General features: G+C 37.1%; 2 protein-coding genes across 2 annotated transcripts; both read right to left on the reverse strand.

Annotated features, from left to right (window-relative positions):
• Positions 1–24,824: 24,824 nt before the first annotated feature.
• Positions 24,825–47,095, reverse strand: LOC132546729 (uncharacterized). The gene is made up of 18 exons (XM_060210446.1): positions 46,965–47,095; positions 44,334–44,502; positions 43,746–43,920; positions 43,282–43,454; positions 42,428–42,500; positions 41,998–42,069; positions 41,115–41,264; positions 40,293–40,495; positions 39,784–40,008; positions 39,325–39,441; positions 38,041–38,192; positions 37,265–37,542; positions 36,720–36,922; positions 34,310–34,450; positions 31,926–32,055; positions 29,887–30,066; positions 29,539–29,635; positions 24,825–25,403 (listed from the first exon to the last, which is right to left on the reverse strand). The coding sequence occupies exons 1-18, from the start codon at positions 47,093–47,095 to the stop codon at positions 25,289–25,291; spliced, it is 2,784 nt and encodes a 927-aa protein (XP_060066429.1). The 3' UTR covers positions 24,825–25,288.
• Positions 47,096–58,506: 11,411 nt separating this feature from the next.
• Positions 58,507–68,094, reverse strand: LOC132546736 (uncharacterized). The gene is made up of 8 exons (XM_060210453.1): positions 68,079–68,094; positions 66,195–66,437; positions 64,820–64,950; positions 64,164–64,492; positions 61,042–61,996; positions 60,613–60,649; positions 59,948–60,268; positions 58,507–59,079 (listed from the first exon to the last, which is right to left on the reverse strand). Coding segments are annotated over exons 1-8 (2,355 nt in total). The 5' UTR covers positions 68,080–68,094; the 3' UTR covers positions 58,507–58,741.
• Between the last annotated feature and the right edge of the window lie 3,995 nt (positions 68,095–72,089).

Here is a 72,089-nt window from a genome sequence, read left to right on the forward strand (position 1 = left end):
CCGTCTCAGAAATACTCGTCTGAAAAACGGATCGTAGTAATGTGGCGACTTACTGGGTCCTGGCAATATGCGTCAAATGAAAAAGACAGTTTTTACTCCTTCAATAACGGAAAGGGCTGTAATTCATGGATACAAATTTAGTATTTTGAATTCCCTATTGATTGGTATATATATTGAATAAATGCAGTGATTTGCCATGTTAACCTTATTTGAAAAGGAAAACCTCATAAATATTCGACTGAAAACGGGTATATCCCCAATTTTTTCCGCTGACTGGGGAAAACATGGCCACTAATTTCAACTGTATCATCGTCTCTTGTTTGGAAGGACGCTCGTTGAAAGTATGACCCAGACACGAAACCGTTTGCTTTTAGTTTTTTCTTCAACGACACGTTAGAAGTATAATTAAGTCCGATATCATTGGGAATTACTTTCAATGCTGACGACACTTTGTTTGTCGGAGATGGTAAGAGTAGCCTCCCTTTATTTTCGGTAGGCGTGGTTATCTTTGCGTTGTCGATCGGCCAATTATCAACTAACAGCACTTATAAACAAACAAAACTTACAAACAGAACATCAATTTTGCTTTAATCCTTGTCGATGTGGCAAGATCGTCTTTATATATAACATCACTTTACCTCATTAGACGTCACAAAATTGGATTGTTCGTCCTACGCGCACACCCGCCGATATGACACTTTTTCAGGATTTTCACATCACCGCCAAGACACTTTTAAAGATAAAATGTTTGCGCTTCGTAGGCAAGGTACATTTGGTGCTCATGATTTATGAATGATATATTTTTAATACTGTACTGATCATGATGTTGACTTTGTTATAACTTATATTTTTTGTCTTTTAGTTTTATTTGATGAAGGTTGATTGTGCTGATTTTTCAATGTTTGATAATGTGTATCAAAGTTCCTTGAAATGAAAATATTCCTTCAAACAAAGCGCGTATAAAAAACCCAAAATATTCATGTTTATAATTATCAATTAACTGAAACGAAATATTTCCATAACATATTTATTCATTTAGCGTGTCATGGTGACATTATCTAATGCATTGGAGATCAGAAATAGTAATAGCTATAGTGAAAATATTGTAAATTTTGTATATATATGGAAGTCTGGTTTAATCTCATAGAACTATGCCTTTATAGACATAATTACTGGAAGAAAAATCTAACCATGATATTTCAAGGAAGATAGGCATGTAAATACATTTAATGTAATTATTTACACTTTTATCTATCTGAAATGCTGTGTATACCTTATCTACTTTTCTCAATATATACTTTTCAAATATAATTATAATTAGTAAGGACTATTACTTTGCAATATATTCAAAATAAAGAAGTAGGTATAAAGTCCTTTCGATTTGTTTAAATCCTCATATTGATAGGATAGTAATTGCAACATCTTGGGTATTTCAAAGGTTTTATTTAGTCAACTTCATCATAGAGCTATTTATCATTTGGCTTGTTGGCGATAGATATATGGTTGTGTGTATTTTGTTATTTATTTATTTTTTTTTTTTACCTATTTTGATTTGATCACATTATTGTCGTCAAATTTGAAATAAGAATGAAAGAAGATATAAAATCGCTTAAAATTAAGAAAAATAGCCTTTGGTTCTCTTATTTTAGTAATTTTTACATTCCAAAGTGTAGGAATATGAGGGAAGTAATATAGCTTAGCGGTTATTTGTGAACATCTTTCAATACGTTTAGCCTCTCAGTACTTTCAGTACTTTGATTATTTTTATCACTTTATTTTCAAGAACGTAAAAATATTAAAACCTTATCCTTTAATCATCTTTTAGTAGATAGTATAACAACAGAAATTATCAACACTACTCTTGTACATTAATTACGAAAAGGAGTGTCTAAAGTTTCTGATACAGTGTATGGACATCCTTCCGATCAGAAAAAAGTGCGATAGAAAGTATCATAAAACTAGCATTTTTTGTATTCAGAATCGACAGGAAGATTCAATCTTCTGATCAATCTGTACATCGGTTGACCATAAGCCCTGTCATTTTCTCTACAGTACTATTGAAATAAAGTAACACCAACTGCACATTTCCTGGCTGTTGAACTGCTTTAAAGATGATATGTTAAAGCATGACTATGACTAGCTATTATGTTATTTTGTTTAGGCGTGCGGCGAGCCTCAATACGCCACCTGCTGTTTTGAATGCTGCCAGGTGTATACACATGAATAAATGGTGTTTTTAACCAATTACCAAGAACGTTTTTGTCTGTGAAATGTTGTTTATGAGTTTATGTCGTCCTAGAATAAAGAATATATTATGTATTTTCTTCAGTACGATAACGATACCCTTTTAAGTGTAAGAGCCCAATTTTTTCTTTATTATTGTGTTTGTAAACTTAGACTATCACTAATAACAAATTCTACTCTAACAATATCATTTAAGTGATTCTGGCATTCACCGGATTCACAGTTTTGTTATCTGTGTAACAGATATCGTATTCGACATCGTTGACCAGTTTTATAATGAACACGGGTCGTTCTAATATTGTTATGTATCTGCTCTACTCGGTATTTGTCGTATCCGGAGGACAGACGTTATCGGCTCACGTAGAAAAACAAGAAAATACCAGCATATAAACACAATCATAATCCAAACTTCAATTCAATAAGACTAAGGGAAAATACGAACAAAAGAAATGTTTACACGGAGACTCATGGAAAAAGCACAAGGAAATAAGACCAGATGTTCCTGAAGAGTAAGCGTCTCCCGCTTCTTGGACGACACTTGCCAGGTATATCTTGAACAACCCATGTTAGTAATGTCACATTCTCAGACGGGAACAAGATATACAAGAACGGATCCAACAGTTAAGCTTACGAGCATCAAACACGTCCAGCTTCATTTCGCACAAGGAATGAGAATGTTTCTCATTGTGGTAAATATGACAACTGTGGAACTTTCCAATAATGTTCATCAACTTGCATCACTTAAAACCATGTGTTATGAGTTTGTCTGTCTAACGACATATTGCGGGGAAATCGTGCTATTGGGACAAGCCCTTGACTATAGAATCAAATACGACATGTAAATACCATAGGTTGAGGATGCAGGTTTGTTGCTATCCAGAAATGGTAAATTAACTGTATGGAAATTGAGACAGCTTGCTGGAAATCTGTCCATGTTGGTTTCTGTGGAAAGCGGCAATGAAGAACAGTTTTTTTTATCTTTTTATTTTACTTGTATAGGTTGTCTAATAAACTTTCATTTGTTTTCCATTCTGCTGGTGCATAACACCGACTTTGCTGGAGACCAATACATTTGTCTCCTACGATAAATTTAGTGAGAAACAGCGTTGAAGCGGATAACGTTACATGTATTGTTTGCTGTTCTGTAAAAGACATGGTCATACATTTTTTGTGATTTTAAGCTAACTTTTAAGGCAAATTCCGATTTCGTACAATTTGTGTTACATTTACAATTTTTCGCCATCTTTCCAATTAAACTGTACTAGACGGCCAATGGAGATAAATGACTATAATTTTGAATGGTGCTTGTGGACCGTCCTATACTTTATGTTCCATTTGCTTAATATACTCGATCACATAAGAGAAGATGTTTTGATGATTATAACAAAATACCCTATTAGCATTGCCAAAAACGTAATATTTTCATGTCTAATATTATATAAGATTAATATATCACATTAAAAAACTTAACAAGTGGCTGAAGACAATTTTGTTCTAATATCAGTAATATTGGTCCGAAGTCCACATCAAACTGTCTTATTGAAATACACTTCAGGCAAGCGATAAATTCATGGCGCTATCAATTTGCCAGACCGTTTACTACAAGGCTTACATCTGATGTGTTGACCCATAATGTAAATTGAGCGCTGACAATAGCACCAACTGTATTCCGTTGATTTTAAATCGCCTTGAATAACCTCTGTAGGGTTCATCTACAGCCCGGAAAAGAGCTAAATAAGGTTTACTGTGGATTTTTCACTGGGTAGGGCGATTGTGTCGGGACAAATTGTGCAGTGTTAATGTGGTCGCTTCTGATGAAAACAAGTAAATTTTACCAGAAAGTAAAGTGTTTTAGTGGTTCTTTGACTTAACGTTCATGTGATAGATGTGGTCATATCTCACTACAGATAAAAGTTAAACAAAATCGTCATATTTCGATTCATTTCAATTATATTTAAAATTCACAGCCACTTTCCTACTTCCTAATACAACAGTGCTAGATACCCATTTTGTACGATCCCGGCGGATCTTGGTGGAACGCAACATTCTCTGATCAATTTTATCATTTTGTGTTATTCTGCTTTTTGATTAATCTCTTCAATAATTATATTGTTTTGATATATTTTGGTAATATTTTAACGTTTTCTTAAACAGGTATGTCACCGAGAAATTATACACTACATCATACAATCACTGAATACAATACTGCCTTTGATGTAGTAATAAAAGCTATGATTTAATCTAAACTTGTATTAACAGGTGCTTCCAATTGTGTGTCTTTGACACTTTCACTGAAATGCAGAAAGACATTCTTATTCAAATCAGCGTTTGAATGCGATTGAATCATCAATGAAGCTTTCTTGTGGAAGAGCAGGAAGTCATGGCCAAATGTAAATGACACAGACATATATATGTAGCAGCAAGATTTGAAACACGTGACCTAATGAAAAGAGTCGGGATTCAGTGTCAATGGTATGGATTGCTCTGAGTGAATTTTTTATCCTATCAAGCACATACGTTTTATAAGCACAACATAAAATCTGAAAAAATAAATAAGGAAACGTTTCGACTTTACTACTTGTATAGGAATGTATTTGATATGTTTACAGTATATCTAAACAATTTAAATCCGACTTTTTATGTTCTTCCACTTTAACTATCAAAATTAAGACATAAATCTTCTGGCTTTTCCACCGATTTTGTGTTTTAAAAACTTTTAAATAACGGTCTCTTTGACATCTACATAAAGGAAACAAAAGTACTTCCTTGAGCTCTGGATTACAGTTATGTTGTTCGGAACTTTTCAGGAGGGTAACAGGCGATCATTTGACCCAGAGATATGTCTGATGTACATAATGTTACTTTGTGTTACGTCATCATACATTGATATTTATAATCATTTGTTATACTGAATAAACAAACCATTAATCCAGTGGTAGATGCCATCAGGCATGCATCGCGGTCCTTTCAAAGTTTTTTGCTGTTTCTATATCTCTGATAGGTGCTCTTTGCAAAATCTGTATGATGCCACTCTGTCATCCTTGAACAATCCGAACAACATGCAAATGAAGGCCGCCATTATTGAAAACTTGTTTTTATCAATTTCTCAGTAACAACGAATGGTATCGAAATCATTTTGCTGTCTATCTCCATGTTTTGAGGGATAAAGAATCAGGATAAGTTATTTCAGTGAAGAACGCACCAATCACTTTATGGTGAATAGACATATTGAGGCGACCATTACTGAAAATCTTGTTTTTGTCAATATCTCAATAATTACATGTGGTAGCAAAATAATTTTTGTGGTCATACCTATGTTCTTAGGGGTAAAGTATCGGATTAGGCTATTCCAATATTGATCGCAACTGCATTTTCTACAATGAATGGACAATCAACTTTAGCGTGTGCATCGTCAAAAAACATTCCAATTACTTTTGTTGATGCATGTTGTCAGTCACCAAACACGTCAGAAACATTGTCCACTGTCACGTTGGGTGTGCTCATTCTGGCAGTGCATTTCCCCGTGGCATAAACAAAACATTGTGCACGGCAGGTGAGCTTTGTAGCATCAACACATTGTTGTCGAACAGGGATTATCCGTAGCACAACCACACCTTATCATTTCCAGCACCTCCGATGGAGCAACACTAACGTCTGGTTGCACTGTTACTTGGGTCAAGCATCGAGTACGGTCGTCACGTTCCCATTCCAACTGGACAGGAGCAGGATCCAATTCTGGAGGTTCTGAATCAAAAGCAGACTTCCAAATGGCAGTTTGAATGTGCGCCCGCTTTACATTCTCCTTGAATACCTCTTGGGAAGGTGGGAGTGACTTGAGCTCTGCAGCCTTTGTTACGTTTTTTCTGCCCATCCTTCTTGACCAGAACTCTCCCTGGGCCTCAGACATGTTCGACGTGACTGAGACTTTGACCCCGTAGCATGCAGCCATGAATGCTATTGCTTCTTGAATTATGTCATCCATGTCTTCAGATAGTACACCCAATTTTTGCAGTGGTATACAATTTTTGAGAACTTTGAAGACGGTGCTTTTTCCTATTCCGAAGCACGGAGCGACAGTGTCCCAGCCTGAAAGGCAGTTGTGAGAGCAAGTGTCCATGTTCATTTGCAGTGGCCCCAATGCGCTTGGTCCTTCCATTATAAGACAAGTCACGTTCAATCTGAAGGGTTGTGAATCTATCGCTTATGGCATTTGTAACATTGTTTCCAATGAGAGAGGCTGGTAAAGTGTGGTCCAACTTCGTGGAAAGTTGGACAGAAATGATAACAAAGTGTCATTGACACTGTCAAGGGCAATGTCCATATTGACTCTTTTCATCAACTAATAATTCCTTTACATCATGGGCAATCTGGTTGGCAAATTGTTTCCAGTCCTATCCCAACATCATCTTCATCACTGCTCGGCACTAGCCTCAACAAACTTGATGCTTTACTTCGAAACACAAGAAGACTAGCAAAACCTGTGCCACTCAGCAGGAGAAGATCCGACCCGAGGTATTCTAACAACCAGGAGACTAAAGTTCGGTGGTGAACAAAACTTCTTGTAGTATTCTGTGTGGTATCTAACATCGGCTGCATTCAGATCACTCATTGGCCCTGTCAAACGTGTCTCTACCTCATGTACCCAGTTGTCCTTACGAGATCTGCAGATATCTAGAAGGGTTTCCTTATAATTCTTCCTCCTCTCACCACGGTCTGCTGTCCTACAAAGAGCAACTCTTCTCCACCGATCTGGATGCTTTGGATCAAAGTCGAAGCATTCCTCGCCACAGAAAAGGCAATGCTGCCTGAAGTTGAAGGTTGTCGATCCGGACCGACGCAGACGTTTCACTGCAGATGTCTCTCCGGAACATTTTGATGAGATGAGATTATTCAAGTGCCTCTTGATGTGAGTTTCTGATGTATATGTAGATACACTGTCTCTATGACAAAGGACCTCTAAATGTTTGTCTGCAGAAAGTCTAGTTTAGAGATCCTCATGGAGTAAATCAAATCTCCCTTTACTTGATTCAATGATCAAGTCTGTATTCTATCAGTGCTTGCTACGCAAAGTTCCTTCTTGCTTCCATCTTCATTACAAAGAAGCAACACCCTTCCACCTCTAAAGTCAGTCTTGAAGATACATTTTTGTTTTTATTCTGATCAATATTTGCTGATCAATTACTGAAGGTGAAACAAAGAAGAAGTCTCAACTCACGTTCTCTGACAAATCTCTTTATACGATGTCGGAGTTCCCCATACCATCTGAACTACCTGTTTCTCCACCTTCAGTTCATGTAGCTTGGATAATCTTGTCAGCTTGGGTGCTTCTGTACACGTGGACGCGGTTCAACATCTCAAACGTCTCATCCGAACAACGGTGCTGCACTCGTGGACATGGTTTAACGTATCACCCAAACAATGGTACTGCAGTCCGTCTGCTCCTTCACCTTCATATAGGTTTTTCAGCACTGTAAACCCTGTCAGCTTGTGTAACTCTACACGTAGACGCGGTTTAATGTCTTATCCGAACGACGGTGCTGCGGTTCGTCTGTTCCTTCCCTTTCATATCAGTTTAGGCGCTTAATTATCAGAACAGTTTCTGCTTTACATGGCCGTTACAGCTGAGATTATCAATGACGGAGGTCCTCATTTGCACATTTCGAGGAAAACTGTTGTGTGGCTTTAAATGGAATGGCCTTATCTGATTCTTTGCCCCTCAAAACACGATGTTGAACGTCCATTTTTGTTTTGTTCTTGATACCAAGTGATCCTTACTGAAATGACTTAATCCGATTCTTTGTCCCTTATAACATGGGCGTAGACACCAAAATCGTTTTGACATCATTTATAGTTATTGAGATATTGATGAAAACAAGATTTATAAGTTGTCGGACTTCATTTGCATATTGTACGGATTGCCCAAGGATGACAGTGGCATCATACAGATTCTTGAAGAGCACACTTCAGAGGAATAGAAAAGGTAAACAGAAATTGTAAGGACCGCATTGCAAGGTTCTCTAAATTTTTTTTTTTTTTTTTTTTTTTGGCAACCCGACTTCATTCAAAAACAGTACAAATTAAGCGTGTTTTACTTATAAAATTGAACATTCCTGTGCCGTAACTCAGAGCAATTATCTGAACAGTGAATTAACTCACATAGAGTTAGAGATTTTTTATAAGTATTCTTACAGAGTCCCTCGGATTAGCCAGACCATATTACGGTTGTCAACATGGGCATCAGGATTGGAAATAAAACACAGAAAGAGGTAGGATGACAGCCGAGCCATGTGAGGGCGGTTGTCGTGATGGATACCAGGATTGGAAATAAAACTTACTTTATTATTATTCTTTTATCTTTCCTCACGTTATAGTTATTTATCCTAATAAATCATTTTACGAAATGATATTCCTGAAGTTTTAAGCCGTAAACGGATATTTGTAATAATGTTACAGATTATGTGTGTTTAAATCCACATAGATATACGAATCCGTTAAAAACGCACAGAAACTTCTAAACAAAGGGTATTTTGATTTTAACATCTATACAATTTTTTCTCGGTAAAACTTCAGACATAAATCGAATTAAGAATTAAAGCCAAGGACACTCCTCAGAGTACATGTTCTCTATACAATATGACAATTTCAGTTAAGTTTGATCAGAACTTTATATATGATTAACTGCCTTTGAAACCTTTCATCTTTGATAACACTATTGAAACGTGTACTTAAAAAAGGGACTACTTACCATCAGAAATATGATATAAAGCGTGAATTATCTAAGGACTGAGAAAAGTGTATATTGCTCAACGTGTTTGGAGAAGATATTAAGTTCTCTTAACTATGAATCTTCATTGTGTGTGTGTGTGTGTGTGTGTGTGTGTGGGTGTGTGTGTGTGTGTGTGGATGTGTGTAATTGCAATTTTGCCCACAAGTACTGAAATACCTGAAAATATTTGTCGTAGTGCGTGATACTGATATTAAGCGGCCGTCGGGACCCAGAAGATTAAATCGCATGATTCTGTCCCTGACCACGGAGGTGTTTTCCGGGTTTTAATGTCACCATGCCAGGACTCCACGAACTTAATCCTCCATTTTAAATGATAAACCAAATACATCTGTATACCTGAATTTCCTAACGTAACGTTCCTACACTTTCAAATGTTTTGGTACATATGAGAATTAAAATATATTGTAAAGAATTGCCGCACGGGACCAAACATTGTCATACAGGAAAATCATTGTCATACAGGGAAAACGATGTCGTACATGCCCAGACATTTTCATACAAGGAAAACCATTCTCATACATGAATGTAAGATAACGTATAGAACAAAACATATTCATACAGGGAAAACGATGCCATTTAGAGGTGAGAATTATCATACAGAGGAAAACACTGTCATACAGGGAAAACGATGTCATATAGAGGTGAGAATTGTCATACAGAGTTAAACACTGTCATACAGGGAAAACGATGCCATTTAGAGGTGAGAATTATCATACAGAGGAAAACACTGTCATACAGGGAAAACGATGTCATATAGAGGTGAGAATTGTCATACAGAGTTAAACACTGTCATACAGGGAAAACGATGCCGTATAAAGGTGAGAATTGTCATACAGAGGAAACACTGTCATACAGAGGAAAACACTGTCATACAGAGAAAACGATATCGTATAAAGGTGAGAATTGTCATACAGAGGAAAACACTGTCATACAGGGAAAACGATGTCATATAGAGGTGAGAATTGTCATACAGAGGAAAACACTGTCATACAGGGAAAACGATGTCATATAGAGGTGAGAATTGTCATACAGAGGAAAACACTGTCATACAGGGAAAACGATGTCATATAGAGGTGAGAATTGTCATACAGAAGAAAACACTGTCATACAGAGGAAAACACTGTCATACATGGAAAACGATGTCATATAGAGGTGAGAATTTTCACACGGAGGAAAACACTGTCATACAGGGAAAACGATGCCGTATAGAGGTGAGAATTGTCATACAGAGGAAAACACTGTCATACAGAGGAAAACACTGTCATACAGAGAAAACGATATCGTATAAAGGTGATAATTGTTATATAGAGGAAAACACTGTCATACAGGGAAAACACTCATACAGGGAAACCGATGTCATTTAGAGGTGAGAATTGTCATACAGAGGAAAACACTGTCATACAGGGAAAACGATGCCGTATAGAGGTGAGAATTGTCATACAGAGGAAAACACTGTCATACAGAGGAAAACACTGTCATACAGAGAAAACGATATCGTATAAAGGTGATAATTGTTATATAGAGGAAAACACTGTCATACAGGGAAAACACTCATACAGGGAAACCGATGTCATTTAGAGGTGAGAATTGTCATACAGAGGAAAACACTGTCATACAGAGGAAAACACTGTCATACAGGGAAAACGATGCCGTATAGAGGTGAGAATTGTCATACAGAGGAAAACACTGTCATACAGGGAAAACGATGCCGTATAGAGGTGAGAATTGTCATACAGAGGAAAACACTGTCATACAGAGGAAAACACTGTCATACAGAGAAAACGATATCGTATAAAGGTGATAATTGTTATATAGAGGAAAACACTGTCATACAGGGAAAACACTCATACAGGGAAAACGATGTCATTTAGAGGTGAGAATTGTCACACAGAGGAAAACACTGTCATACAGGGAAAACGATGTCATATAGAGGTGAGAATTGTCATACAGAGGAAAACACTGTCATACAGAGGAAAACACTGTCATACAGAGAAAACGATATCGTATAAAGGTGATAATTGTTATATAGAGGAAAACACTGTCATACAGGGAAAACACTCATACAGGGAAACCGATGTCATTTAGAGGTGAGAATTGTCATACAGAGGAAAACACCGTCATACAGGGAAAACACTGTCATACAGAGGAAAACGATATCGTATAAAGGTGAGAATTGTCATACAGAGGAAAACACTGTCATACAGGGAAAACGATGTCATATAGAGGTGAGAATTGTCATACAGAGTTAAACACTGTCATACAGGGAAAACGATGTCATATAGAGGTGAGAATTGTCATACAGAGGGAAACACTGTCATACAGGGAAAACGATGCCGTATAGAGGTGAGAATTGTCATACAGAGGAAAACACTGTCATACAGAGGAAAACACTGTCATACAGAGAAAACGATATCGTATAAAGGTGAGAATTGTCATACAGAGGAAAACACTGTCATACAGAGGAAAACACTGTCATACAGGGAAAACGATGTCATTTAGAGGTGAGAATTGTCATACGGAGGAAAACACTGTCATACAGGGAAAACACTGTCATACAGGGAAAACGATATCGTATAAAGGTGAGAATTGTCATACAGAGGAAAACACTGTCATACAGGGAAAACGATGTCATATAGAGGTGAGAATTGTCATACGGAGGAAAACACTGTCATACAGGGAAAACGATACCGTATAGAGGTGAGAATTGTCATACGGAGGAAAACACTGTCATACAGAGGAAAACACTGTCATACAGAGGAAAACAAGAGGAAAACACTGTCATACAGGGAAAACACTGTCATACAGGGAAAACGATGTCATATAGAGGTGAGAATTGTCATACAGAGGGAAACACTGTCATACAGGGAAAACGATGTCATATAGAGGTGAGAATTGTCATACGGAGGAAAACACTGTCATACAGGGAAAACGATACCGTATAGAGGTGAGAATTGTCATACAGAGGAAAACACTGTCATACAGGGAAAACGATGTCGTATAGAGGTGAGAATTGTCATATAGAGGAAAACACTGTCATACAGAGGAAAACACTGTCATACAGGGAAAACGATACCGTATAGAGGTGAGAATTGTCACACAGAGGAAAACACTGTCATACAGGGAAAACGATGTCATACAGGGAAACCGATGTCATTTAGAGGTGAGAATTGTCATACAGAGGAAAACACCGTCATACAGGGAAAACACTGTCATACAGAGGAAAACACTGTCATACAGAGAAAACACTGTCATACAGAGAAAACACTGTCATACAGAGAAAACACTGTCATACAGGGAAAACGATGTCATATAGAGGTGAGAATTGTCATACAGAGGGAAACACTGTTATACAGGGAAAACACTGTCATACAGGGAAAACGATGTCATATAGAGGTGAGAATTGTCATACAGAGGAAAACACTGTCATACAGAGAAAACGATGTCATTTAGAGGTGAGAATTGTCATACAGAGGAAAACACTGTCATACAGGGAAAACGATGTCATATAGAGGTGAGAATTGTCATACAGAGGAAAACACTGTCATACAGGGAAAACGATGTCATTTAGAGGTGAGAATTGTCATACGGAGGAAAACACTGTCATACAGGGAAAACGATGTCATTTAGAGGTGAGAATTGTCATACAGAGGAAAACACTGTCATACAGGGAAAACGATGTCATTTAGAGGTGAGAATTGTCATACAGAGGAAAACACTGTCATACAGGGAAACGATGTCATTTAGAGGTGAGAATTGTCATACGGAGGAAAACACTGTCATACAGGGAAAACGATGTCATTTAGAGGTGAGAATTGTCATACGGAGGAAAACACTGTCATACAGGGAAAACGATATCGTATAAAGGTGAGAATTGTTATATAGAGGAAAACACTGTCATACAGGGGAAACGATGTCATTTAGAGGTGAGAATTGTCATACGGAGGAAAACACTGTCATACAGGGAAAACGATATCGTATAAAGGTGAGAATTGTTATATAGAGGAAAACACTGTCATACAGGGGAAACGATGTCATATAGAGGTGAAAATTGTCATACAGAGGAAAACACTGTCATACAAAGAAAACGATGTTGTAACGTAACTCTGAGCGGGATTGTTGACATTCACACGAGAAGACAGACTACAATATTCGCAAGATTTATTTACAGTTTTCCTACAATAATATTTCCGGACATTTATTTACAAACATGATCCTCACATTGTTAGTCATATCACCACATACGCATTTCACTCTCATGCATACATAATTACATACTCATAAATGACTACCAAACTACAACAACACTAAGTAACCTTAAAGTCACTGTCAGGCCACCGTAGAGTACTCCACAACGTCGCTGTCGTCCGACGTCAACCAATTGTTCCAGATATAAGTAACTGTCACAGCCAAGCAATATTCCCAGAATCCTTGAGTACACCTGGTCGTAAGAACATAGACCACACATCCAAAGCCAAGTAACAGGTATCAACAGATCATCACAATCGACCGCAGAGAAGACATCATGTGGAACTGTGTTCCCACGTCGGCGATGACGTTCCCAGGACGCTGACGCCATACATCTCTATACAAATAATTGACGTCGTCGATTTATATCACGAGACAAATGGATACATCATATACCATATAGTATATCCAACCCTTCCATATTACTAAGGGTGAAGTTCAAGGCACATATACGCTGGGTATTTGGTACTGACCAATACTTGACCCCGCCTGAGGGCTTCCATACACACAACGAGTGGGTTTTCAGTGTCAGCTATCGCTACGGTGTTGGCCCAACAAGCTACAACAATATAGGAATTGTAATTTACCCTTATTGTATAATAAACTATTTCAATATTACTTATTATTACCAACCACACATTAAATACATATACAACTCTAGTGAAATTCGTTAACATACACGCTTTTAATAAACAAAGAACTGCACGAGCGCCAGTAGTAAACGGTCACCCATAACAATAGCGGTGGCATTTAACGACCCTGTCGCACCTGCGAACGTACGCCCCGTACGCCCGTACGCCCCGTAAAGCTCGACGGGTAAGAAAAGGCGCGCTAATTTGAAACTCTAGGGCTAACATAAATCATTTATCGGCATAAAATAATGATTTACTATATACATAGAAACGGCATGTGACAGATGTCATACAGGGAAAATGATATCGTATAGAGGTGAGAATTGTCATACAGAGGAAAACACTGTCATACAGAGAAAACACTGTCACACAGGGAAAACGATGTCATATAGAGGTGAGAATTGTCATACAGAGGAAAACACTGTCATACAGGGAAAACACTGTCATACAGAGGAAAACACTGTCATACAGGGAAAACGATGTCCTATAGAGGTGAGAATTGTCATACAGAGGAAAACACTGTCATACAGGGAAAACGATGTCCTATAGAGGTGACAATTGTCATACAGAGGAAAACACTGTCATACGGAGGAAAACACTGTCACACAGGGAAAACGATGTCATATAGAGGTGAGAATTGTCATACAGAGGAAAACACTGTCATACAGGGAAAACGATGTCCTATAGAGGTGACAATTGTCATACAGAGGAAAACACTGTCATACAGAGGAAAACACTGTCATACAGGGAAAACGATGCCGTAGAGAGGTGAGAATTGTCATACAGGGAAAACGATGTCATATCGAGGTGAGAATTGTCATACAGAGGAAAACACTGTCATACAGAGGAAAACACTGTCATACCGGAACAAGCAATATCGGACTGGTTAATCGTTATCATAGAATCATAATGATGTATTGTCAGTACAGGTCAAGCAGTGTCAACCAAGGTTTTACAATCTTGGTATGTTTTATATGATTTATATTAAGTCAAGTCAAAGATCACATACAGCGGTTTGATTGTAAATAGTTTATCTACATTACGTAGTAGTCGAGGGGATATACAAGAGGGCCATTCAATCAATCAAGTCACTACATGGCTCCCGTACATACAAGTAATACGATTGCACATCGCTTTGTGACAAACAAGTCGTATTTGTCAGCAGTGTCTCGTTACTGAAAGGCTTCAACTGTAGCACATGTTAGCACAGGGATATACATTGAAGTACGATATTGGATACCTATCACCTGGAGGTGTGTATACATGTGGAGGGGAGGGTATTCATTAGAATGTGTCAGGTGTATCACGGTGTGTAGGTGTATGTATACTCTGTGGAGGGGAGGGTACATCATGTAGACGTGTTTGTCAGGTGTGTCAGGTGTATGTATACTCTGTGGAGGGGAGGGTACATCATGTAGACGTGTCTCACGGTTTGTCAGGTGTGTCAGGTGTATGTATACTCTGTGGAGGGAAGGGTATATCATGTAGACGTGTGTCACGATGTGTCACGGTGTGTCAGGTGTATGTATACTCTGTGGAGGGGAGGGTATATCATGTAGACGTGTGTCACGGTGTGTCACGGTGTGTCAGGTGTGTGTTTACTCTGTGGAAGGGAGGATATATCATATAGACATGTGTCTCGGTGTGTCACGGTGTGTCAGGTGTATGTATACTCTGTAGAGGGGAGAGTATATCTTGTAGACGTGTGTCACGGTGTGTCACTGTGTGTCAGGTGTATTTATACTCTGTGGAGGGGAGGGCATACCATGTAGACGTTTGTCACGGTGTGTCACGGTGTGTCAGGTGTATGTATACTCTGTGGAGGGGAGGGTACATCATGTAGACGTGTGTCACGGTGTGTCACTGTGTGTCAGGTGTGTCAGGTGTATGTATACTCTGTGGAGGGAAGGGTATATCATGTAGACGTGTGTCACGATGTGTCACGGTGTGTCAGGTGTATGTATACTCTGTGGAGGGGAGGTTACATCATGTAGACTTGTGTCACTGTGTGTCACGGTGTGTCACGGTGTGTCAGGTGTATGTATACTCTGTGGAGGGGAGGGTATATCATGTAGACGTGTGTCACGGTGTGTCACGGTGTGTCAGGTGTATGTATACTCTGTGGAGGGGAGGGTATATCATGTAGACGTGTGTCACGGTGTGTCAGGTGTATGTATATTCTGTGGAGGGGAGGGTACATCATGAAGACATGTGTCACGGTGTGTCTCGGTGTGTCAGGTGTATGTTTACTCTGTGGAGGGGAGGGTATATCATGTAGACATGTGTCACGGTGTGTCACGGTGTGTCAGGTGTGTGTATTCTCTGTCGATGGAAGGGTATATCATGTAGACGTGTGTGACGATGTGTCACGGTGTGTCAGGTGTATGTATACTCTGTGGAGGGGAGGGTATATCATGTATACATGTGTCACGGTGTGCAACGGTGTGTCACGGTGTGTCAGGTGTATGTATACTCTGTGGAGGGGAGGGTATATCATGTAGACGTGTGTCACGGTGTGGCAGGTGTGTTAGGTGTGTGTATTCTCTTTGGAGGTGAGGGTACCTCAATTAGACGTGTGTCACGGTGTGTCAGGTGTATGTATACTCTGTGGAGGGAGGGTTTATCATGTAGACGTGTGTCACGGTGTGTCAGGTGTGTGTTTACTCTGTGGAAGGGAGGATATATCATATAGACATGTGTCACGGTGTGTCACGGTGTGTCAGGTGTATGTATACTCTGTGGAGGGGAGGGTATATCATGTAGACGTGTGTCAGGATGTGTCACGGTGTGTCAGGTGTATGTATACTCTGTGGAGGGGAGGGTATATCATGTAAACGTGTGTCAGGTGTAGGTATACTCTGTGGAGGGGAGGGTACATCATGTAGACGTGTCTCACGGTTTGTCAGGTGTGTCAGGTGTATGTATACTCTGTGGAGGGGAGGGTACATCATTTAGACGTGTGTCACGGTGTGCCAGGTGTATGTATACTCTGTGGAGGGGAGATATGTGTCACGGTGTGTCAGGTGTATGTATACTCTGTGGATGGGAGGTTACATTATATAGACGTGTGTCATGGAGTGACACTGTGTGTTACGGTTTGTCAGGTGTATGTATACTCTCTGGAGGGGAGGGTATATCATGAAGACATCTGTCACGGTGTGTCCGGGTGTGTCAGGTGTATGTATACTCTGTGGAGGGGAGGGTATATCATGTAGACATGTGTCACGGTGTGCAACGGTGTGTCACGGTGTGTCAGGTGTATGTATACTCTGTGTGTCATGTAGACGTGTGTGTGTCACGGTGTGTCAGGTGTGTGGGGAGGGTATATCATGTGTGTCAGGTGTGTCAAGTGTATGTATACTCTGTGAAAGGAAGGATATATCATGTAGACGTGTGTCACGATGTGTCACGGTGTGTCAGGTGTATGTATACTCTGTGGAGGAAAGGGTATATCATGTAGACGTGTGTCACGATGTGTCACGGTGTGTCAGGTGTATGTATACTCTGTGGAGGGGAGGGTATATCATGTAGACGTGTGTCACGGTGTGTCAGGTGTATGTATACTCTGTGAAGGGTATATCATGTAGACGTGTGTCACAGGTGTGTGTCACGTGTGTCACGGTGTGTCATGGTGTGTGTATACTCTGTGGAGTGAAGGTTTATCTTGTAGACGTGTGTCACGGTGTGAAACGGTGTGTCAGGTATATGTGTACTCTCTGGAGGGGAGGGTATATCATGCAGACGTTTGTCATGGTTTGGCAGGTGTGTGTATACTCTGTGGAGGGGAGGGTATATCATGTAGACGTGTGTCACGTGTGTGTCAGGTGTACTCTGTGTGTGTGTCACGGTGTGGTGTGTCAGGTGTATGTATAATCTGTGGAGGGTAGGGTATATCATGTAGACGTGTGTCACGGTGTGTCACGGTGTGTCAGGTGTATGTATACTCTGTGGAGGGGAGGGTATATCATGTAGACGTGTGTCACGATTTGTCACGGTGTGTCAGGTGTATGTATACTCTGTGGAGGGGAGGGTATATCATGTAGACGTATGTCACGGTGTGTCACTGTTTGTCACGGTGTGTCAGGTGTATGTATACTCTGTGGAGGGAAGGGTATATCATGTAGACGTGTGTCACGGTGTGTCACGGTGTGTCACGGTGTGTCAGGTGAGTGTATACTCTATAGAGGGGAGGGTACATCATGTCGACGTGTCTCACGGTTTTTCACGGTGTGTCATGTGTGTGTATACTCTATAGAGGGAAGGGTGTCAGGTGTATGTATACTCTGTGGAGGGGTCACGGTGTGTCACGGTGTGTCAGGTGTGTGTATTCTCTGTCGATGGAAGGGTATATCATGTAGACGTGTGTCAAGGTGTGTCAGGTGAATGTTTACTTTGTGGAGGAGAGGGTACATCATGTAGACGTGTGTCACGGTATGTCACGTTGTGTCAGGTGTATGTATACTCTGTGGAGAGAGGGTTTATCATCTAGACGTGTGTCACGGTGTGTCAGGTGTGTGTTTACTCTGTGGAAAGGAGGATATATCATATAGACATGTGTCACGGTGTGTCACGGTGTATATATATTCTGTGGAGGGGAGGGTACATCATAAAGACATGTGTCACGGTGTGTCAGGTGTATGTATACTCTGTGGAGGGGAGGGTATATCATGTAGACGTGTGTCACGGTGTGTCACGGTGTGTCAGGTGTATGTATACTCTGTGGAGGGAAGGGTATATCATGTAGACGTGTGTCACGATTTGTCACGGTGCGTCAGGTGTATGTATACTCTGTGGAGGGGAGGGTATGTGTATATAGGTGTACATGTGACGTGTGTCACGGTGTGTCAGTGTGTGTATACTCTGTGGAGGGGAGGGTATCATGTCTGTGTGTCACGGTGTGTCAGGTGTATGTATACTCTGTGGAGGGGAGGGTACATCATTTAGACGTGTGTCACGGTGTGCCAGGTGTATGTATACTCTGTGGAGGGGAGGGTATATCATGTAGACGTGTGTCACGGTGTGGCAGGTGTGTTAGGTGTGTGTATTCTCTTTGGAAGTGAGGGTACCTCAATTAGACGTGTGTCACGGTGTGTCAGGTGTATGTATACTCTGTAGAGGGGAGAGTATATCATGTAGACGTGTGTCAGGTGTATGTATACTCTGTGGAGGGGAGGGTACATCATGTAGACGAGTGTCGCGGTGTGTCAGGTGTGTGTATACTCTTTGGAGGTGAGGGTACCTCAATTAGACGTGTGTCATGATGTGTCAGGTGTATGTATACTCTGTGGAGGGGAGGGTATATCATGTAGACATGTGTCACGGTGTGTCACGGTGTGTCAGGTGTATGTATACTCTGTGGAGGGAAGGGTATATCATGTAGACGTGTGTCACGATTTGTCACGGTGCGTCAGGTGTATGTATACTCTGTGGAGGGGAGGGTATATCATGTAGTCGTGTGTCACGGTGTGCAGGTGTGTTAGGTGTGTGTATTCTCTTTGGAGGTGAGGGTACCTCAATTAGACGTGTGTCACGGTGTGTCAGGTGTATGTATACTCTGTGGAGGGAAGGGTATATCATGTAGACGTGTGTCACGGTGTGTCACGGTGTGTCAGGTGTATGTATACTCTGTGGAGGGGAGGGTATATCATGGTGTGTCACGGTGTGTGTGTATGTATACTCTGTGGGGAGGGGGTAGTGGTAGGTGTGTAGGTGTGTCACGGTGTGTCAGGTGTATGTATACTCTGTGGAGGGGAGGGTATATCATGTAGACGTGTGTCACGGTGTGTCAGGTGTATGTATACTCTGTGGAGGGGAGGGTACATCATGTAGACATGTGTCACGGTGTGTCAGGTGTATGTATACTCTGTTGAGCGGAGGGTACATCATATAGACGGTTGTCACGGTGTGTCACTGTGTATTAGGTGTGTCAGGTGTATGTATACTCTGTGGATGGGAGGTTACATTATATAGACGTGTGTCACGGTGTGTGACGGTGTGTCCGGGTGTGCAATGGTGTGTCACGGTGTGTCACCATATATGTATATTCTGTGGAGGGGAGGGTACATCATGAAGACATGTGTCACGGTGTGTCAGGTGTATGTATACTCTGTGGAGGGGAGGGTACATCATGTAGATGTGTGTCACGGTGTGTCCGGGTGTGTCAGTTGTATGTATTCTCTGTGGTGAGGAGGTTACATCATGTAGACTTGTGTCACTGTGTGTCACGGTGTGTCAGGTGTATGTTTACTCTGTGGAGGGGAGGGTACATCATGAAGACATGTGTCACGGTGTGTCAGGTGTATGTATACTCTGTGGAGGGGAGGGTATATCATGTATACATGTGTCACTGTGTGTCAGATATATGTATACTCTGTGGTGGGAGGGTTCATCATATAGACGGGTGTCACAGTGTGTCGTGTGTATGTGAGGGTGTGTCATGTAGTGTGTGTATGTCTCGGTGTGTGTATATCTGTGGAGGGGAGGGTACATCTGTCTCGTGTGTCACGGTGTGTCACGGTGTGTCAGGTGTATGTATACTCTGTGGAGGGAAGGGTATATCATGTAGACGTGTGTCACGGTGTGTCACGGTGTTTCAGGTGTATGTTTACTCTGAGGAGGGGAGAGTACATCATAAAGACATGTGTCACGGTGTGTCACGGTGTGTCAGGTGTATGTAGACTCTGTGGAGGGGATTGTATATCATGTATACCTGTGTCACGGTGTGTCAGGTGTATGTATACTCTGTGGATGGGAGGTTATATTATATAGACGTGTGTCATGGAGTGACACTGTGTGTCACGGTTTATCAGGTGTATGTATACTCTGTGGAGGGGAGGGTATATCATGTAGACGTGTGTCACGGTGTGTCACTGTGTGTCACGGTGTGTCGCGGTGTGTCAGGTGTGTGTTTACTCTGTGGAAGGGAGAGTACATCTTATAGACGTGTGTCACGGTGTGTCAGGTGTATGTATACTCTGTGGAGGGGAGAGTATATCATGTAGACGTGTGTCACGGTGTGACATGTATATGTATACTCTGTGGAGATGAGACTACATCATGTAGATGTGTCTCACTGTTTCTCAGGTGTGTCAGGTGTATGTATACTCTGTAGAGGGGAGAGTATATCATGTAGACGTGTGTCACGGTGTGTCACGGTGTGTCCGGGTGTATCAGGTGTATGTATACTCTGTGGAGGGGAGGGTATATCATGTAGACGTGTGTCACGGGTGTGTCAAGTGTATGTATACTCTGTGGAGGGGAAGGTACATCATCTAGATGTGTGTCACGGTGTGTCCGGGTGTGTCAGTTGTATGTATACTCACTCTGTGTACACTGTGTGTCACGGTGTGTCAGGTGTATGTATACTCTGTGGAGGGGAGGGTATATCATGTAGACGTGTGTCACGGTGTGTCGCGGTGTGTCAGGTGTATGTATACTCTGTGGAGGGAAGGGTATATCATGTAGACGTGTGTCACGATGTGTCACGGTGTATGTATATTCTGTGGAAGGGAGGGTACATCATGTGACGTGTCTCACGGTGTGTCAGGTGTGTCTAGGTGTGTCAGGTGTATGTATACTCTGTGGAGGGAAGGTTATATTATGTAGACTTGTGTCACTGTGTGTCACGGTGTGGTTAATTCTCTGTGCTAATTTTCTGTGCTAATTCTCTGTGTTAATTGTTTTAATTCTCTGTGCTAATTCTCTGTGTTAATTTTCTGTGTTGTGTTAATTCTCTGTGTTAAATGTGTTAATTATCTGGCTTAAATGTGTTAATTCTCTGTGTTAATTTTCTGTGTTAAATGCGCTAATTCTCTGTGCTAATTGTGTTAATTCTCTATGGTAATTCTCTGTGCTAATTCTTTGTGTTAATTGTGTGAATTCTCTGTGCTAATTCTCTGTGTTAATTCTCTGTGTTAATTGTGTTAATTTTTTGTATTAATTGTCTTAATTCTCTGTGTTAATTCTCTGTGCTAATTGTGTTAATTCTCTGTGCTAATTATCTGTGTTAATTGTGTTAATTCTCTGTGCTAATTCTCTGTGGTAATTCTCTGTGTTAATTATCTGTGTTAATTGTGTTAATTCTTTGTATTAATTGTCTTAATTCTCTGTGTTAATTCTCTGTGCTAATTGTGTTAATTCTCTGTGCTAATTATCTGTGTTAATTGTGTTAATTCTCTGTGCTAATTCTCTGTGGTAATTCTCTGTGCTAATTCTCTGTGCTAATTGTGTTAATTCTCTGTGCTAATTCTCTGTGGTAATTCTCTGTGCTAATTCTCTGTGGTAATTGTGTTAATTCTCTGTGCTAATTCTCTGTGGTAATTCTCTATGCTAATTGTGCTAATTCTCTGTGCTAATTGTGTTAATTCTCTGTGCTAATTCTCTGAGCTACTTGTGCTAATTCTCTGTGTTAATTCTCTGTGTTGTGTTAATTCTCTGTGCTAATTCTCTGTGTTAATTGTGTTAATTCTCTGTGCTAATTCTCTGTGGTAATTCTCTGTGGTAATTCTCTGTGGTAATTGTGGTAATTTTCTGTGTTAATTGTGTTAATTCTCTGTGTTAATTCTCTGTGGTAATTCTCTGTGTTAATTGTGTTAATTCTCTGTGTTAATTCTCTGTGGTAATTCTCAGTGTTAATTGTGGTAATTTTCTGTGTTAATTGTATTAATTCTCTTTGCTAATTCTCTGTGGTAATTCTCTGTGTTAATTGTGTTAATTCTCTGTGTTAATTGTGTTAATTCTCTGTGTTAATTGTGTTAATTCTCTGTGGTAATTCTCTGTGTTAATTGTGTTAATTCTCTATGCTAATTCTCTGTGTTAATTGTGTTAATTCTCTGTGCTTATTCTCTGCGTTGTGTTAATTCTCTGTGGTAATTCTCTGTGTTAATTCTCTGTGTTAATTGTGTTAATTCTCTGTGCTAATTCTCTGTGCTAATTCTCTGTGCTAATTGTGTTAATTCTCTGTGCTAATTCTCTGTGTTAATTGTGCTAATTCTCTGTGCTAATTGTGTTAATTCTCTGTGCTAATTCTCTGAGCTACTTGTGCTAATTCTCTGTGTTAATTCTCTGTGTTAATTGTGTTGATTCTCTGTGTTAATTCTCTGTGCTAATTCTCTGTGCTAATTGTGCTAATTCTTTGTGTTAATTGTGTGAATTCTCTGTGCTAATTCTCTGTGTTAATTCTCTGTGCTAATTGTGTTAATTCTCTGTGCTAATTCTCTGTGTTGTGTTAATTCTCTGTGTTAATTCTCTGTGCTAATTGTGTTAATTCTCTGTGCTAATTCTCTGCGTTGTGTTAATTCTCTGTGGTAATTCTCTGTGTTAATTCTCTGTGTTAATTGTGTTAATTCTCTGTGCTAATTCTCTGTGCTAATTGTGTTAATTCTCTGTGTTAATTGTGCTAATTCTCTGTGCTAATTGTGTTAATTCTCTGTGCTAATTCTCTGAGCTACTTGTGCTAATTCTCTGTGTTAATTCTCTGTGTTAATTGTGTTGATTCTCTGTGCTAATTCTCTGTGTTAATTGTGTTAATTCTCTGTGTTGTTTTAATTTTCTGTGCTAATTCTCTGTGTTAATTGTGGTAATTCTCTGTGCTAATTCTCTGTGTTAATTGTGTTAATTCTCTGTGTTAATTCTCTGTGTTAATTGTGGTAATTTTCTGTGTTAATTGTGTTAATTCTCTGTGTTAATTCTCTGTTTTAATTGTGTTAATTCTCTGTTTTAATTGTGTTAATTCTCTGTGTTAATTGTCTTAATTCTCTGTGCTAATTCTCTGTGTTAATTGTGTTAATTCTCTGTGCTAATTGTGCTAATTCTTTGTGTTAATTGTGTGAATTCTCTGTGCTAATTCTCTGTGCTAATTGTGTTAATTCTCTGTGCTATTTCTCTGTGTTAATTGTGTTAATTCTCTGTGCTAATTCTCTGTGTTAATTCTCTGTGCTAATTCTCTGTGTTAATTGTCTTAATTCTCTGTGTTAATTGTGTTAATTCTCTGTGCTAATTCTCTGTGTTGTGTTAATTCTCTGTGGTAGTTCTCTGTGTTAATTATCTGTGTTAATTGTGTTAATTCTCTGTGCTAATTCTCTGTGTTAATGGTGTTAATTCTCTGTGCTAATTCTCTGTGTTAATTGTGTTAATTCTCTGTGCTAATTCTCTGTGTTAATTGTCTTAATTCTCTGTGTTAATTCTCAGTGTTAATTGTGGTAATATTCTGTGTTAATTGTGTTAATTCTCTGTGCTAATTCTCTGTGTTAATTGTGTTAATTCTCTGTGGTAGTTCTCTGTGTTAATTGTGTTAATTCTCTGTGGTAATTCTCTGTGTTAATTGTGTTAATTCTCTGTGGTAGTTCTCTGTGTTAATTGTGTTAATTCTCTGTGCTAATTGTGTTAATTCTCTGTGGTAATTCTCTTTGTTAATTGTGTTAATTCCCTTTGTTAATCTGAATACTTGTCAATGATTTCAATCATTGCTCTGTAAATATATAGGGAACGCACATGTGCAATGTGTAATGATTATAGCCAGCAAGTTTTATTGGAATCAATTCAGTAATTTAGGAGGAATAGCCAGTACATCGTCACGTCTACAGACGGATGGACAGACAACCTCATTCCTCTCCTAGCTTCGTTATGGTGTTATAAAAACATCAATACATCCACTTATTATCATTTCGTGAATTGACAAATAAGAACCAAAAATAAAACGAGTGTTTTAGCTTTCTTCCCCGTTCGAGCACTGGCTATGTTTGTCTACATAATGAGAGTAGCCATCGACCAGGACATAAATCAACATGTGAAGTTACCTATAAATAATGTACACCAAACCCATCGTGATGTCATCATCATTTATCTGTAACAATATCAAACATGCAAGCATGAGATTAAATATTGCGATATAAATGATAAATAGTTTGAGATGATGCTTTTTAAAATGTTTTTAATCTATATAGGACAAAGTTTATCGTCTCTCTATAGAATGACAGTCTGACTTTTATCAGTGTCGAACCCAATCTGTCGCCCATTTATTGATAAACAGAAACAGTCTTGAGTGTCGTTGTCCTAAATTTTTTTCATAGTTTATACCACTTCCAGAATCTAATTCTTTAATAACTGATAATGCATACACATGTTTTCAAAGTGGATGTCTCCATTATGCCACTATGCTTTTGAATGTCATTTGATGCTACATGGACCCTCAGTTAAGTCACCACAATCCCAAATAGTTGTCACATGTACCCTTAGTGACGTCATGATTTTTTTCCGTGACGTCATAGCTCTTCTCCTTCGAACTGTTTGTCACATAGACTCTCAGCGATGTTATCAAATATCTACTACGCAGTTGATGCCCAATGAAATCTTAATGACGTCACTTTTACTAACAATGACGTCACCAAGCCTCTCCTTCAGAGCTGATATCACACAGACTTGTGGTGGCGTGGAGGGAGTGTTGTTGTATGTGTTTGAAGAGGCTCGCTACCAGTGCCGTCCAACCTGTTTGGTGACTGGAAGAGAATTAATACCTAAGATTATTGATAGACATCGGAATCATTCTGTAAATTCGTTATCACTACTATTTATGGGCGATCATGAAAATGGATTTCAGACAAAGTGAGTTAAAGATTTCAATGACGTTTTAACAAGAATAAAAGCCAATTGTGTAGATATACTTTTACTTAGAAATTTATGATTTATGAATTGTAACTTTGACCTATGTACAATACCAGAACTAAATCAAGTAGTCACACACAGCTAGGCGACATCTTCTGGAGAGCAACGTATTTATACTCGTCTAAAACACCCAAAGTCATCTTTTAATATCTCTTAATCTAATTTTCTAAAAATAATCAATAAGAAACATGAAATATCGTAGTGTGGCAAACATCAACCACTGAATGATTATGAGATTTATACACCTGATACCGACTAACCTAACAAAGCTTAACCATTATTTCTATAACTTCTCTGGGTTCTGACTTACCTAACAAAGCTTAACCACTATTTCCAAACCTTCTCTGAATACCGACTAACCTAACAATACTTAACCACTATTTCTATAACTTCTCTGGGTTCTGACTTACCTAACAATGCAATGCTTAACCACTATTTCCAAACCTTCTCTGAATACCGACTAACCTACCAATACTTAACCACTATTTCTATAACTTCTCTGGGTTCTGATTTACCTAACAAAGCTTAACCACTATTTCCAAACCTTCTCTGAATACCGACTAACCTACCAATACTTAACCACTATTTCTATACCTATTCTGGATGCTGACTTACCTAACAATACTTAACCACTATTTCTATAACTTCTCTGGGTTCTGATTTACCTAACAAAGCTTAACCACTATTTCCAAACCTTCTCTGAATACCGACTAACCTAACAATACTTAACCACTATTTCTATAACTTCTCTGGGTTCTGACTTACCTAACAATGCTTAACCACTATTTCTATAACTTCTCTGGATGCTGACTTACCTAACAAAGCTTAACCACTATTTCTATAACTTCTCTGGATGCTGACTTACCTAACAAAGCTTAACCACTAATTCTATACCTATTCTGGATGCTGACTTACCTAACAATGCTTAACCACTATTTCTATACCTACTCTGGATGCTGACTTACCTAACAAAGCTTAACCACTATTTCTATACCTACTCTGGATGCTGACTTACCTAACAAAGCTTAACCACTATTTCTATTACTTCTCTGGGTTCTGACTTACCTAACAATGCTTAACCACTATTTCTATACCTACTCTGGATGCTGACTTACCTAACAAAGCTTAACCACTATTTCTATACCTATTCTGGATGCTGACTTACCTAACAATGCTTAACCACTATTTCTATACCTACTCTGGATGCTGACTTACCTAACAATGCTTAACCACTATTTCTATACCTACTCTGGATGCTGACTTACCTAACAATGCTTAACCACTATTTCTATAACTTCTCTGGGTTCTGACTTACCTAACAATGCTTAACCACTATTTCTATAACTTCTCTGGATGCTGACTTACCTTACAAAGCTTAACCACTATTTCTATACCTATTCTGGATGCTGACTTACCTAACAATGCAATGCTTAACCACTATTTATATAACTTCTCTGGATTCTGACTTACCTAACAATGCAATGCTTAACCACTATTTCTATACCTACTCTGGATGCTGACTTACCTAACAAAGCTTAACCACTATTTCTATACCTACTCCGGATGCTGACTTACCTAACAAAGCTTAACCACTATTTCTATTACTTCTCTGGGTTCTGACTTACCTAACAAAGCTTAATTACTATTTCTATAACTTCTCTGGATTCTGACTTACCTAACAAAGCTTAACCACTATTTCTATACCTACTCTGGATGCTGACTTACCTAACAAAGCTTAACCACTATTTCTATACCTATTCTGGATGCTGACTTACCTAACAAAGCTTAACCACTATTTCTATACCTATTCTGGATGCTGACTTACCTAACAATGCTTAACCACTATTTCTATACCTACTCTGGATGCTGACTTACCTAACAAAGCTTAACCACTATTTCTATTACTTCTCTGGGTTCTGACTTACCTAACAAAGCTTAACCACTATTTCTATACCTATTCTGGATGCTGACTTACCTAACAATGCTTAACCACTATTTCTATACCTACTCTGGATGCTGACTTACCTAACAAAGCTTAACCACTATTTCTATACCTACTCCGGATGCTGACTTACCTAACAAAGCTTAACCACTATTTATATAACTTCTCTGGATTCTGACTTACCTAACAATGCAATGCTTAACCACTATTTATATAACTTCTCTGGATTCTGACTTACCTAACAATGCAATGCTTAACCACTATTTATATAACTTCTCTGGATTCTGACTTACCTAACAAAGCTTAACCACTATTTCTATACCTATTCTGGATGCTGACTTACCTAACAATGCTTAACCACTATTTCTATACCTACTCTGGATGCTGACTTACCTAACAAAGCTTAACCACTATTTCTATACCTTCCGGATGCTGACTTACCTAACAAAGCTTAACCACTATTTCTATTACTTCTCTGGGTTCTGACTTACCTAACAAAGCTTAATTACTATTTCTATAACTTCTCTGGATTCTGACTTACCTAACAAAGCTTAACCACTATTTCTATACCTACTCTGGATGCTGACTTACCTAACAAAGCTTAACCACTATTTCTATACCTATTCTGGATGCTGACTTACCTAACAAAGCTTAACCACTATTTCTATACCTATTCTGGATGCTGACTTACCTAACAAAGCTTAACCACTATTTCTATACCTATTCTGGATGCTGACTTACTTAACAATGCTTAACCACTATTTCTATACCTACTCTGGATGCTGACTTACCTAACAAAGCTTAACCACTATTTCTATACCTATTCTGGATGCTGACTTACCTAACAATGCTTAACCACTATTTCTATACCTACTCTGGATGCTGACTTACCTAACAAAGCTTAACCACTATTTCTATACCTACTCTGGATGCTGACTTACCTAACAAAGCTTAACCACTATTTCTATTACTTCTCTGGGTTCTGACTTACCTAACAATGCTTAACCACTATTTCTATACCTACTCTGGATGCTGACTTACCTAACAAAGCTTAACCACTATTTCTATACCTATTCTGGATGCTGACTTACCTAACAATGCTTAACCACTATTTCTATACCTACTCTGGATGCTGACTTACCTAACAAAGCTTAACCACTATTTCTATTACTTCTCTGGGTTCTGACTTACCTAACAATGCTTAACCACTATTTCTATACCTACTCTGGATGCTGACTTACCTTACAAAGCTTAACCACTATTTCTATACCTATTCTGGATGCTGACTTACCTAACAATGCTTAACCACTATTTCTATACCTACTCTGGATGCTGACTTACCTAACAATGCTTAACCACTATTTCTATACCTACTCTGGATGCTGACTTACCTAACAATGCTTAACCACTATTTCTATAACTTCTCTGGATTCTGACTTACCTAACAATGCAATGCTTAACCACTATTTATATAACTTCTCTGGATTCTGACTTACCTAACAATGCAATGCTTAACCACTATTTATATAACTTCTCTGGATTCTGACTTACCTAACAATGCTTAACCACTATTTCTATACCTACTCTGGATGCTGACTTACCTAACAAAGCTTAATCATTATTTCTATACCTACTCTGGATGCTGACTTACCTAACAAAGCTTAACCATTATTTATATAACTTCTCTGGGTATCAGCCTATCTTACAACGCCTCCTAAACTTCAAAATTTAGATTAACATCACTGACGTGTCCTAGAAGCACGAAACAGCTGTATCATGCAATTTAATTCATTGTTTGGCTCTGCTGTACCTAACTCTAAAATTGTATTAAATGATGTTATAAACGTGTTTGTCTTTTGTACAATCTTCTATAACAATTTTGTTGACTTACCTTACAAAGCCTAAGTATCATTTCTTAAACTGCCGAATCACCTACAAACTCTGACGCACCATTTCTATCACTTCTCCGTATACCCACTTTCCTTACAAACCTCAGGAGCTATTTCCTTCTGGTGATGCCGACTTACCTTGCCCCACAGCCTCTGCCAGTATCACCATGGAAATACTCGTAAAACAGCACCAGGTCCCGAAAGTGAGGGTCCGAGGCATACTTATCATCCTCTCCTGGATGGTATAAACCCATGTAAAACATATAATATAAGAATTAGTGATGTCTCCTGAGTATAAACTGTAAATTTAAGCAATAATCGGTAAGGTCCTTGCTGTACATGTTTTAAATTTAAAAAAAAAATGAAAACTGTTCTTTCTAGAAAGAATCGGGACAGATTAATAGAAATAACGGGCAAAGTTGCGGAGTTGTATAACTTGCTTATATAGTTTGCTAATGTGTCTACACACTGTAATATCAACATTACCATGACAAGGTCTTTTTCCGTTCTTGTCGGGTATAAACAGAGACACCAGTCTCTCACACAACTCCTTAGCCACATCGCGCAGGCGCAGAAAACGACCGGAACCAGTTGGACATTCCACCTTGAGACTGTCGCCGTAGTAGTAGTCGAACCGGCAGAGGTTTTCTATCAGCAGATAGTTCACTGGCAAGAAAACCACTTATATCACAGGGTACATCCTCATCAATAATATATATCAATAGTGTTCGACGACACACAAAGGTGATTTTATCATCAGTCTGATGGAACAGAAAAAAGACCAGATCAAAAATAACGGCACACTGCAAATACGTATTTGATACTACATCGTTCATTCATCTGGTAAAATACGAACAGAAAATTCCATAAAAACACAGATGAAAATCTTTGATTAAATTTCCACTTAGGAAATACACTTGGTAAATCATTACGAAGCAGAGAAATATGCCCATCCATCTCCCGTAATTCATTCAAAACAGGAAATAAACAGGTATCTGTAGAGAAGAACGCGAGCAGAATTTCCTGTAACTGGTGCTGATGTTTTCCATCACACCCACTACATTCTGTAGTTTCTCAAATTTAATAACCTTCCTCAGAAAACATCGTCAGGTCATAATTTAATTCAAGATACTCACATCATATTGAACCTCTCCAGTTATTGTTTGACGTGGTAGAATTTGCACGGGAATGAGGTTGGACCCCTTCGGATATTGATTACATTGAAAGATTTTACATAAGAAACACACTGGACACCTTCAGTTATCATTGAACATGTGATAAGATTGTACAAACGTCACACAAGAGAATAGCACTATTTAATGCAAATATAAATAAGATACAGTGGAGCCGAACAATGAATTAAACCGCGTCATACTTCTGCTTTCTCCTCCTGGGACACGTCAGCCATAAGAGTCTTGATTTGAAACCAAGAAGGCGACTGAGGAAAATCCAAAATGACTACAGGAAATGTCAAAAGCTAGAGAGAGATGTGCACAAGCCCCACAATGCAGCAAATTTTGTAAATATTACATCTTTGTCGATTTCAGAGGAACGTCTTGTACCTGTACACTTTCTGAACAGTGACACTTTTCGAATGAATATAAACTAGAAATGCATGTTACGGAAAACCTCGGAGACTACTAGCTAATTAGCAGTGTCTACTACCTGCAATCTTGAAGAGACACACAAATGAATATTACCTTTGAATAGATTGGACACCTTCAGTTTAACGTGCGAGAAATTACACTGCAACCACATTGGAGCCACACTGGAGCCATTCACTTACTATCAAGTGTGAGAGAAATTAAACTGTAACCACACCGTAACCACACTGTAACCACACTGTAACAACACCGTAACCAACTGGGACCACACTGGACCCATTCAGTTGCTATTAAGTGTGAGAGAAATTTAACTGAAACCACACTGTAACCACACCGTAACCAACTGGGACCACACTGGACCCATTCAGTTACTATTAAGTGTGAGAGAAATTATATGGGAACAACACTGGAACTACACTGGAACCTTTCAGTTACTTTAAACTTGAGATAAATTACACTGGAGCCGCACTACCAATTCAGTTACTATTGAATGTGCAAGGATTTTCACGGCAAAACACTGTTTAACCTGGGAGAATTTTCACGGGAACCACACTAGACACCTTCAGTTATTGTTTAAATTGTAAACAACTAACACGGGAACCACAGTAGACACCTTCAGCTATTGTTTAAATTGTAAACAACTAACACGGGAACCACACTAGACACCTTCAGCTATTGTTTAAAGGGGGGAGGGGGACTTACACCGGAACCACACTGGATACCTTCAGGTATTGATTAAAGGGGGGGGGGGACTTACACGGGAACCACAGTGGACACCTTCAGGTATTGATTAAAGGGGGGGGGGGGGGACTTACACGGGAACCACAGTGGACACCTTCAGGTATTGATTAAATGGGGAGGGAGACTTACACGGGGACCACAGTGGACACCTTCAGGTACTCATTAAGTCGGGGGACTTACATGGAAACCAGATCGGACCCCTCCAGTTACTGTTGCCTCCAAACATGTTCGTCTCAGATTCCCCGGGCTCATAACGCACGCCGTACGTCGCTCCATTAACGTCCATGTTAAATGGTTTATCCAGATGGCGCTACGGATATACATTAATTTCAATGAAGAGGTTTGATAACCAAGTTAAAACATCTCATGATGTTATATATGTATACAATTTATCATTTTATGCATTTTGTTTTTAATTTCCGAGAAAGAAGTTCCAAGAAACGAGCCTGTGACATATCATATGGCTAGATATTATTAAATGAAAAAATAGTAATAGGTATGTCGGTTAATAAATGTTCGTTCTTGTCATTACTATGGTTCCCCAACTGCGATGTGATGTAAATCAACTATATTATTGTTTCAGTCTTTAATCACTAGTTATATGGCTTGTTTACACTGTATTGATTTATTGATTTTAAACAAAATACTGTAATCAACTTCAACAGAGAGAAATACTATTAAAAAATACTTTACACAGTAATCGTTCCAGTATCTGTGTTACCTGGAGGCAGGTAGGAATGACATTTCTAATCAATGGAGACATGTGGGAATGTTATTTTAAACATAGTTAAACGGCTATACTTATGCCCGCTGCTCGTTTCAGGTAACCTAGCAATACTTTAGGTGAGGCACGTTAACGATAATATTAAGTGATAGACCTTAACTGCACAGATTTAAAATAGAACACAACCGTAAGTGGATTAGATTGTTTCGGGCCGTGTTCATTACCTGACATAAACCATAACATCCGGCTATAATTGGCGTTTTACTATCATAGCGACAACTCCCTTATCAACACTACAACGAACGAGCGGTGTTCATCTCTCTACTTCTTTTCAAATATATTAACATTTCAAAATTACATATTTAAAGGTATTCAAAATGCCTTGCTAAAGTTCAAAATGCAATTGTGCTAGGAATCACTTTCTGATTATAAAATATTTTTATTACTAGCCTCAAAGTTTGTAGGATTGTGCATATTTTTCTAGTGTTCGTATCAACAGGACAATTTTATGTGCAATTGAATGAATTTCAGTGTATGTACGTCTTCACCAAGGGTTTAACACGGACAGTATGTAAGCTTTAGATACCAGTGTGGGGTTGCCAAGGATGAGAGGATAAATACAAATTAATATGTAGGCTTCGGGTAGCCTTTCTCTGGTGTAAGATAACTAATGGTAAAATATGGCCATTTATAAACTTTGGATAAATGTTTTTCTTGTGCGATATAAACACAGATATAGGATCTTAAGAGAGTTTTCACTTAACAGGATATTTCATCAAACAAATACCCTACAAATGCTTGGTTTGTCGAGCCTTGCCGAGCAAAAACTGTAACACAAAATCGAGTTTCATACGAAATGAAAACAAATTTAAGATGCTTTTTATCTCATCACTCGGAAAGGATACATTTTGGCAAGTTTTAAGGTCAAAATGTAGATGAGAGAGTCAGACAGATGTACGCAAATTTCAATAAATTACGTAACGTCATTGTCCATATGATGAAAACACTATCGATTTCTGACTAGCACAGAAAAAAAACTGCTTAGGGCATATCATGCTATTGACATATACAAAAATATTACATGTAAGAATTTGCTAGTTAAAAGGCAGTCTAAACTATTATGTAGGCATCGGAAAACTTTTCTCTTTTGTAAAGGTACCACCAGTAAAATATATTTTACATGACACTGGGTATAAGTTGTTTATAAGTTGTGTGTGATTATCACATGTAAATGAATAATTATAATCAAGTTTATTTCCTTCGTAACCATCAAAACAGGAACCCATTATAGACTGTAAATTATCTTTTTATTTCAGTTAAGACTTTCTTTATCAAGTCTGCTTTTCCAACAAATAGCATTACTACAAGATCTATCTTACATTTCTTGCCGCAACATCTTTAGCAGGAAATTTCTACACAAACATATAGTTTGTGTGAATTAAAACATAATAAAGCGAATTTGGTTTCACAACTAAAGTTACTTTCTTGGCACATTATATGAAACAAATAATAACTACCAATTTCATAGTTGATTTATAGTTTTGTTGCGAACACAGTCTTTCGTTTGACACAATTTACAAAGCAACATCAAAGAGCATCTGTTATAACCAATGTGAGATCCTTATAGCCAGATGTATTTCGTTCTCCGTTCCTTTTCATTTTTATCGATTTCTTTCTAACGCTTTGTATTTGTTTCGTTTTATCAAATTTCAGTTTTTTTCTGTTTTATTTCATTTTCATTAGATTGCTTTATAAATGTTTGCTTATAGTGTGTTGTAATACTCTTTAATTATGTATCTGATATTTTCTATTTTATGAACTTTAGATATATATTCATTACCTTTGACAATGACCGTATACCGTAGGGGGACAGAAACTCCTCCTCGTTCAGTAGGTGTGCTAAAACTCGAACTAGCTGCTCTTTCTTAACTATCGCTAAAAGTATCGCTTCTTCTCGTCCCTCTTGACAGAAGAATGAGATCTGCAAAAATATGTTCCTTTCATTACTTCAATCCAAATCAAAAATGTTTCTGTGTTCTTTCTGTAAAATAAACCTAAAACGAAAGTAATGCTTTTTCGTTACATCTTCTCGACATGCAGCTTCGCATCTTTTAGGAATTTTTGTCAGTTTCGTATGCCATGATTTATCAAAATATATGAGAATATTTTTTTCTGATAGAGATGAAATATAGCTTTGTGATGCTTCAGCTACATAGAATCTTGTGTATACTTTCCATTACATTTATGTATGTGTCAGTGTTTGCAGCAGATATTCTACATACTATTTCTTTAATGCCAGCATATCAAACAGATTTACGGGTAGGAGATACCCGGGAATTCCATAGGTGACAACGTATTGACACCGCCACCTTGATAGCGTAGTCTTAAACATTTTGATTTAAATGTATGAAGCAAACTGACATCATGTATCTATCCGTTCGCGTTAACAGTGTGACCTTCAAATAGTATCACTAACCTTGCCTCATATTGTTTACACACTTTTGTCGTGTTAATGCCTCGAAGGAGATTACAAGCGATTTAGGGGAAATCGTGAATAAGATCGAATCTCTGGTTGATAATATATTTGTTGAGATCAAAGGTAGCATGTCCAGACCATTGGTATATCTTAAGAAAGGAATTGTGTCCCTTTCGTAGCCGGATAGCAAGCAATTTCCCTTTTCCCGCTGATTTTCAAGAAATCAACAAGACCAAGAGGTCGCCATTCCTTAACGGTGATCTGAATCTTAAGACCTATAAATAGCTGTCAGATCAGTTATAATAATGGGAACAGTTTTTAAATTAGTACAACCGATTTGAACATTCTAGTCTTTAATGTAGCAAAACAACACTGTACATTTCAGATTCCAACATTCCCACAACAATGTTGCTGAACGACGCCAGTAGAACTGGAGGAGAGACTGAAAATGCATTCGTAAGGGTTTTGAACAGACCCAAAAATTTAAGCCATTTGGTCAGAACTACGTCAGGATCATCTCAGGCAAGTTTGAGCTGAATCTCAAGGATAGAACCAGAGCAGAAACGTTAACTGGTGTTGTTCCAGAAAAACCATGATTGCAAAAAAATAAGTTACAAAATTTCCACTGTGGCTGCTGTTACAGCCTGTTGACGGCCGAACAATCTGTCAACACTATCTAAACCAATTTTCAACGAAACTTGAGAAGAGTTTAAGAATGCATTTTTCTAGATGGTTGCCATGGAGAACTAGTTGGATTTTTGACCGACCGAACAATTACAAATTACAGTTAGTTAGGACTATATCAGGTACTTTTCAAGCAAGGTTATATATTTAAATCAAGTTTAGATCAGATGATTATTGCAAGACAAATTATAATTGAACAATCATATGACAAAATCATAACCGTAGCTAGGTTTCAACGAGGTCGAAATATAGCAACATGTTGTTGACCTCCAACTCAATGCTATCAGTGACACTTAAGAAGTTCAGGATGTGTTTTTTTTTTTTTTTTTGTTTTTTTTTAAAGGTTGAGTATTTGTATTATTGAGTTGGACATACCCGAAAGATAACAACACATTGTCAAGGTCAGCTGAGGATAATTTCCGAGAAGTTTTATCTGAATTCCTGGATGGAACAGGTGGACTTGAGAAGATAAAAAAGGCACTTCTTTGCAGTTAACCTTACAGCTTCAAAACTATATATAGGATAAGCATGATGACTTCAATTTCGCTTTACGAATGTTATATTTTATTCATTGTTTGGGTCTACGGCTTTACTGTATCTAAATTTATATTAAAAGGTACTATTCACGGGTGTCTTTTGTACAATCTGATACATACTACATACATACTACTGTAATATGATATCAACATCACTGTTTTCACGTGAATAACACCTCTTAATGCAAAAGGGTTAGACACAATAGAGCAAGATATTGAAGTAAACTTATCATAGAAACATTAGAGGCGACTGAGGAAAATCCAAAGAAATCGAACGAAATGTAAACAAGTTAAAGTTGATTCAACATTCTTGGGATTATTTCAATCATCGCGATTTCCACGCAAGATGACAACTGATATGTTACCTCACAACCCTGGTTTCGAGAGATGAAAGATGGGGATCATGGAGTATGACGATGCCCGTTAGTATGCATGGTGGATTTCTATCTAAACTCAATATAGATGAAACGGGTGCTAAATCTTAATAAAGGGAAATGACAATCACATTCTTTACAACACAATACAAATAAAACGAACACAAGTCCAGTACTCACACGTTTAGTAAGATCCTTCCTGTGCTTGAGAAACCATTTGGTTCGCTTGTAGAAGTGCGTGTGCATCTTTATATCCGAGAACTTCAACACCAAAGTTGAGAAAAGGGGGACAACTCCAACTACGGACATGATCTTTAAAGGATAAGTTGTCTTATTGTGTTTTACGTGATCGTAGTAAAAACCATCTTCTTCATTCCACAGACCTGTAATACATTGTGATGGCGTCAGCACAAAACTTCCCAGAGGTACTAGACATACTACGCGAAACTGAAACCTTGGAAAGAACATTCGTTGTTCTGAAGGAATTTTGCCTATTTTACTACTTACAATATTAAATGATATGCATGTTTTGTATCTTCAAGGAAAAGAAATATATTGAATATACTGTCTGTCGTCCATTATTTATGTTCGATCTAAATGGTCGATGGCATCATTATCCATTCGCAGACACATAAATATCCACTGAGTATCTGAAAATGATCATGTTGTAAGACAATCAAATTTATCGAACAAGTATTGCTCCAAGAGAAACTGATAATAAATACCCATGGTTCCTTTTTCGTTTATGGCATCTATGATGGCTACGAAGTGCTCGAAGAACTTGCTGGCCATGTCCTCGTATGTAGGATCACGTTTTGCTAAGATTAGACTAATCTCCAGCATAATGGAACAGAAAAACGACATCCAGGCTGTACCGTCTGCTTGAACAAGACGGCCACCCGTCGGGAAGGGTTTAGACCGGTCAAATATTCCAATATTATCTAAACCCAAAAATCCACCGGAGAAAATGTTCTTACCGGCCGGATCCTTCCTGTTTACCCACCTGTAAAGATTTGCCGAAAATTTACGACTGCTTGATTTCAGGACCGACATTTAAATTCATTGGATTATGATTTCATACAATTCAAATGCATATAGCCAACTTTTAAACTAATTCAAAGACGATATAAAATCCGAGTTAACAAATTCTCTTATATTTTGCCGTTAAGGGATACAATGATGGGTTAAAAATCCAAAGAAGTGAATGACGTTGTTGTGTATACAATTGAACCACCGATTGTGTTATGTCGATGTATTTAGTTTGAGGGAACAGAGCTAATTTCCAAAATTGAAATAAGATTAATGTGTCAACAGACATAGGCACAGGAAATCTATTACATTGGAACATAAGGTTTATTTCAGGACGCAGTTGTGCAAACATTAGCTATAAAACGTAGCAATTGAAAAACCTATTTTATTGTACTTATTCATTAACAAATTTACACTGCTTTATTGCCGGCAAAACTCAGATTCGAAAAGAAATTGAAGTAGATAAACGCACCATGTGAAGTTGAGGACTAGTTTGTGGAAACACCTGGCAAGGAATACCAGATCTCTCTTGCCTTTAGTACCAGATGCTTTGTATATTTTCAGAGCTGCATAGGCATGCACTGGAGGGTTGACATCTTCAAAGCAGAACTCATAGGCTGGAATCTGTATATAATTATCTGGTAATTAGTAATTGATGGCTGACACATAGAGATATCTTATAAAGCACAGATCAACATAATGTTTAGTTTATCTGTCCCTTAAACAACTTTATCTAATAAAGCACAGATCATCATAATTTTTAGTTTATCTGTCCCTTAAACAACTTTATCTAATAAAGCACAGATCAACATAATATTTAGTTTATCTGTCCCTTAAACAACTTTATCTAATAAAGCACAGATCAACATAATTTTTAGTTTATCTGTCCCTTAAACAACTTTATCTAATGAAGCACAGATCAACATAATATTTAGTTTATCTGTCCCTTAAACAACTTTATCTAATAAAGCACAGATCAACATAATTTTTAGTTTATCTGTCCCTTAAACAACTTTATCTAATAAAGCACAGATCAACATAATTTTTAGTTTATCTGTCCCTTAAACAACTTTATCTAATAAAGCACAGATCAACATAATATTTAGTTTATCTATCCCTTAAACAACTTTATCTAATAAAGCACAGATCAGCATAATATTTAGTTTATCTGTCCCTTAAACAACTTTATCTAATAAAGCACAGATCAACATAATTTTTAGTTTATCTGTCCCTTAAACAACTTTACCTAATAAAGCACAGATCAACATAATTTTTAGTTTATCTGTCCCTTAAACAACTTTATCTAATAAAGCACAGATCAACATAATATTTAGTTTATCTATCCCTTAAACAACTTTATCTAATAAAGCACAGATCAACATGATTTTTAGTTTATCTGTCCCTTAAACAACTTTATCTAATAAAGCACAGATCAACATAATATTTAGTTTATCTATCCCTTAAACAACTTTATCTAATAAAGCACAGATCAACATAATATTTAGTTTATCTGTCCCTTAAACAACTTTATCTAATGAAGCATAGATCAACATAATATTTAGTTTATCTGTCCCTTAAACAACTTTATCTAATAAAGCACAGATCAACATAATTTTTAGTTTATCTATCCCTTAAACAACTTTAACCATATTTTTTTCCATGATTACTCGTAATGTTTTACAACATAGATTGTAGTCCGAGTGATGAATAATAGAACGGCGTTGTCATCAATATATCTTTGAATGCCTTAACAAACCTGACCGTTAGGATGCATATACCATTCCCTCAAAAGCAGCAAGATTTGTTCCTTGGCGAAATGGATGTCAATATTGGCCATGGGGATCATGTGGAAGGCGAGGTCCCACGAGGCATACTAGAAATACCATATATAAGAAAAGTGATACATATAATCTGTACTTTGTATAACCCACTTCCTGAATACTTATTGGAAGTTTCTGTGTGTTATACAATGGATTTATCCATTTGTTAATGATATGGTTCGGTTTTAGTAAATGTAATTAACGTATAAACAATGTATAACTATATCCCTTCTATCTAGTCAGAAACATTTAAAACAACACCGGTATCGTATAAGATAAAGGGTATCCACAAAAACTTCAAAACTTTCTACTGCCATTTTTATCACATAAAATAAGATTTGTGTGTCGATTATGATCATAGACGACCTTACCAGTAGTTGATGGTGTGAACTTACCCATGGGTACTCCCATTTATCCGGCATAGAAATGACATCTCGATTAAACAAATGTTTCCAATCAGAGTTGCGGCCCTTTTCTCTTCTAGTTGGAGGCCGTGGCTGTGTTCTGTCTCCCGTCAGCCAAGTTTTAATGATATAGTAATAGAATTGTTTGCTCCACAATAGACCGCCATAGGCCTGTCTCACAATATCTTTATCGGTCGGGCGTCTGTTAGGAATCACCTGTATATCATTTAATAATACCGATTCAAGACTGACATATCCGACAATATCTAGACAAAAATATCATTCCTCTGGGTGAATTATACACACTATGACTCGCACAAGAGGGAAAACCATTCCGATTCATCAAATTCTAAGTTTATCCTCAATGTTAAAATGGAATCTTATTAATAAACATCATTTATCCACAACATCATATTGACATGACTATGAAGAGATACAATACTTTTTTTCTTAAAATCGTTGGATTTGACAGTGAGTTATAGACAGTTGAGCCTGTATACCTGATTATAAAATGCATCAGCTTCCATTCGTCTTTGCTTAAACATAGAATCAAATTCATTGGGTGAAAAACAACGCAATGGGGCCTCGCTTTCTAAATACAGCCTCACTCTGATGACGAACTCCTCCCCCTCCGCAAGGTGGAGCTTATAATGCGCTGCACATTTTGTTCCTTCTTTGGCCGGATTCACTCTCTCTGTTTGACCTGGGTTGTAAAAATAAACGAATATATCTCGCTTTGGTACATATTTCTTCCATTGCCTGCAAATACAGCCATCTCAATTATTTCACTATGGTATAGATGAACGCTGATTATAGTATGCATTTAAGGTTCCACTGCACCTGTATTAGAACAATGCTGTAAGTGGTGTTTGCCAAAGTTTTGTATGTGTTGATTTGTCATCAGTATCAAGGATGGAATAAAATCGTGGAAAATCGGATACTGTAAAATAATTTATATTCGCGTGAATTTTATTTTCATTGAGGTTATTTTTAATCGATGAATTTATCTGTCCACGAACTCTAGAAATTATTTTATTTAAAAAAAAGGCTACTGTGCTATAATTATTCATGAAATCAGGTCTCCACAAAAAAATCAATAAAAATTAAAAGAAAAAAAAAACATTTAAAAAAAAAAGAAAGAAAGAAAGAAAAGGAAATTGAGCTCCACGAAAATATCTTGAAGTACCCAGAAAATGAAATTTAAAAAAGAGAACGGGAGAAGAGTCGGGTGAATGGTTTCCATGCAAAGTAAATCCTTTTTTTGCTAACAAGTTAATAACAAACAAGCAAACATTTTACAGTAACAACTTGCTGAAACCTACCGTTAATGACGTAGTAATGGAATGCGTCCTTGACATAGTCAGTTGTGTTACCACACCCGAACAAGCGCTCCAAGTTCGAATCATTTTCGGTAAACAACAACTCGGGACAGTGACCCTGCTGATCCACGTCTACTTCAAAGTAAAAAACTCCTGTTGTAAAGAAAAGATATTTTGTACAAGTCTAAGAAACATATAAAGGAGGACGTGAAAGAGGGACTGGGTGTGCATTACAGAAAATAGAAAATAATTTGACAATAAATACATCTGCTTGTTGTGTAAGGCTGGATCATGTATATACCTGTTTGGTATATCTGTTTACAATTTCATCTCAGAATATTGTATTGCACACGTTACTATGAAGTACAAATGGAATGGCAAGAGGCATAACCTAAACAAGCCCTCTACGTAATTCTGATAGTACAAAGCATACAAACCAGATAACAATTCAGTAGTTTTGTTTATATACGATTTGTCCTGCTAATACGGACAGTTTTACTTTAGACATGTTAATCTAATTTGTCAATATGACTACTTTTCACATGCATGCTAGAGGCGCCACTTTTTGCTGTATTTTAAATTTGTTCATTTCAATATTATAACAGTTCTAGTGTGACTGTAGATTTGAACATTGTGCTATCCTGACGATTGTTTTACTTTGTAAAGTTTCATATTTTGCCGTGCTACTGCCGATACTTTTAATTCACAAATCTGTTAATATCACTAGCTGGTTAGACTTATCATTTGGAAGGTATACTCAAATGTCATATTACTTAAATATTAGATAAAATTAACAAGAAATATGTTGTATCAATGAACCAGCTGTCGATTTTTCAATCTCTGTAATTTACATAATACCGATGTTAAGATTTGTTTCACCTCTTACCAGGGGTTACTTCAGACAAAAGATCCGTTATACTTCTGCTCCTTCCAGCCAAGGGTTTACTTCTCGGAATCCCTTCGAAAACATAACAATGACCAGCGCAAAATGAATTCATCAGCATCGTAGAGAGTTGAATTTTTTCTAATAAATCTCAACCTTTAAAGTTTAATTATTAATAAGCATATCAAAATTCTAATATACTGCAGTATTATGAATCATCATATTGTAAAACAATACTGACGTGTTATGACTGTAATTAATTACAATGATTGATGATGAATTAGGAGACATTTGTACGGAAGCCGTTTAGTGACATCTGTTTTATTACCTAAAACAGCAGACAAAGACGCAGGATACTAGTATTTGGTTCTTTGTTATTCTATACAGCATCGTACTATTATGGTGAGCTAAAAAGTTCTCAACATCGACTTACCCAACGTTGGATGTCGACAAACAACTTTTCTCTCTGCTTCCTGAGACATGCTGGGTTTAGGTTCTTCATAACACTTTAACATATAAATTTATACTCGCGTCAGTTTATTTTGAATGCAAATTTGAATGGTTTATTCCATAACATAATACATTCGATGTCAGTATAGTACGTGAGTGCATATAGGACACTATAAATGTTTTTCGTTCTGTCCGTACTAAATAACAAAACAACTTATATCTGCCTGGGCAGAATAATGAGAATTTGGCCATCAGCCTTCTGGCATCCGGGGGTTACGTTAAGGTGAACAGTTATGTAACCGCGTGTAGCAGATTATCATCAAAGTTTATGCTAAATTCTTACGATATAATTTATAGTAATTTTGTCCGGGTTAATTATGAATTTTTCCGAGCAGATTTTTTTTTTCTTGTGCACGGGCAGAATAGAAATAGTTTTATTATGTTCCATAAATTCACATAAAAACACGGGCAAAATAAGAACAAAAGAAAGATTTACACAGAGACTCCTGAAAAAGTGCATTGAGAATAAAACCAAGCGATCCAGAAGAATAAGCATTTGTTCCTTCATGGACGGCACCCACCATGTAAATCATGAGCAATCCAATTAAGTAATATCATGTTCTCAAATGACAGCAAGGTATACAACAACGGAACTAACAGGGAAGCCAAAGTTAATATTAAATTACTTAACTAAAATAGATTATCGACTTTTAAACAATTATTCATCATGGTAGTTTCGAAGTGATATCATTATTGTCGAGATTTATATAACAAAGTATTTAAAAGCCATCGCATTCTAACTCTTCACGTTGGAACATTCGTAAAATTGATTCTTACGTAGCAATCTTCACCCCAAGACCACACGTTCCGGAACCATAGCGTGGGTAGCACGTGCACTGTGGCGGGAGTAGTACCTCTATTAGTGATGACGTAACGTCCGAGTATGTTGTTTGGGCTGGCTTTGCAGTATTCGGCAAATACGTCAAAGTATTCGTCGTTGTCAAACACACCTATTTGTTTATATAAAAACAAATGGTGATTGAATGGAAGGAGTACCTGTTTACAGGGGCTGTATGATTTCATCTTACAAAGTTTGACCATAAAAACCAGCTTTCGCTGACTTTTAACTTCTTTTTTCAAAACTTATAGTTCCATTGGGCATACATTAAGAAAGTGCTTAGTACAATAAATACTTTGAAAGAATCTTGCTCGACAGTTAACAGGTTCTTGACGTCTTCTGATTTCGCCAGTTGTCTTTTTTCTTGACAGAAATGTTCTTTAGGTTATAATGTTCTACTAACCAGTATTTAAAATTTCCAGTTCTGGTTCCCCAACCGACCTCTCTTTATTGCCTTCTACAAGCTGTGTATAGGGATACGAGGCATGTGGGTACTTGTAGAGAGCGGACATGTAAGAGTGGGTCGGGGTATTATCTAGGTAGTAATACAATTCCTTCACATCCTCCCCATGGTTACCCTGGAAACGAAACCTCATGTACATTGTTTTATTTCATCACAATTAACACTTATTTTGTTAACATTCTTTTAAAAGAAGATATCATAAATGAAATTAACCCGTCATGTCATTTTGTAAAGGTTATAATGACACTATCTGGTGCCTGTAGTATATGAGTTATATCTAAGCTCTTTTTGCGGCTGAAATAACAGAAGTTCACACTTTAACAATAATAAGACCAATTAGTTAGTACCCAAAACCCGTCAAGTCAAACAGCCGTCCTTTGGAAGGAGAGTGCCCTAGATGTTTCGCAGAAGTAGACACAATTCTTCTACATATGCAAACACACTTTCCACAACGCTCATCAAACCAAACAGACACCGTTTAAATATTGCACAATATGCGGTCTATAAGGTCTGGCCAGACAGACTTACCTCATGTCCCGTCAAGCCAAACAGGCGTTCTTTAAGGATCGTGTCCTTGGTGTTCCATAGTGCCAGAGAGAGGCAGAGGCGACATTTCCTGTCACAAATCCCCAGTAGTCCGTCCTCGCCCCACCGGTATGCACGTGATCTCGCATGGTCATGAGGGAAATGGTTCCAACTTATAAGTGAGAAAAAATATAAATAAATAAATAAATAAATAAACCGTGGCATGAAGCAGATACATTCCCACATTCAATACGCCCACGTGCTCAAGATCATTAGATATGATGTTCACTCTAATGTTATCACGACATTTATTATCCTAGGGCCGCGTTTTAACAGAAGCATTCATATATACAGTGCAGCGTTTCTCGGCGATTCTTGTTAATTTAACATGCACGCGACTTATCTTTGATACAATCTAGATTACACGACAGTAAGATCCTGTCTGATGTTATGTAATATCATGTTAATGTTATTTCCGTTCAGAAGTTGTAGATTTATATTTACGAAGGAATGTATAGATGATTACCACACATCAAAAACAATAACGTGTAGAATAGTGGATAGTCCACATCCTGTTGTTATTAATACGTCATCTGGCCTTGTTTTAGAGAACATTCCCTATCATGATCTAGGCGTATTAACAACGGAGAGACACTTCGCCAGATCGTATCTCTGCACCAAAGTGTTGTAATAACCTTCTGTAGAGAAAGCAATTTCTTAAAGATTCTATATCAACCAATGGTATTGCTGACTAAAGAACAATGGCTCAACGCGATATTTTTTTCCAATCAAAATGGGGCATGGTCAAATTGTCACTTAGATAAGGAGTATATAGAATGTGACTTGAGTCGCCAGAGTTGGTAGAAATAAAGTGAAGTTTGTGATATTGTGTTTAAAATGTCTTACCTTAGCTTAACGTATCAAGACTGATACATGAAAACGTGTTGGTTGCAGTATTAGCTATAGCTGTGGGCTAGTGAAAAAAAGGCGGGAAATGCTAGCAAAGTCGGACCTAAGAGTGACAAAAGCATCTGTTTGTGTGTTTATACTGTTTTGTTGACCGACATTGAGAATACTCTTGTGGATTATATGATAGCATCAGCTTTTGTTCTGTAGTTTCAAATACCACAAGAAATCATATTTTGATTATAAATCCCGGAATATTTTAGAACGTTTCGAGGTTGGCAACAAATTTAGAATTAAAAACTTAGATTTTCAGGATCTATTCTCACACGCCTGATGTCGAAATGCGTGAAATGTGAATTTCTCTGTTTGATGCAACCATTTTCACTGTAAGATAACTGTAAGATTTAGCAGTTTAGCAAAACAAAGCGAAAACAATTTCAACGTATATTTTCCAACCCGACCGTAGCCGTTGCATTTCCGAACCACTGCTGTGAGTTTGAACTGAAGCAGTGTGGAATCCTGTGGAAATGAATCAGAAAATATTTACTGACTTGCAGAATAAGCAGAGAAAAGATCAGGTGTATCACAGGTAATGTAACAATTACTAACATTTAGCTGTACCGCTAACTCACTCACCCTCTCCCTCACAATATCTCTCTTGTTTTCATATGTGTTAAATGTCAGGGGCGTAGCTTCCATAGAAAGAAAAAGCCCGGGCTTACACATAAAAAAATCCGTGCATAGAGAATGTCGGACAAAATTACAAAACTAAGGTTGAAAATAAATACCAGGGGTTGAAGTTTGTTGTTAAATAAATTAAAAAACTGTCTCAGCAAACGATTCAAAACACCTTTGAAATCATGAAATTCAGACCCCTCGCCTGGGCTTATACATTTCTGCTGGGCTTGCTACGCCCCTGAATGTTCTTCTGGTTAAATAGTGGTACGTATTGTGGCCGATTTCGGCGGAGTACTTTTTGTCACACCGTCGTATCAGCCACCAAAGGTGTAGTTGTACATTTTATTCTCTCTCAAGTTTACACATATTGGTTCAGTGTTAAAGCTATTCATCAGGGTTTTTTTCGTTGACAGATGGTCTTTCCGAACACTTGTACAAGCTGTTGGAGCGCTAAGGACAAATCCGCACAATACGTATCTCATGTGTCTATACAGTTTTCACGAAGATCCATACAGAACAACAGTGGATATGATGTCGGCACGGTATACTGTACATTATGTTTGCTTGTCTGCAGAATGCATGCTATGTAAGAAACATGCTAATAAATGTCTAAAAAAAGTACTACAATTAATGGGCATGTCACTTACGTTAGGTCGCTACACATATACCATTGCCATACGCGACGTCAGCCGAGAGATTTTGGTCTAAAAAAGGGGGTTATAATCCTTTAAACTTTGATTTGAAAATAAGACATGCGTGACTTGGTAGATCAATATATATGATTTTTTTAATGAAATTCTATAAAACTTTTGAAAATTGATAATAAATCATTATCTATAATCGATTATGAATGATTCAATAGACCTTACAAGACATTGTTCATAAAGGTAAACACGGCTTGCTGGTAAGGAGGTTACCGCATACAAAAAAACATCATTTATCTGTCTGTGTGTCACAGTCATTATGTAAACCATGCCATGTTACTATACACAGCTAAGTAATGTCGAGGTGATCTGGTTCCCTGGGAGGTCAGTCCCCATTACTACTTACCAATTTCCATCAGACGAGTAATCCTCCCGGACCGTCCCCCACTGTCGCTCAGACAGGAACGGCCCCCATCGTTTCCAGTCTTTATTTCTTAGTTTGTCTTCGTTCAGACGATCCTTCTCCGCAGAGCCCATGCTATATAGGCAATGTGGTTAACTGATTACGCTACATACACTATTTATACTTTTCACGCGAGCTGCAGACGCCGAAATAGATACTTGTTAACCGACTTACCAGACTTGCTCAAGTCCTATCGTCATTATACGAATCGTTATCGATTTTATGGGAAAAAAATCAAGAGAAAGTGGGGATAAAAAATGTGTTTCTAGATCAATTTATTCAATATATTTTGTTTCTCGTCCAAACAAATCACTTTGATCGCTCACAATCACAAGCATTTAACGACAGATAGAGTTGGGGTCTGACAAACGTAAAGGAGGGGTAAATACTTTGTATAGTTTAGAAGTAATAAATATGTTTGTATATACTGCGTAAGTATAGAAGTGACGAGAGAATGTTGATAGTGGGCGTAGTTTAGGAATAACGGGGTAGTGTTTATAGTGGGTGTAGTTTAGGAATAACAGGAGGGTGTTTATAGAGGGTGCAGTTTAGGAATAACGGGAGGGTGTTTATGGTGGGTGTAGTTTAGGAATAACGGGAGGGTGTTTATAGTGGGTGTAGTTTAGGAATAACGGGAGGGTGTTTATAGTGGGTGTAGTTTAGGAATAACGGGAGGGTGTTTATAGTGGGTGTAGTTTAGGAATAACGGGAGGGTGTTTATAGAGGGTGTAGTTTAGGAGTAACGGGGGGGGGGTGTTTATAGTGGGTGTAGTTTATGAATAACGCGAGGTTGTTTATAGTGGGTGTAGTTTAGGAATAACGGGGTAGTGTTTATAGTGGGTGTACTTTAGGAATAACGGGAGGGTGTTTATAGAGGGTGTAGTTTAGGAGTAACGGGAGGGTGTTTATAGAGGGTGTAGTTTAGGAGTAACGGGGGGGGGTGTTTATAGTGGGTGTAGTTTATGAATAACGCGAGGGTGTTTATAGTGGGTGTAGTTTAGAAATAACGGGGTAGTGTTTATAGTGGGTGTACTTTAGGAATAACGGGAGGGTGTTTATAGTGGGTGTAGTTTAGGAATAACGGGGTAGTGATTATAGTGGGTGTGGTTTAGGAATAACGGGGTAGTGTTTATAGTGGGTGTAGTTTAGGAGTAACGGGGTAGTGATTATAGTGGGTGTAGTTTAGGAATAACAGGAGGGTGTTTATAGAGGGTGTAGTTTAGGAGTAACGGGGTAGTGTTTGTAACGTGGGACGGGCCTCTGTGCAGTATATCAGGAAATCAACACAAGAATGCAACAAATGAACATATACACAAATTTATTAACATAGAAAACATGAAAACTACAGACACCCAGTCACACTCACAATCACTCTCCATTCATACACTTTAACAGTAAAGATGGCTACAGTCTCTTCACAGACAAGGTACAAGGTGGTCTCACAATCAACATCTCCAATGTGTCGAATAGTGCACACGGAGGGTGCACGAAAAACAGCTTCCGTGGACTGACAAAGTCCGAGTTGTAAAGGAACGACTCGCTCAGTTCCCAACACCAAGACGAATTGCTGACAAAGCAACCGTATCCTGAAAACTCCCTCACTGATAGGGCGGTGACTAGCTTACATATTACAGCCGAGTCGCTACATGACAGCCTGTCCCTGGAGACAATCCTTCTTTGCAGTTGACCTAGACCCTGAGTGACTGAAATGTAACGTTGGTCGGTCCCGTTACTGCACGGCGAAGACCTGGCGCTCCAGCGGTGCTGACCTTCTGTAGGCTCTATGGTGATTTACCCATCATGTGAAGCTTAAAACAAAAACAAAAGACCACTAAACGTTCATCCTTCCACCCATGACTACAATTACATATAACTCACAAAGTTTCTTACAACTAACCAGTAAATTAACATTATTTATAATCAATACTCTATTATTTGTTTGTGTAATACAATGGGAATACACGACTACATTTTACAATTCTACGGTGCGTGATAAAATACACAATATCAAAATTCAACAAAACAACCATATCGTTACGCGAAACATACACGACGCTAACGGCCTTCTATAGAATTTATACCGTGACGCTCTCACACCGGTTCATGCGCACACGACTTCCACTCACGGCTTCCATACTTTTTTTAACACGAACGTAACCACATTTCTACGTGTACTTTACGGTTTTACAACGACTAAATAACTGACAAAATAGCCACTCTAGATGTACAATAACAATTTTCAAATGTATCCAGCCTAATTCAACGTTAAATCCTAGAAAATAAACATGCATCGTAAACACTGAAAGCTACGCATGAACGAACACGCACCGACAATAGATAGCTTGACCTATAAGAAGGACATCGTAAATATGGCAATAAACAACCACATAAAACAGCATATTACGAAAGAAAGACAGAATACTTACCCCAGTCAGATGTCTGGGCTTCATTTCCACGACTAAACAAAGTCACTCACGCCATAAAGTCGGCAAACAGGTAACGAAAACAGAACAAAGGCGTGCTGGTCACCTGGACAGTCAATGTCCACTGTTCCGCTAACACTCGCATACCCGCTCACGTGACCAACTCAATAACAATGCACAGGTAAACATACAGGTGTGCGTGACAATTACTAATGTGGTGTGTTTAAGCCTGTGTTATCATATATGACGCAAACTTTTACTTATACAGATTGCTGATCAACGACAAGAAATTTCCTTTTTATAATTATTTATCAACATTTTTATGTGCATATCTCAGCGAAAATCATCTAAAATTGTTCATGGAGATACCTTATATATATATATATATCGATAAGTTTAAACTGCTGCTAATGATGATAATGATGCATTTCATATATCTTGGTATTTTATAATGTGCTATTTGGATCATACATTTACATCTTATGACTTAGAATAATTATATCACAATTTGTCCTACCTTGTCTGGATATCTTTGACGTGTTATGATTTCCACAATTAAGTGATGCCTGTATTCTTGACTTCTATCTGGTTATATCTGCTGTGGTTTTGCTATCATAATATTAACGATAACTTAAACCACTCCCCTACCCTTTCGGACTCCATACCCTCTCAAACTGCATATATATTGCTCATTACTGAACTGTCTCACTTAAGCCAGACATGCCTGTCCCCTCCACCTGTCTGACTGACTGTATACTTCCTCCCCTACCCTGTCCAATTCCTCCTATTTACTTGTCTGACTCTATTCCTCTTTCTCTACTCATATCTAACTATATACCTTCTTCCTTATCCTTATCTATTTACCTGCCCTTCTTCTACTTGACACTTTACCTATAAGCTTAGCAACACTTCTTCCATACTCCTGTCTGACTCTATACATTCCTTTTCTATTTTGTGTCTGCATACATATTCTCCTATACCAGAGCTATCTTTTTCTATACCTAACTACTGTGTCTGAATCAGGATTCTTTCTCCCCTTCCCATATAGATCTAACTGTATTCCTTCTCCTCCTGATCTTACACTATATCTTTTCCCCTCCCTATCTCTGCCTTTACCTTCCCCTTCTCCAATTTGACTCTTTATTCCACCCTTGTCCTATCTGGCTCTATCCTTCCTCCCTTGTCCTATTTGACTCTATACCTCCCCCATCGCCTATCTTACTCTATACCTCCTCCCTTGTCCTGTCTGACTATATACCTTCCACCTTGTCCTATCTGACTCTATACATCTTCCCTTGTCCTATCTGACTCTATACCTCTTCCCTTGCCTTATCTGACACTATACCTCCTCCCTTGTCCTATCTGACTCTATATTTCCTCCCTTGTCCTGTCTGACTCTATAACTCTTCCCTTGTCCTCTCTGACTCTATACCTCTTCCCTTGTCCTATCTGACTCTATACCTCCTCCCTTGTCTTATCTGACTCTATACGTTCTCCCCTGTTCTATCTGACTCTATAGCTCTTCCCTTGTCCTATCTGACTCTTAACCTCTTCCTTTTTCCTATATGACTCTATACCTCGTCGCTTGTCCTATCTTATTCTAAAGCTCCCCCCTTGTCCTATCTGACTCTATACCTCTTCCCTTATCCTATCTTACTCTATACCTCATCCTCTGTCCTTTCTGACTCCTTTCCTCCTCCCTTGTCCTATCTGACACTATACCTCCTCCCTTGTCCTATCTGACTCTATTTCTCTTCCCTTGTCCTATCTGACTCCTTTCCTCCTACCTTGTCCTATCTGACTCTATGCCTGCTCTCTTGTCCTATCTCACACTATACCTCATACCTTGTCATATCTGACTCAATATCTCTTCCCTTCTCCTATCTGACTCTATACCTCCTCCCTTGTCCTATCTGACTCTATACCTCCTCTCTTGTCCTATCTGACACTATACCTCCTACCTTGTCATATCTGACTCAATATCTCTTCCCTTCTCCTATCTGACTCTATACCTCCTCCCTTGTCTTATATGATTCTATACCTCCTCCCTTGTCCTATCTGACTCTATATCTCTTCCCTTGTCCTATCTGACTCTATATCTCTTCCCCTGTCCTATCTGTCTCTATACCTCTTCCCCTGTCCTCTATGGCGATCTTCGATGATGCAGAGAAGGGCCGTTTGTATTACCTTATCTCTTTTTAAATTATTATTTTAAAGACGTCGTACTAAGCAGGTCTCAGCAAGAAGACCGGTTAACAGAAAGGAAGAACAAGGGGATCCCACACTAGATAAATTTCAATAATTTGATAGTATAGTCCGGCAGAATTTCTTAATAAAAAATTCGAATACCTTTTCTAATCCTCACCGCTGGTCGCTGTTATCACACCTGTTGTTTTGTTTGTTTTTTGTTTTTGTTCTTTTTTTTGTCCGAAAACACACCGATGGATCTTTATCGTACGAGTTGTACATTTTCACGCGGGCCATCATTTTAAGTCCCATCCGACCGACTAGGGGTTGTTGGTTAGTTGTTAGTTAAGTGCTGATCTGTTTTTGGGTGTCCATACATGTATAAATCATCTTTTCATTTCCGTCTGCCACTCTATATACTCTTCGCTTTATCGGTGTTCATACTTTTTGTAAATCTACACTGTTCCGTGCCTTCACGTAGCTATTCACTTTCAGACATTTAAATGAATATACTTTGTGAGGTTAGTATCTGGAGAGGTTGGAGGTGTAAGTAAAAATTTGTTATGAGGTTACTTATTAACTCAGTGAGTGTTATGGTAAGATGTAGTTTTCGTGCGTTAAAGGGTAGGGTTGAGAGGAAAGAGAGACTACGGGGGGAGATAGAAAAAATGAACGGGTAGGTACTGGATGAAATATGGTAATAGAGTGTGGGTCCTACTAATGCCTGTCTAGGGTGTCCTGTTGTGTTTCTTTAAATGTTAGTAAGTGTTCATTGTGTGTGTTATGTGATAATGCAGATCTTCACTTAAGATTGTATATATGTGCACCTGAGATATAAACTGGACGTGTTTAATGCTTGTTAGTGTGCCTGTTGGTTCCGTTGTTAAATACATTGTTCTCATTTAAGAACATTACTTACTTAGATTGGCAAAGGCTTAACATGGCAGGTGTCGTCGATGAAGCCAGAAACCGCTTACTCTCCTGGAATACCTGGTCTTGTTACCCTTGTACTTTTTTCATGAGTCTCCGTGTAAATCTTTCTTTTGATTATATTTTACCCTAGTTTTATAGAATTTAAGTCTGGACTTTTATTACGTAAATTATGTATTATGACTGTTAAGGGACGACAACACTGGTAGAGATTGTGCATCGGGATCGAGGGGTCGCGGAGACGGAAAACCTGTCAACCAACTAACGTCAATCAAATTTTGTAATGTCATTCAGAGCTACCACGTAAACGTGTTCACACGTATATTCTTAAATCATCTTGTCCTTTGCTGCACTAATATGATGTGTAGTATTTTGTGATTGTGTGTTATAAACTCTGCCCACGGCGTGGTCGGCCGTTTACTATTTCTACATCAATATAACAGCAATAGTGTCGCCGTGAGAGTTTGCAGCATTATTAATGTTAATGAGACTAATACCATCTATCTGGGTGTTGTGAACTCACTCCAAAGTTCAGTTAGACTTTGCCATTTAGAAGGAAATATAAATGTGAACACGTCCACGTGGTCGCTCCGAATATTAAGCATGTTGGTATTTTTTCCTGTTGTTTTTGTAAGATGATACTTCTTTGAACAAATCGATGGATCTAATGATATAACGATAACTTCATAGAAAGCGTATACAAAATAGGATGCATGATGGCGTCCAAAGCAACCCCTAACCAAAGTCCTCCCAGTAACCCGGGTTACTTCTGATGACGTTATTGTTTATTTCGTTTTTGTTTGTTTGTTTTTTTTTCTGTTATGGTAAATTACGTATTTCGACTGACGGGTTGGTTTTGATGACGTCCTTTTTTTAGTTATGGTAAATTACGTATGTCGACTGATGGGTTGGTTTTGATGACGTCCCTTTTTTTGGTTATGTAAATTACGTATGTCGACTGACGGGTTGGTTTTGATGACGTCCTGTTTTTTGGTTATGTAAATTACGTATGTCGACTGACGGGTTGGTTTTGATGACGTCCTTTTTTTGGTTATGGTAAATTACGTATGTCGACTGACGGGTTGGTTTTAATGACGTCCTTTTTTTTGGTTATGGCAAATTACGTATGTCGACTGACGGGTTGGTTTTGATGACGTCCTTTTTTTGGTTATGGTAAATTACGTATATCGACTGACGGGTTGGATTTGTTGACCTCATTAAGGTTTCGGCTGTACCGTAAGGGTATATGACTTGTATGGCGTGTATGATGTGTTTTGCCGTGTCTTGTTTGTGTTTTGCATACAAGCACATACTTTTTACAGTTTAATGTTTTACTGACAAAAAAAAGGATAAAATTATTACATTTCCTTAAATTATCACAATTTCTATTTCAAAAATTCAATAAAATAATGTTTGACTTACCTGAATAAAAAAAAGGAAAAAACATTGTATTACAGTTTGTTCAATTCGTAATTTGACTGAACGACAATATTACCATTATAATGTTACAATACTGTATTTGGATAATCCGAATAATTTTGATGTATTATAGAACTTGTATATCGGTCTGGGATTTCAGGGAAAACCAACAAGTTGATAGATCATCATGATATCTTGGACTAGTATAGGCACAAAGCAGGATAACTGTGTGTCGGATGTTATCGCCTACGGTGTAAGATTGTTGAATTGTAAACTGCAATACTGAAGATTTCGGCGATCTGTTTTAAATACTCAAGTCTTTCTTTATTGTTTTACTTATTTCTATTTTATCAACACGATTTTTTTGTATCGGATGTTTATTACTTATTGATAAGATGTGATACTTTACTTTGTGTTAAGCTATAGTAACAATTAGTAACAAGAAATATTCAACACTATGCCATTTCTATCGGGTATTAATTAAATTACAAAAATGTATATTTTTTCTTCAAAAAGGACGATATTTATATTTATCTGTCAAAGTAAACTCTTTATAGATCATGTTTTATGTTATAATTTCTTCGTAATTTCAACCAAGTGATGAAAAGGTGAAGGACTAAAGAAAGAAGCAGAAGCGGGTCGAATAGATGTACATGTATATACCAGTAGTTAGGTAGGCCCGTTACTTTACATCCTTTCCCTTTCAATTACAGTTCGGCGTTACACAGTATTTTGTATTATATTTCAGTTACAGTGTTGCATTTAAATCCATCTGTGTCTGTTTTTTTTATCATAATATAAACTAATTATTTCAAGAAAGACTTAATTGTATTTCCCGTTACTATCAATTTTATATTCATAATTATTAAAACAGTTAAACAAGGATGCTCTCTTATTTTTATTTTAGCTTTGTGTTATTTTAGTTCAACTTAACAGAAAACTAAAATAAGCGATCCCTATGGACATCTGTGGTCGAGTGTCAGTCATTCCCACACTTTTCTCGGCAAGTTTTGGTGAAAATTCATGCAAATAATAATTACAGGATTCTGATCAATAACTATTGTTTTTTTCTGAAAATGAAATCCAAGATGACCCCCAACTCCTCCATCTTTAGAGTATGTTTAGACCCAAGCTTTCAAACACTTTTGGAATGTTGGTGTAATTTCAGTGACATTTTATTTTTCTTGAAGGAAAATGTTTTGCAGCTTTTTAAACGCTCTGTGAATTTCATTTAGATTTTTTTCCAGGCCAGAAGGTTTTTTTGTGTTCTATAAGATATAATAATAGGCAGAGTTGTAACAGTTAACATCAGTATTATGATTCGGAAATACTGGGTACTCGGGCTTCGTGATTAACGAGCAAATCTTATTGCGCAATCGATGCAAATGCCTGCTGTGTAAAGAAATAATTTCCAAATGAATATGAAAAGATGAAATTTCAGAAATCAATTTTAGCGTATTTTAATAAAAAATATTCGCATTATTCTTAGTACGATTAACGTATATTGATTTCGTATCTATGAGAAACGTAAATCTGCTTTTAGTTTATCAAAAATTGACCTAAATTAAGCCTTAAAAATCCGTATAATATATACAATAGAATGAGGAGTAAAAGATTTTCCTGGTAAACTGTATGTATATTCCATATGATTTATATAATACGTGGTGTAAATAATCAAACAAACAAGATAGAATCTTCTCAACTCTGAAATGGAAAATACGTCATTCTTTATTGATTAAAAGACAAAGCAAAAAGCGTACACACTTGACACATTTTTACACAGCAATAAAAGGAATTCACCAATGGGTGTCCCTTGAAACCTCCACTTCTAGCATTTGATTCTTCTGGTGGTATCTAAATTGAGAGGCACGCTTGTCCACAAATGTAATCAAGCAAGTGTAATCAAATGAGTATAATCAAGCAAGTTAACAACAGTCTAACACACCAAACAGACTTCATGTCAGTTTTTATTAAACCATGTAACATTATAACAGGAACAGTTTATTTTCGAAATTTAGTCCACGACTTAAATTTCACGTTGAATACAGGACATTGAAGTGAAGGTGTAGGTGAACAATTGTAATACAGTCAAGTAAAACGTCGTTAGGTATGCACGTGCTTAACAAGAAAATGTATTAGATATTGATTGGCATGGAGACTATGGGATATACTCTACTAAATATGGAAGGCGAAATGCAACTAAACCATATGAAGGAAGAGCGGAGCTTTATTTCACCCCATTTCTTACTAATTTTTTGTTTCATTGTGAAAGTCCCACACCCCTGGCAAATATCACTTATAATTAATTAATATTAGATCTCAATATCATAAAGCAATGAAAAATTGTTTATGTCTTGCGATAAAGATCAAAATTCATTTGACGAAAACGCATTTATTTTTTTAAGTCCTGTAAATATTAAATGAGATTGAATATTATATAAAGGAAACACAGTAAATCGCACCTTTCAATACAAATTTATAGTTAGATTAGAGCCAAAAAATTATTTAAACTTCAGCATGCAGCTGGGACTCGGCAGTGATGCTAAGGGTATAAATGTTGAAATCTAGGAGGCGACTAAGGAAAATTCAAAGTGATCGAAAGAAAAGTCAAAATCTAGACAGGGAGGTGCACTAGCTCCATCATCGGATAAATTTCGAAATTTTCAGGTCAGATAATTTTGAACAACGCCTTCTAATCCAATAATTGTTTTGATATTAAAACAATAAATTGAATTCGGTTCAAATCTCATGAAAGCCAGATAGACAAACACAAGTAGAACGGATGTCAAGGGAATTATAAACATATTAATAATATAGTAAAATATAAAATATAAAAAAAGATATCTAAATAATTATTTTTTCAAATCTGTTTTCAGTTTTAGAATATGTTATACATATTTTGTACTGTAGAAAATAAAAGTCCTGCATGTATTAAAACATATTGGATTAATGAATAATGCGGTCCAGCAAATGAAGTATTCATCTGCATGTCGTCCTGATATGGTGAACTCAAGAAGTTGATTATACGTTAAACTTCACAGCGAAGGGATCTGGTTCATGTTAACAACCAACGAATGCATTGGTTATTTAATACTATTCGAAATAAAAATTATATCCTGTGATTTCTTGTCAACTAATATGATCACAATATCGAATTTCAAATTGTTGTTTTCCTCAAGCTTATAAAAATTTCGCCAGTTGTTGAAATATTTTCGACTTTTGTTTGACACTTTGTACAAATTATAGGAAATAATTGTATATTTTATGTATTTTTAAAAAATGTTTAGCAATTATAATTTCCAAAGACCTGGTATCATAAGCGAGATTAATATACCTATACCAGTAATTATGTACTTTTTCTATCCCCCGCTTTCATCGACACGGGGGATATTAATTTGGGTTTGTCCGTCCGTCAATCCGTCTGTCTGTCACACTTTAGTTTCCGTGTTCTAACTTCCCCAAATATCATCCAATTTAGGTGAAACTTGGTCAGCAGATGCATCTCGGGGTCATTAAGACTGAGTTTGACTACCAGTGCCATCTGTTTATAATGATGAATTCTAATTAGGTATCTTTTCATTTCATTGGTCGGTTAATTTCCGTGCTTTAACGTCCCTATATAATCCGATTTCGATAAAACTTGGTAAGCAGATGCATATTAGAGCACACACGACTGCGTTCAGCAATCAGCATCATCTGTTAATATTTATGCATACTAATTAGGTATCCTTTCATTTCATTGGTCGGTCAGTTTTTGTGCTCTAACTTTCCTAAATATAATCTGATTTAGATTTAACATACAAGTTTTCTTCCATTAGTTCACTTTAATATTTGATATGTCCAATAAAACATCTACTCTCTATAATCCTTTACATCTTTCTTTGGCTTTAAAGCAATACATCATAGTTCAAGAGAATATATCATTCTACATAGCATTATGACATGTTTACTCCTAACCACTAAAATATTTACTTACAATATGTTTGGAAAGCGGGGGATATAAATTCCATGAATCTGCTTGTTCTTTTTGAATTTCTGCCGTAAATAGACCATATCTACACTTTGTCTCATCAATGGTGTACAAAACATGAAAAAATACCAACATGTGAACATAAATATAATACAAGCTCAAATTCAATTAAACTAGGGCAAAATATGAGCAAACGAAATATTTACAAACTCTAATATGATTTAACCAACTGCTATGATCCAATTTGTCTACTGTTCTCCGTTTAGATAGCACTCCATTGTACAGGTAGGGATTCTACATGTAACAGTACATTAATGTGAATCCCAATAAGTATCTAAATGTAGGTATACAATGATAATGTTTCGGACTCTCGTCACCACGAGAATAGAAAAGTTATGTATCAATAAACTGTTACATAAAAAAATAAAAAAACTACAACATGTGACAAATATAACAAAAATGTTAAAATTTCTGGTCGATTGTTTTGATATTAGTGATAAAACAATATGTATGAAACTTAAACTTAAGCTTCTCATTCGAATCCATATCTTTTCACAACATATATTCTGTTTACTTTCAGAGAAGTTAAGAGTTTTACCTTTCGAGAAATTTTCCTAATGTTTACAAGAAAACACATAATATCCCACAGGCCGTACGGTAATTACTATAATTAGAAATGTTCCCTGGATTTGATTCATCAATTAACTTAAAAAATTGAATAGATTACTCGTGTTGATCCGTACTGATGTGTTTTGTTTTTTTTCAGTATATCATGTCACATGACTGAACATTTACGTTTTTCTTGATTTTTTTTTTTTTGGTCTAGTAACAACTTCTCCCTGACATCTTGGCCAGATCTTTGCTGTTGTATACCAGTCCATCCCACACATTTTCATCGCTGTCAACAATCTGCCTATAGTTGCCTCCTCTTGGAAAGTATCTCTCCAACAGTGAAGAAGAGCTGTCATCACTCCTCTGACGTTTTGGTGATAGTTTACCATTTGCTGCTCTATGATTGGAGGTGATAATCCGATCTCTAAGTAGAGGTTGTAGAACGCTTTATCGATGTAGTTGATGATTTGTTGGATTTCTGAATCAGTTGGAGATCTACCCAAAACCTCTGATGGTACTATATAAAACAAAGAAAATAATGACACGAAAAAATAAAAAAGGGAGTCAGGAACTATTGCGTAATATTTAGCTATAACATGAAATCTTCTAAATCAATAAAACCACAAAACTAGCACCGGTAATAAAATATCTCTTTACATATCTTAATTAGAGATTTGGGCTTATGAAAACATAGTTTCTCAAATAAGTTTTCATGTTCTGATGTTTCGCTACCCTTCAAAATATAGATATCTTCACGTCTGTCATAACTTCTGGGCAAAATGAGAGTAAGTCTTCCTCGAACTCAGGTGGAATATTTTTCATGGAAGGAGGGGGCTGGGAATGCTTTATCACAATATGGACCTTCTGAATCCAAGATCTAGCATTTCTTCTTTTTGAACGGGAAATGATCACATCATTCCTAATGGAAAATATCACGTTTTGGTTTATCTCTTTACATTAGGTGATAGCTCATGAAGATTTTTATCATGATTCATTTATATCGTAACTGGAAAAGTCATCAAATTTGATAAATTTTCTTAGTTAATGCTATGTATGATTGAATCAGATGGTTTTACAATTAAGTATATAAGGATACTTATATCTAAAAGATTTAGAATACAATAAATAGGCTTCTACATTTTCTTACCGAAAGGTATGTTTCTACATTTTCATTATTTGCAGACATCTCATGACAACAACAAACATGACAATATTAAAATGGGTCAGCTGTTAAAGTCATTATAATAGTGTCTGAATCGAACCATTATAACCTTCATTGAATCTAGGATGGAATCAAGTACACATAAACTGGAAGTGTAAAAAAATCAGTCTTAAAGAAAAGGAAGTACAAGTGTACTGTGTAAATGATGTAATTTTCTCCGTACCTTCACCTGGTGGTTCCGCTTCCGTTTCGACCATTTCAACAACCCGGTCAGTTGCCATGCCAACGTTCTTCATAGCCTGTGTGATGTGTTGAAACGTCTGATTCGGGTAGGCATTGGACCAATTCAGAAACAGTTTGGTGATCAGAGTTACTGTCGATAAGCTTAACAAATCATTCTTAGCGTGATCGATTTCTGGTATAGAAACACCAAGCTCTACAAACAACAGCTGATATGACGAGGCGCTTACTAGACGGGACAGACGACCAAGTTCCCGCGGCGTTGGCCTTCTGTCAGGAAACGTTGTGTCCTCATTTGCCGGTTCTGAAATATAACCATAATATAATTTATTCAACTTGAAATAAGGCCAAAATATGACGATTTTAATAAATAATCTTTTTATGGTAATTTAGAGATAATTCAGCACACGGTAAAATAAACAAGGACGAAAATTAACAAGTTTTGCAATATTGTTGAGCCATTAAACTGACATGTTAATGAATTAATATAATCGTTTGCATGTAGACATATACTATATATGAAAATGTTGATAGCTCAATTCGACTGGCTATTGAAAATAAATCCACAAACAACGCAGTTTTTATGAAGCTTAAGAGCTTTCAGTGATGGTTTAGTAGTTATATACTTATTTATAGATCTATACATACCACTTATCGACCTATGCACTGGAACTCGTGCGGAATCCTAAAACAAACGCTAATGGTTTAGTTACTGCTTGTATATACATTTCAGAAGTTTGTTGTAGTGGATAGTATTTGGCCGAAATGTTGCAAAAATGTGTAGACTATATCGTATTGTGTTCTTGCAGGAAAACAAACAAATTGAAAGCATGTCTCAAATATGTCGCGTAATCAATCCACAATGAACACAAATAATAAATATATAATTACTACAATTTAACAGGTTTTGATGTAATAAAACCAAGAATGTTAATGCAGGTGCATTGGTTCTTTATCTGAAATACTCCATCACGAAGTCATGTCCATAAGTAAGACAAAAAATGAAAACAATACAACAGGGAACTGTAATTAAAATTTGATCGCTGACGTGTTAATACTAAATAATAAGTTTTATACCTGTGTGATATCCCAAAATTTGGCGTCTATTCTTGACAGAAGGTGTTGCCCTAGACACTCTACCCCTTTACATGGAACGCCCCTTTCTGAGTGGGTGACGCCGTACAGATCTACAGGGGTGTCATATGGACCCAGGAAGAAGTTGCAGTGTAGTTTGTATGTATGCTGAAAGTGTTGCTGGTTACTCATTTCTAAAGCGTCACGAAGAATCCTTTCGATCGAGACCTTGACAAGTTTGCCGCATCCTTCGGGAAGAACGGTTTCCGTTCGGCTGAATACTGTCACGGCAATGGTGGACCTCTCAGGCTGCATAGACAGAATAATTCCGCAGAGGTCGTTAATCTCGAAACAACCGAAACCTCTATAAAGATACGCGTTACCGCTTCCTGGTCTCATCTGATCCATTTCAGTCGTTGTTTCGAGGCTTTGTGTTGACAAAAATGTTGATGTGTACGTCCTGAGGATTTCGGCGAAGATTCTGTGAAACAACTCATCAGGTACATAGACATCGTTGAATACTAAGCATAACGCTTTAGAAACAACAAACTGTCTCTTAAGGCTGGTGACCTCTCTGGTTATTACATCGATGTTCTGCAGTTCCATAAGTTTGCTGGGGATTGTATACGTCTCACTGAACCGTCGATGTTCAGATTCGGATCCTGACATCTGCATTTTCACTATCAATCCAAATTTTTCCATCAGCGCCAGAAGAATGGATTTATGTGGAATGAAAGCTTGGTTCTTCTCCAGACGTAAAAGGTCTTCAATCAGTTCCTGTGTCAACTCGCCCTTTGTTTTGTACAGTTCCTGGTCCCTGGCCATTAAGAGGTCGCCTTCAGTGAGAAATTGGTCATCGGTAATCAGGATACTGAAGAAATCGGCAAGCCACTGGGGGTCGTTGATGACGTAGTCAAACTCCCGAAAATATATAACTGACCTCGTGCAGTGAAGGTATCTAAAACGGAATGTGTTATTTTAATCCAAAATAAACCAATAATATCATCTCAATCGAGCAATATCAAAATTATTTCCTTTTTTTCATCACAGCAAATTTTAACAGTTGTTTGTTTTTTTATGAATATCATATAACTATCTAGCTTAACTTTTTTCTTGGTGATAATATTGTATGAGCTGTGCCCGATGGCGATGCTTGTGAGCTGTTCCTGGTAATGATACTGTGAACTATACTTAGTAATGATGCTGTGTGGGCTGTGCCTTGGAGTAATACTGTGTGATTTGTTTCGGTGATGATAGAGTGTGAGGTGGTGTACCTGGCGATAGTACTGTATGACCTGTGGACAATGCCGATACTGAGTGACTTGTTACTGATGATGATACTGTGAACTGTGCCTGATAATAATGCTGTGTGACATGCCTGGTAATTATACCCTGTGAGGCCTGATGATGTGATAATGTTGTATAAGACGTGCCTGGTGAGGATAGTGTGTGTTTGGTGTAAGTACATTGATAGCATCCCCTGATGATGATACTGAATGAATTGTGATACAGTATTGTTCACAATGGTTGACGATACGGTTAGATGTGAGTTTGTGCCTAGTGGTGATACTGTGTGATATTTGTCTGGTATTGATCCTGTTTGAGACCCGGCTGTTGTTAATACCGTGTGAGACAGGCCTGGTGGTGATACTGTGTGAGACGAGCCTGGTAAGGATACCGTGTAAGACGTGCCTGGTGATAATACTGTGTAAGGCGGGCCTGGTGGTGATACCATGTAAGACGGCCTGTTGATGATACTCTATGATATGTGCCTAGTGGTGATACTTTGTGATACGTGCCTCCCGATAATACTGTATAAGACGTGGATGTTGATGATACCGTGTGAGACGTGTCTGGTGATAATACTGTGTGAGACGTGCCAGGTGGTGATACCGTTTGAGATGGGCCTGTTGATGATACTGTGTGATATGTGTCTGGTGGTGATACTGTGTGAGACGGGCCTGGTGGTGATACTGTATGATACGTAACTCGTAATGATACTGTGTTAGCTGTGCTTGATGAGGATTTTGTATGACGTGTTTGGTGGTGCCACTCTGTGAGGTGTGCTTGATGGTGATACTGTGAGAGTTGAGCCTGGTGCCGATATTGTGTAAGATGTGTCTTGTATGATTATGTATGGACTGTGCGAGCCGTGCCTGGTGGTGATACTGTTTGAACACTGCCCGACTTTATCACTGTGTAAGCGGTGCTTGGCAATAAGTCTGATGATAATACTATATGAGCGAAACTTTGTAGGAATACTGTGTGCGTTGTTTCTGAAGATAAAATAGTGTAAGATGTGACACTGTGATACTGTGTGAGTGCTGTCTGGTAAGGAGAATGTGTGAACTGTTCCTCAGGATGATAGTGTTTGAGCTGTGCCTGATGATAATGCTGTGTGATATGCCTGGTGGTGATACTCTGTGAGGCATACTTGGAAGAGAAAGTCAGAGATTTAAGTGATAAAGATGAGATAACAGATAAATAAACTCATGGCCATCAAAAAAGTGTGGTCGATATGAATTAATGCGACGAGAACGAATTTAAGATATAAAATTCCATGACATTTGTGTAAATATTTTTCATCAGTCATTATTGGTAAGGTATAACTTTATATAAGGAATCACCTTACTTAAAAGGATTGTATAAAATGACACAATATCAGATTTCAGTTAAAATTCAAAAGAACGAATTTTGATAATTATATACAAAATATCCGACGGTCTATAGGGTTTTGTGATTAAGAAGTCAAAATGTCCTGCTGAGTTATAGTGAAACAACTCGAGCACTCTAATACGACAATTATTATTTTTTGTGTGTGTTATAACCCAAAGGAGACGAGTAATTATAGTACAGTTAACACAATAGTATCTTCAGTACTTACCTGTGTCGTAGGCATAAAGCATCCAGCCTTTAATAGTTAGATTACAATATATTCATGCCTTGATAGCGATAAGACGAAGACAAAATGCGTCTAAAAATGTGTTTCATAGATTCGGTAAATGGATAATGCAGTACACAACTTTGATAACTTAAGCTTGATATAACAGAATGTTGGCTTTCAGCATCAATTATTGGAAAGAGTTGTTTATGTATCTATTGATTATTAGTTCACACATACTTACTCCAAGGCAAATTTGATCTCAACATCGGACAATGGCGCTGGAGATGATTTGTTCATCTCGATGATCTCTTCCATTGTGAGTATCCTTGTTCCTTTCTCTCTTAATTGAAGTAGGTCCATCTCGAGTTTTAACCACGTTGTAGGGATTTGTCTGTCCCACTGATCCTGATGAACAGATGCCTCTGTGATAAAATCTCTTACTATTTCTAGGTCATTATCTTCATCGCCGAGGCTGTTGTCGACTGTACAGAACTTGACAAATCGGTGTGCTGAAAGTTCAGGGAATTTTGAGATACTTGACCGTATCGTATCTATCTGTTTGTTGTAATCCTGGAATGAAAAAAAAGTACGACACACGTAACTTTCGAAATATTCATGTCTGTTGACTTCACCATTATTGGCAATTGTTATTCAACAATGTAATTTTGTTTTTCAAACAGACATGAAAAATATCAAGGTTATTTTGAATGACACATTGTGGATCAAGATCGGTCATGGTGGAGAACGTTAACATTCAAATGTTTCTTACAGAAAAGAGATATGAATAAGGATTTGCACCGCAAGTTAAACATCATCTTAAAAAAGACAAACGACAAACTTATCTATAACAAATGAGTTTTAGGAGAGCAGATATATACTGACATTTTTATCACATACCTCGTTTTCCTTCAATTTATCCAAAAATGTACCGACGAAAATTATCGGAGGAGCATGCGTTCTCGTTTGTGGTGCATTCAGTTGACACGAAGAAAACGTGCCAATGATTCTGATCCATTTTTTCAGGCGGACTGTATAAGAAGTGAATAAATGACGGATAATGGAACAATAACTGCACGTAATAGTGACAACCAAAGTAGAAAACGTAGGTAACAAAAAGGGTAGTAATGTAGAAAATATAGAGAACATATATGATGGAAAGAGGAGACGGTGACGGCTTCTCGAGTAAAACCGAGAATGTATATCAGTAACTATACAACGAAATACGCAGGGATAGTTTGACCTGTTTATTATACCACAGTTATATATCAAAGCTAAGGGTTTGACGTAGCAGGTGCTGCTCTATTGAAAACAACTACATGTTCTGACTAGTACACTCTTTTCAACTGAGAATCAGACTCTGAAGTGATCCAGATACCGGACCATTTTGTTACTAGCAAGAGTCTCAATACGAAAGAAGCTGAATGCCTCAGCTAGACTCTTGAAGATAGAAGTAAAGCATTCTCTGAGGAAGATGCTGTCTGGCCAATCAACAATATCCCTCAGACCTCTTTTGCATACATACACATACCTAATCTGCAAACTACATAAATACTTCATATATACACGAGCTAGTTAGGCAGCATCATAAGTGGAAAACAGAAATGTGGCCATATAAAAGAGAAAAAAACATTTATCATTAAATGAGGATAAGATTACGAAATAGTCTTTGCCAAGTAAAGCTTTGACGGTGCATTTTAAAGATCATAAGAAGTTTCAAAATCTATTAATTAAAATAACACGTGCCTTTTTATATAAATATATAAGATGAATAGATTAATAAATATCATATAGACCTTCAGCAGAATCCTCCCTTATTTATACTTCAACTTTTTGTTTATAGAGTTGGTTTATAAGATGGTGATAATGCCTTTATTTTCTTATGAATATTTGGTAGTGCATCATTACTTAATTTAACTTTTAAATTCCAAATTAACTAAATTAACTTAAGAATGCCCCCATCCCTGGTATCTTCTGATGTTAATTCAGAATAACTAGGACAACAAACAGACAGCACGAGAGCAGAGAAAATAAACAATTCTATAATACATTGTCGATTTGTAATAAATATATATGAGGCTCTTTATGATGGGGTCACCAGTAGGATGATTGTTCTGTAGATGATCAACTTATTTAACTTCGGTTGATATTCTAAGTCCTTAGTCTTTTCACTCAGTCAGTTGGGAGTTGATTGCTAGCCGAGAATTTGCCGGTTTTGACGATTCAGTATAGATAAATTATTTTGTTAAATGATTAACGCTGTTCAGTTACTTACCCGTTTCCAGCTTATTTTTGAGAAAATCGGTCAATCTGAAGACTAGTAAGTACACGCCATGTGACGAAATAAAAACATTGTGTGAAGCCTGGAACGACATGTGTCCACCCATATCCCACAGGGAGAGAAACGCTAAGTCAGTGTCAGCATATAGTGAAGTCTGTAAGACTGCTATTGCCTCTTCCAGTTGTTCATTTGATACTGATGATACATGCTCTCGCATTCCTGTGCTGCTTCCGACCACTAATAAAGTAAATTACATAGCTGTAATTGTTTTTGAAAACGTGGTCTAGATACATGTATGTATTGCAGTTGCACGCTCTGAACATTTGAACAACATGCCAATCTTAAGTACTCCTTTTAAATGTTCATATGTTCAGCGTCCTTTGGTTTTAAATTCACCTTCATTTCTTAAACCGTTTGAGCTATTCCTTTTCTCGACAATTGACAATGTGATTATATACAAAGCCTTTTGATTACTGAGTAAATAATTGTTAAGTACGGAAAGGATAATAAAAGAAAAGGAAAATTTGAAGGTGAATTACACATCCGTGTTGTTATTGTAAGAAATGTTCTCATTCCTTATTGAATACGTACCCAACTGTATTATAGGTAGATAAATTGATTGATTTACAACTTTTTACCACATATCTGAAAAGGTCTTACTTGTGCCAGTAATATTTGACATATTTGGTGTCGGTACTCTTGTCGAAACATCTTCATCTTACCAGTATTGTTTTCTTAGAAATGTTTACATGTACTTAATATCCTTTCGACTTTTGGAGTGTAATTCGCCTTCAAGAATCTTGAGAAATAACTAGTGTGGAAATTTCATCAATTTATCATTCATTTTAATCTTCAGTATGTCTTTAAAGTTCTGCTATTTTTACGCGCCCTGTCGTTTTTGTGTAGTCAATTTCATAAGTATGTTTTATGAGAACATATGAGTTGAACGGATGGACAAGCTGCTTAAACACCATGACACTGTTTTGTATATTTTGCTGTAAATTGGATTATTAAATCCAAAGAGATGATCTAGTGTTACCTGTATTACATTTCCGCAGAGGTCGCCGGGTTAAAGCATCAACACAACTAATTTTGTTATTTTCTCCACGAAGTAAGACATATCTATTTTAAAATGATACAATTTAAATCTGAGAAAATGAAGAAAAATAATCAAGTTCCGGAGTTTCTTAGTCCATTCAGAATCAAGTCCACATACACCTTATTAGAGAGGGACGTCTCTCATATTAATTACGACCTTGTCTTCTTTTAAAACGGATAAAATTGATCTATTCAGATGTTAATAACAAAGTATTCATTAATCTCATGGAAATTAATATATTCCTTAAAATAATAAATATGTACAGGTAAACATTTGTAACTTTATAAGCTGTCGACTTTGGGAGATAATAAACACTCCAAGTTTGGAATTGCTATTTCACGTTTTATCATAGAACTAATAACGTAAACTTTTCAAAAGATCTCGAACATTTTATTCAACCTGCTGATAAAAGTAATGTCAGGTGAAATGTGATGGAGAATATTGGTGTTGCCATTATGAACCCGCTTTCGAACCAGATAGTATACGATTCATATTTCAAAATAAAAATCAAGACATATAATATGTCTTTCTTCAATTTTATATCTTTTGATGGTACGGGATACTTGCGGACTGATCATATTGCATATGTTCTTGATTATTTTATGTCTTCAAGTTTAACATCAGCAGTGTTGGTAGCTACAATATGCTAAATCGTTTTGCAAGCGGATCTCTGATCAACGCCAACAAACGAGTGTGGCTTAGTTATGTTAAAAGATTGGAGCTATATTACCTTTACCACTCTAAACTCTAAATCTACTGTACATTACCATTTCTCGAACTAATCCTTGCTTCCTGGTTTCTCACCACAGCTCCCAAACGAGTCCTCACTACATCATTTGGTGCCCGACTACCTTCATGCTTCCATGTTCTTGAATTCAAGTTGACTGAGAAACAAGCAGGACGTAACACAGCCCCTACAGTTGGTTCTCTCGCCTCGAGGTTGACAGGTTCTTTCAGGAGACGACGACATATGGAAGTTTTTCCGGCGCCTTCAGCGCCTGTGAATACCACGCGTATGTGTCGATACTTTTCCGTGAGTCCATCGTATATCGCTAGATACTGATTAAAACTCCTTTCACCTAAATTGAGAGAGAAAAGAAATGCACCATACCACCTATATGTCAAGGTTAAAACCTTAAAAACAACAAAACTTTTGCTACATATGTAAAAATGTTCCAAGGGGAGGTGACATCATATATTTTCATGTTCATTTTGTCAAGACGTTCTGTGTTATGTTCATTACATAGTATTTTCTGGGTAGTGTTTGAATAACATAGGTTAAAAGCTTTAGACTAGGAAATATAAAAAAAATCATCACAGACTTAACATCAGAAGGGTTGAAGTAAAATATCAGTAATACAAGGTATTTAAGCAATAACTTCCTCAATGTCCCCGTAAAGTTGACATGTACATATATATATTTTTAATCTCTGTGTTTATTAAAAGCGATCTACTACCAAATGGGTTTTCTTCAATCATCAAACCGCCCTCTTTCCTCATTCCCTTTCCCCTGATTACTTCTTTATATATATAAATCGTATGTCCATAAGATTTCTCCATTTACAGTGTGCTAATGTTGATAAATGCACACACTAAGTCAAGTCATAATCGATCACAATCAATCTACCCCGTCAAACTACTGTTTCCTGACCCAGTCAGAACAAGAGATGAAATCAAATTGGAAATCACAACTCAATATTACTCTAGACATTATTGTACCCATAGGTAATATGTTACATGTCTAAATATCTTGGATAGTAAGAAATATGGTCTTTGTCACATTAAATCTAACAAGGAAATGAAACAGAAATGTTGGATTTTCAGTCTTCCAAAACAACAATATAGAAATATTTTGATTTGAAGAAAAAAATTCCATCATTCTGTCGTATTAGAACAGAAATCTACTTTTGCATTTGTTTAACGTCATAAAGCATCGTTTTATTTTTCTCTTATTTAAGAGAAAAATTATTTTGGAAAGCAAATCATGATAAGATTATATGCAAAAAATCAAAATAGATTAATCTATCTATTCTTTAACATTTTTTCAAGTTGATTTCAAGGGAGGAATGTACGCATATTTTGACATTAAAGTGAATGCCATACAATCTACAAGAAAACACACAATATATATAGGAACACAAACAGATAAGCTGGTGGTTGTGAAGTTCATAATTACTCTTAGAAATATTATCTTTCATAAAAAATGATATCCTAAATAGTCATATTACTCTAAGACATGTTATTGTTCATTTAAAAAAGATAACCTCATTTTACCGCCTTTCTTTTTCTCGGTATCAATTGCTGAATTAAATCACCCAAAATCGAGTATTCCGCTATACTCTTCGGTTATATGATATGGATATTTGTCATACAGGAGCACTTACTGATATAACGTATTAATGTCTAGTTTGTGCTAGGCTGAAACAGAAAGTATAGGCGGGAGAGAAGAAAGTGAATAAGTGAATTCAAATTATCATTAACACTGATGTGGAATTGACTACTTACGTGCTGTTTTCCGATTCGTTGATAACAAGCCAGAGATGAAATGGAAAAAGGAAATTTCAATATTACTCGAGACATTATTGTAACCATAGATAATGTTTACATGTCTAAATATCTTGGATAATAAGAGACATGGTCCTGTCACATTAAATCTAACACATGTCATGAAACAGAAATGTTGGATTTTCAGTCTTCCAAAACAACAATAAATAAATGTTTTGATTTGAAGAAAAAAATCTATCATTCTGTCGTATTAGAACAGAAATCTACTTCTGCATTTGTTTAACGTCATAAAGCATCGTTTTATTTTTCTCTTATTTAAGAGAAAAATTATTTTGGAAAGCAAATCATGATAAGATTATATGCAAAAAATCAAAATAGATTAATCTATCTATTCTTAAACATTTCTTGAAGTTGATTTAAAGGGAGGAATGTACGCATGTTTTGACATTAAATTTAAACACATACAATCTACAAGAAAACACACAATATCTAGAGGAAAACAAACAGATTGATAAGCTGGTGGTTGTGAAGTTCATAATTACTCTTAGAAATATTATCTTTCATAAAAAATGATATCCTAAATAGTCATATTACTCTAAGACATGTTATTGTTCATTTAAAAAAGATAACCTCATTTTACCGCCTTTCTTTTTCTCGGTATCAATTGCTGAATTAAATCACCCAAAATCGAGTATTCCGCTATACTCTTCGGTTATATGATATGGATATTTGTCATACAGGAGCACTTACTGATATAACGTATTAATGTCTAGTTTGTGCTAGGCTGAAACAGAAAGTATAGGCGGGAGAGAAGAAAGTGAATAAGTGAATTCAAATTATCATTAACACTGATGAGGAATTGACTACTTACATGCTGTTTTCCGATTCGTTGATAACAAGCCAGAGATGAAATGGAAAAAGGAAATTTCAATATTACTCGAGACATTATTGTAACCATAGATAATGTTTACATGTCTAAATATCTTGGATAATAAGAGACATGGTCCTGTCACATTAAATCTAACACATGTCATGAAACAGAAATGTTGGATTTTCAGTCTTCCAAAACAACAATAAAGAAATATTTTGATTTGAAGAAAAAAATCTATCATTCTGTCGTATTAGAACAGAAATCTACTTCTGCATTTGTTTAACGTCATAAAGCATCGTTTTATTTTTCTCTTATTTAAGAGAAAAATTATTTTGGAAAGCAAATCATGATAAGATTATATGCAAAAAATCAAAATAGATTAATCTATCTATTCTTAAACATTTCTTGAAGTTGATTTAAAGGGAGGAATGTACGCATGTTTTGACATTAAATTTAAACACATACAATCTACAAGAAAACACACAATATCTAGAGGAAAACAAACAGATTGATAAGCTGGTGGTTGTGAAGTTCATAATTACTCTTAGAAATATTATCTTTCATAAAAAATGATATCCTAAATAGTCATATTACTCTAAGACATGTTATTGTTCATTTAAAAAAGATAACCTCATTTTACCGCCTTTCTTTTTCTCGGTATCAATTGCTGAATTAAATCACCCAAAATCGAGTATTCCGCTATACTCTTCGGTTATATGATATGGATATTTGTCATACAGGAGCACTTACTGATATAACGTATTAATGTCTAGTTTGTGCTAGGCTGAAACAGAAAGTATAGGCGGGAGAGAAGAAAGTGAATAAGTGAATTCAAATTATCATTAACACTGATGTGGAATTGACTACTTACGTGCTGTTTTCCGATTCGTTGATAACAAGCCAGAGATGAAATGGAAAAAGGAAATTTCAATATTACTCGAGACATTATTGTAACCATAGATAATGTTTACATGTCTAAATATCTTGGATAATAAGAGACATGGTCCTGTCACATTAAATCTAACACATGTCATGAAACAGAAATGTTGGATTTTCAGTCTTCCAAAACAACAATAAAGAAATATTTTGATTTGAAGAAAAAAATCTATCATTCTGTCGTATTAGAACAGAAATCTACTTCTGCATTTGTTTAACGTCATAAAGCATCGTTTTATTTTTCTCTTATTTAAGAGAAAAATTATTTTGGAAAGCAAATCATGATAAGATTATATGCAAAAAATCAAAATAGATTAATCTATCTATTCTTAAACATTTCTTGAAGTTGATTTAAAGGGAGGAATGTACGCATGTTTTGACATTAAATTTAAACACATACAATCTACAAGAAAACACACAATATCTAGAGGAAAACAAACAGATTGATAAGCTGGTGGTTGTGAAGTTCATAATTACT

The sequence above is a fragment of the Ylistrum balloti genome, unplaced genomic scaffold (genome assembly GCF_031769215.1).
Source record: "Ylistrum balloti isolate Yb309-2 unplaced genomic scaffold, AGI_CSIRO_Ybal_v1 Utg369910, whole genome shotgun sequence".
NCBI lineage: Eukaryota > Metazoa > Mollusca > Bivalvia > Pectinida > Pectinidae > Ylistrum > Ylistrum balloti.

What these genes read in the sequence shown, in the direction of transcription:
- LOC132546736 (XM_060210453.1), bottom strand. An exon ending in CAAAAATAAGCTGGAAACGG is followed by an intron (nt 64,951 to 66,194) that starts GTAAGTAACTGA and finishes CTTCTTATACAG; the next exon opens with TCCGCCTGAAAAAATGGATC. An exon ending in AATTTTGGGATATCACACAG is followed by an intron (nt 60,650 to 61,041) that starts GTATAAAACTTA and finishes CGTTTGTTTTAG; the next exon opens with GATTCCGCACGAGTTCCAGT.
- LOC132546729 (XM_060210446.1), bottom strand. Translation starts at nt 47,095, where the DNA reads ATGGGCTCTGCGGAGAAGGATCGTCTGAACGAAGACAAACTAAGAAAT. An exon ending in AAACGAAAAAGGAACCATGG is followed by an intron (nt 36,923 to 37,264) that starts GTATTTATTATC and finishes AATGTATTACAG; the next exon opens with GTCTGTGGAATGAAGAAGAT. An exon ending in CGGAAAAAGACCTTGTCATG is followed by an intron (nt 29,636 to 29,886) that starts GTAATGTTGATA and finishes TATACCATCCAG; the next exon opens with GAGAGGATGATAAGTATGCC.